This window comes from Fundulus heteroclitus, chromosome 24 (genome assembly GCF_011125445.2).
Source record: "Fundulus heteroclitus isolate FHET01 chromosome 24, MU-UCD_Fhet_4.1, whole genome shotgun sequence".
Classification (NCBI taxonomy): domain Eukaryota; kingdom Metazoa; phylum Chordata; class Actinopteri; order Cyprinodontiformes; family Fundulidae; genus Fundulus; species Fundulus heteroclitus.
The window spans coordinates 16,875,418-16,947,506 of record NC_046384.1 but is presented as its reverse complement, the minus strand read 5'-3'; positions in this window follow the sequence as shown (position 1 = coordinate 16,947,506).

Sequence of the window (72,089 nt, the reverse complement as noted above, 5' to 3'; positions counted from 1 at the left end):
AATATAAAGTGTTCTCAAACATCTCCTGTTTTTTCCCTTCAGAAAATCCGTGCGCCGTCTGTGAGGTCTGCTTTCACACACGCGATTGTTGCAAATGCATTTTTCATGGGCGAGCGGGAGACTCTATTACACAGTTAATCTCTGTTTGATCTCTGCTTTGTCATTCAGGTGTTGTCTCTCATCTGATAAAGAACAGACTCCGGCTTTCTTCAAAGAACAATCGGCACAGCATATTTACAGAGTCTAAAACATTTTGCTCTGCACTGGAATTGTGAGAAAGCGTTTCTTGACACACCAATAAATACCGTTGGCCGTCTGAATGATTGTTTGCTTCTTCTTTTTTCTAGAACATGTTAAGGCACGGTGATGTAACTGTACATCAGGAAATCTTCCTTTCAACAGCTTTTTAAAGTCTGGTTGCGAATTAAATCACAGTGGATAAAGAGCTTAAATTGGCTAAGGACATTTGTTTTGTCAATAGCACTTTGAGTTTATCATTGACAAATCAGAATGTGGTTAAATTGTACTTATAAAAAAACAAACAAACAGGAACACACTTTTCTGAGCCAGAGAATATGGATGCCTTTTTCCTCCACTAACAAATGTAAAGTAAAGTAGCAGTCCCAGTATAAAATGTTAAAATGTCTAGTAAAAAAAAAAAAAAAAACATGTTATTACACTTTCCTTAAGAATTTGCAAACTTATTACTGTTGTGCATTTTTGCAAATATATATGCGACCCTGCTGTGCCTTTATTACCAGAGAGAAGCGGAGAGTTCAGTTGTGAATTACATTTAAAATTGGAGCAATATGTTTTTATAATTGATTTGTTGAATTCCACTGATGCTAACTGCCTTGCCAGCACCGGTGTCAGCTTGCACTGACAACATATTGTTATTCAAAAGTGTTGGACCCTCTGTTTCCAAGCACCATGCTCTTTTAGACTTACAGCATTCCACTCCTTTGAATTGGCTAAAGAGATGTGCAACACGAAGGGTTAGGATAAGAAAATTACAGCGTTTGCTGTTGTAAATTGCCAATTTTCACAATGTAACATTTCTCCCATCTTGCTCTACGTAGATAGTTCAGAGGAGAGACCTAACTTCTTATTTGCTGAACTTTTCTCTTGCTTTGGTTTTTTAATTTGTTGTCATTCAACATCGTCTATGCTTGAGTATAACTATGTGTAGTTTAAGTTTCATGGACTATAAAGATATACGTTTAGTGGATATGATAAAAACACTTGATTCTTTTTAGAAATTACTTAATACATAAATAGGAAAATCTGACCTTACGCTGCAGCTCGCTCGTGACATTTAAGGTGTCAGTTCACAGCTTTTAAGTTGGTGCGTAACTAAAATGTGGGCGTTCAGGACTTTATCTGATAAGCTGCAGTTCAGAAATCTACACCGTGCTGACCTAAAATTGTAATTTTTGAACACAGTCTGAGATGAATGAAAATAATAAAAAAAAACATGTTCAATAGAATTTAATAATTTGTATTAGGACCACCTTAAAAACTGCTATGTTCAACCATAACATAAATATTCTAACCTGTTCGCAGAGTCCTTAAAATTTTCATCTGCATTAGGCGGTTTAAAATAGATGCTTAAGAATGTAAACATAGGTGCTGTACTTAGAAACACATGATTAAGAAAGCAAATTAGAAGTTATCAGAGAATTTGGTTGATTTGTGTAACGCTGTGGTTAGTACCATCACATCTACAAGGGTGGCAGTTCTGGACTAACGTGGAGTTTCACCAGTTTTCTTGTTTCTTAGTTTTATTGTTGACCCTAAATTCCCCTCAAGTGTGACTTTGACTGTGCCGGGCGTTGACGAACTACAATCGTTGACACCGTGTCATCCCAACAAAAAACTTTTTTTTTTTTTTTTTGCAACATAAATACTCCTCTTTATGAAACAGTAAAAATGTTCAGTGGACTGGCCTGTGGACTTATGACGGTGAAAGCCGTTTCAGTTGCACTGAGGCTAATTAGCTTGTAGAAATGAATGCACACAGCTTAAGATGCATGAAAAACTTCAGCTGACGTTTTGGAGCTATGCCCTTGCGCAAATTAAGGGTAAAGTCGCATTGACCATTTATCAAGGAGAGAAAAAACACATTTATCAAAAAAAAAAAAAAAAAAAAGTTGACACAGTTAATACTCTGAGCATGTATGTATTTAAAATCTTGAATCTCACTAAACAGTTGTCTTAAACTTTTTATATATTTTTTTTGTTTGTCTTTTTTTTTGGGGTGGGGGGCTTAAAATATTGATTTGTGAAGAATTATGCCAAACCACTGGCGATATTCTAACATTCTTATGAAGTGTTTTTCTCCCAAACGTTCCGCTGTACGTGTTTTCCTTTTCCCGCCCGCAGCCGTCTCTGTTCAGACGGTTGAGGTGGGAATGGACAAGGCTCGGAGGTGCGTGTCACTCGCTGTGACACCCCGTCTTTCACACACAAGCGCAGCGGCAAGTTGGGTGCGAGGGTGAAGTTCTGTAAAGTCACACTTTTTGGACTCCACTGGGCTGTAAGGTGTCGGGGTCTGTCCACCTGATCCGTCAGAAGAACTTATAGGAAGCCTTGTTGCTTGCCGAAACGTTGCAGTTGATACTTGCATGTGTATCCTAATTGAGTCGCATTATGTCTTAATTGTGGTCTTTTTATTATCTAGTTTGATGAAATGATTTTGTTTTGTTTTTCACCCAACAGCAAACATTTCCCCTGGCTCTTTTTCTGTTTGCCGTGATGAATGCCGAGACTGACCTAGGCTGAAAGACAAAGTGGGGAGGATGAAAGAAATCCATTTATTGTCTGTAGTTTTGAGAAAGGGGAAAAAAAAAACCTTTAATGCTTCAAAAGCCGGGAGAGCGGGCGAGAACCCAGAGCCCTGTTTTAATAAACACAAAAAAAAGGTGGAATTCAATAATGAAAGAACTGTTGAGAATTAATCTGGCTGGATATTATCTTCCGTATGTCCGTGGAAATAATTCACATGGTGTCGCTTCAAATGCAGGAACGGTAAATCTGCTCCGTCTGCTTTGTACGAGAGAACATTAGGGAGAGCTTTTGGTTACAGACATTCTTCTAACATAATTTATTGTTCCTAAGCTTTCCTCTAACCCGTTTTATCCCAATTTTTCTTTTCTCCCTGCAAATTAAGCGCATGCCTTTCACTCCTTAGACCTCCTTAACACATAATATAGATCGATTTATACAAGTTCACCCTGGTTATGTTCACTACATAATGGCACTGCAGAAATGCTTACAGAAAGGGATGCAAATATGAGTATTGCATTTCATGAAACAGTTGCATAATCTTAGAGCTAAGAATGTGCTTCCAAAATAAGAGCTGACAGTTTTAATAGATAATATAAATTCATATTGTGGCGGTAGCTTAGATTCACTTAGTCATTATTGAGCAAAAACACAAACCAGCTAAATGTACTTACTGTACTTCAAATGATGCAAAATGCATAAGCGCATTATATACTGTAGGGTATTATCAATTATAAAACCTAGATTTAATTTAATTCACCGAACATAGGCGTAAACCTGAGTTTATAGGTGTATTGATTAGATCTCACTCTCCCTAAAATATGTTTCTGCACCCAATGTGGAGTGGCCGATCACATTACTCCCATCCATACACAGTGCGGTTGCAGCATCCTCTGCATCTTTGGTAACGTCTTCCGGTGCTGACAGGCCATTAATGTTTCTCATTATCTCTTGCGATATCCTGAGGTTCCACATCGGCAGATTTTCTGCTTTAGCCAGGAGGTAGTTTTCCATACCGTTTAAGAGGATTCCGGGACTAAACCAGCTGGAAGGTCAGGAGGTCATAAGCAGAGCCAGCTATTTACCCCTGCACCTTGAAGGGGCCATGACAGAAGAGGCCACAAATGAAGCTAAAGCGATAGTTCAATTGAAGAAACTCATCGCCTGCCTCAATCCATTCAGAGGCCGATCCGCCTCTGATGTGAGCCAATCAGCTACGAACCGCACCTCCATGAATCCCAATCAGCATCCCGCAAACAGCATCGCATCATGTCGGATTACGAATCAGTTGTCCGATTCAACCCACCCAAAGGGAAGTTTTTCCTCTCCACAGTCGCTTCAAGCTTGCTCATCATGGACAGTTCATGCAAACCCGTGTTTATCAAGTTGGACATCTATCTTAAACAGATCATCATATGGACTGAACAAACTTCTTCTATCTCCACTCCACCACCAGTTTCAGACCTGGGGGGGAACATCCCTGTTCTCATACATCTACTTATGCATATTAAAGTATAATTCAGCATTAATGTTCCTGCCGAGGTCTGAGCGCCAAAGACTTAAACTATTGTGTCAATAAAATCCTTCTAATTGCCATTTATTTCTCTGTGAGTTTTTCAGATTGAACTGCTTCTTTGACCGTATTTTGGTTTTATATTCTCCAGAGATCTTGATGCTCAAAATCTTCCAGCATTAATGTGTCACGATATCTTTTATCAAAGTGAAGTCCTTGATTGGCTAATTTCCTAGTTATTTAGAACATATTAATATAAATAAAAGTTTTGCAATAAGTCAACACCCGTTTACAAATCAATACTAAGCATTATAACAGTCAATATGCATGAATAACTAAATTATCCACTTTATTTCTATTATCTTGTCTTTGTCCTTGTTGGGTCTGTATAAACATTGCTGTTTTCTCTGTTTTCAAATGTTTTCTCTCGTTTGCTGGGCTTTTTCATGTCTGCCTTAACACTAGGACTCCCAGAATTCTGATACTACTAGAACTCCCACTGGCAGTCAATTTGACGGGTGACATTCTGACCAATGGAATGCGGGATTGGTGATGACGTCATCAACTGTAATGGTTCTAGTGGGCTTTATAAGCCCACTGTGGATATGTAGACCTAAAAATGAGGTCCAAAACATATTTTTAACACAATATACGATTGTAAATGGTGCTGAAAATAACACTCTAAATAAAAAATGTTTGCAAGAAAAGTTTATAATTAAAATGTTTATTTATTTACATAAATTCGGAAAATGCAATGTGGCAATAATAGATTAGACTATAAATAAAACTAAATAAAATTACACACTATGGTACCAAAAAAAGTTACAAGAAATGATATCACTATTTACAATTGAAAACAATAAATGGTTCTAAACTGTAATGAACACATTAAAAATCTAAATATTTAATGAAACTAAACTACAAGTGGAACTACACAAAACAATATATTTACAAGATTAGAAAACAGATCAAACACATTTTTTGCATGTCAAAATGATATCCCCCGTGCATTTCCTGCACACCACCTTTTTGCACTTGTGACAGGTATCATGTGAGCGGTTTTTTGTACAGTGTTGACACACCTAACACCGTTTTCTTTGCCTAAATAAAAGCGGCTCCTCCTCTGAGGAGGGTTTGCCGCACACCAGCGGGTCTTTGGTGCGCTAGCTAGAATGCTGGTTGCTAGGCAACATCCCGTTGTGTTTCAACCGCGGGAAAAAAAATACAATGTAACTAACGGAGCCGTCAAAATGACGGGTGTGGGAGACAAAGGTAAAAGTAACGATATTTTTTATTTGGTTTTTTATTTTATTTAAAAAACAATATGGAAATAAAGGACATACAGATACAGGAAAAGTCAGCTAGCATGAATATTGTAAGACTCATGTAAAAAAAGTTATTACACTTCAAAATCTGAAAACAGTCAAAATGACTGCCTTGGGAGTTCTAGTGTTAAACCATTATTTCAGAAAATGGTGGTGGTTGAACTGTGAAAGGTTCAATCGGGGCACAGAGGGAAGCTTATCCTCCATAAGCCAACCTTTCAGAAGGAAGGCTTAATCATGGTTCGGGTTCACGTCACCCTCCACTTCACGCCTACTCGCCACCTCTGCTCCGGGACTTCCTCCCTTGATGGATCAGAGATGGACAAATATTGATCTAACGTCACGCTTTGTTTAAACAAAAAGTATCTAATAAAAGGACGTGCACTTGTTTGTACTGCTTTTAAATAAATCAGAATGTTCGGAAAATGTATTATCTCTCAGGGTTTCAACTCTAAAAGTGAAAGTCATGCATATAGGACAGTTGCAGCCATGCAATATCTATCAAGCAAAGCCCTTTTGGGGGTTTAGAGGAGATCCAAAGTGCTCGAAGAACCACCAGACACAAATGTATCCATGGCATTGGCTGCTACTGTCACATTGCTTGTGTTAAGCCAGAGGTCTCCGACCCCTAGGTCAGGGGTCAGCAACCTTTAGTTCCAACCTCATTAGTTGCAGTTCCCTGCATCTACTCTCCCCTGTGGTCCACACATTCAACACAAACAACAAAAATACACAAATTGCACCACAAGGACAAACAATGCAGCTAAACATAATACAAATATGGGTAAAAAAAATACTATTATGAAAATGTGTTTTGCAAAGAATGCATATACATAAATATTTATGCAACACATACAAAACTGTATATATAGAACATACATAATATCACAGATTATAGGATAGATAAAGTCATATGAGATAGTTATTTTCTTGTAAATATCTTCACAAAAAACATTATTTTCATGTTTATTTTTAGATAAGGTGCTCCATGTAAACATGACTCTATAATCCAACATCCTCAAGGAATCTGTATGAACCCTCTGTCCAGCTAAACAAAGCTTAGAACCACTAAAATAACTTCAAAAACAACTTTGTCTTTTTGATCACATATGTTATAGTGAATTTATTTAGATTTTTCTTCAAATCAATGAACTGTTTGATTTTATTTTAAGGCTCTAATATAAATAAAATCATCACATTTTTCATAAAGGAAACAAATACATTTCCATCAGTGGAACATTCTTTTTTATAAAGAAATTGGCAAAAAAAAGTCTATAATTTGCAACCAATCTTCTGTACACCCTTGTTCTGTAACTCCAGTCTTCAAGAGGCACTGTCCTGATTATTGAGGATGCACCCCTGCTCCAACACACCTGAGTCACTAACATATAGACATCATATACATAGACGCCTCGTCGGGCGAGTTCTGCCTATGCTGCGAATGCGTCAGAGCGTCCGCCACGTTGAATGTGGCAAATCTGCAGTTAGTCTGAGTCACTTAAACAGTATCAGAGGAAGTTTAATATCAGAACAGACTTTATATTCAAAATATTTATATTTTTGTAATATTACAAGTTTATTTTCGTATCCCTTTGGCTTCATTCTCCTGACTTTATACTCGTAAAGAATAAAAACAATTAAAATAATCTACCCTGGCCCTATTACTCCAATACTGAAATAGTTCTGCAAACTGTGACTATTCGGGAAATGTCCCCCCTTAACTCTCATAATATGACGTTTTTCTCATAATATTACCACTTTTGACTTTTTTTTTTACTTTATTGTCCTAGGACTTTTTTTTCATATTAGTAACTTTATCTTCAACACTCCCCCAAAACGTTTGTTCCTAATCTGTGACTATACCAGAACTTAAAAGGTTCACATGTGACATGGTTTTATGAAATAATGAAGACCACAATGTTTAGATTTAACCAATTGACTTTTATATTCATAACACATACACACACACACACACACACACATATATATATATATATATTAGGGCTGGGCAACGATTAAAATATTTAATCGCGATTAATCGCACTGATTAATCGCGATTAATCGCGATTAATCGCATTGTATTTACAAACTCCAAGAATGAATTCAAAAGTAGTGTAAAGAGCACTTTTATTTTAATGTTCTGCTGCCATATGAACAAAAGTGTTGTAACATTTGTAGCACTTATCAGTAACACATATTTAGTGTAAAGCTCAACTTAAACATGTAAAACAAAAAATAGCAATAATAATAAATTAAAGCTTATTGCCACTGACAGGGAATTCTCTTTATGGGGAAAAAATCTACCAAAAACAGGCAATTTCTGAGGTAACAGCAGGGAGCAGCATTACCATTTTATGTTCAATACCAAAGTTTAACTTGGCAGTGGTTCCAACTAACTTGTTTCTGTCATATTCCATGCTGGAAGAACTTTAAACTGAAATGCTTGCTAACTCGATATGCTTGCGTTTATTTGACGTTGACACGCGGTTTTTTGTTGTTGCTTTCTCGCGCGCATATAGTGAATGGCAGGGGGAAAACAGGCAAAAATACATGGATACTTTGAAACGAGAAGCGACTTCACCGACGGCGTCGATGCAGGGATCCCCCCGCTCCGCTCCGCACAAAACTTGTTCCGGCCGCCAACTCACCGCCTCGCCTCGCCTAAGCTCGCTCGCGGTACCTGCGGGAAACACCGCCTTCCGCATGTCAGCTGTGTTTTTTTCCGGCCAGCACCTTTCTTCCTCTTTGAATCTGAGGCTGGGCTGACAGCGAGGTTATTGGCGCATTATCGCCACCTACTGTTCTGATTCAAACCCCTACACCGCAGCAACAGACCTTCACAAAATAAAAGCATGTGACCAACATGCGTTAACGCGCGTTAAAGAAAATATCGCCGTTAATAGTCTAATGAGTTAACGCGAAATTAACGCGTTAACTTGCCCAGCCCTAATATATATATATATATATATATATATATATATATATATATATATATACACACACACACACACACACACAAACGGTTGGTATATTTCCATGCAGCACAGGAATGAGGCATCTTATCTGATCAATGTTCACTACAACAGAACTTAACTTCTTTCTGACACATACAATATGCCGGTGACGTTGACGTACGAACCCGCACCCAACTAGGCATCTACGTATATGATGTCTATGCACTAACAGGGGAAAAACACCACAACTTCACATTATCTGGGCTTTTGGAGGTTAAATCACCTAATACGTACAAAAAGGTTATTTGATTTCTAAATATAACTAGACTATTTAGTCGAATCAAGTTTTTCTTTTCTTTCTTCCCTCCATATCCTCAAGATCAACACTCCAGTCTAGTAGTTGTTGGCCATAATGCACTTAAATTGGTTTATCAAGCACCAATAAAATGAAAAGAAGAAGAAAGAAGCTTGCTGACATGCTAAGCAGGTACGTCAGTTTTATTTCTTTTTTTTTTTTTTTTTCTGGATGAGGGTATCGTTTTTGAAGCAGCGTAAAAAAGGTGCTTCGGAGGAGTGTTTTTCAACCTTTGTCCTTCAGGCACGCTGCCCTGGATGTTTTACATGTTTCCTCTGCTTTAACACACCTGGTTCAGGTGACTGCAGCTCAGCAAAAGCCAGTTGATGGCTGATCAAAATCAGGCGTGCTTGAAGCAGGCATGGCAGCGTGCTTTGAGGACCAGGGTTGAAATGCGCTGCTTTACATTTTGTTCTCGGGTCTTTTGTGACCTGGATCAGCTGTTGATGTGCTTTTTGAAGTTATTCTGTTTGGCTGGGTTCTCCTGGGAAGTTACCACTTTTTCCTGTGCGTGCCTTTTATATGGCTTTAAAAACCTTCCTAGAATGTTGCATGTCCGTGACTTCTGTTTTTGAACTTATTCCGACGAGGTTATGATAATTCCTTCAGTCTACTTCATATCGCCAGCTAAATTTAGGTTGGAATGATGGCAATAAGACTTTCATTTTTGGCTTAACTTAGTATTTCTTTAGTCTATATGTCAGGTTGTAACCATGGCCTGTAAATGTTCATTTATGTAACAAGGAAGTCCACTGAAATTAAAATGTCTTTTACAAAAGAGTCTGGGCTAAGGTAGCAGCCATAAAAAAGTTAAAGTAAATATAATTGTTAACAATCACACAATAAATATAAAATAAAACAGAATTAAAATTGAGTCAACTCTCAATAAAAACTGTGACATTTCATCTTTACAGCAACCTTGATGATATTCTTAAAATCCATCATCGATATGAATATTTGTAAAATAATTAGATTAAAAGAAAATGTGTTAATATATCTCTGTCAGATATTTAAACTTTTTGATTATTTTAAACACTGAAGTGCTGTTCATTGTATTTTCCTTAGAATCAGGCCCGTATTAAGACAATGTGGTGCCCCTGGGCACTATACCTCAAAGCCCCCCTCCCCCCCCCTTACCCGTTTATCAAAAACATCAGACATAATCAAGGGGATTTCTGTAATGTAATTTACTATTTACTAACTTACACAACTACATGTAGGCATATGAGCAGTGAGCAATATTCAAATATCTCATTTTAAAATGTTGAAGTCAAAAAAATCTTGATTTATTTATCATTTATTATTATTGTGACATCAGTGTTCACAAAACGAATAATGCATGGTCTTTCAACAATTTCAAGTAAATAATATAACAATTTATGAAAAATATATTTTTAAAGCATGTGTCATGTGGTGCTCCCCCCCATGGTTGGTGCCCCTGGGCACTGGCCCACTGGCCCTTATGGATAATCCGGCCCTGCTTGGAATGATAGGGAAAAGAGCAAATGTTGACCAATTATATTCAGCACTGTTTTCGACGGTGTGTGTGTACACACACAAGGAATTTGACTATACTTTGTATAAGGCTCACGACTTTCCTAATTATATAATTATACATTAATGAAATCAAACAGAGTGCAAGGATATAGGAGTAAATTATCAGAATTATTACGTACATGTCGGAGGTGGAGTTGATGTACAGATGCACATACAAACATGCATACATGCCCACAGTGTGATGAGCGCAGAGAATGCTGGAGTAAAAAAGTATTATATGTGGTGTTATGTACCTGACATAGGTGAATTTGTTATGAAGTCTGTACAATAGGAACAGCACTGAAATGAAGAAATAAAAAAAATAAGTGGTAGCCTGTTAACAGGTGGCTGAGTAGAGGCAGAATTAATGGGTTTTTGCACAGGGGTTTTCAGAGTCTAACCAGTTCATTAGGTTGATGGCCTGTGGGAAGAAACTGCTCCTCAGTCTGAGTCATACCTAGGTATTACCCGGTACATGCTTTTACAGCATTTTTTTTTAAATTAATTTATTACTTACTATTCAATTTTGTTTTGCTTTAATTCAGAAAGTGTATCGAGGCTGAAGTAGAACTCCTACGTTGATCAGGAATCTCCTCGACTAGATCGTCTGAGTGTGGAACCTCTTGGAAAGGAGAACGTTGTTGGATGAACTGGCTCAGATATCCTTCTACGGGTATCTTAATATTTTTGATTTCTAGATTAAGTTGAACCTTGTGTGCAAACTAGCTGGGTTTAAAACAAGCTATTTGTTTTAAAGACATTTGCATGATTTATAGTTGCAATTACACTGCTGTTCTAAATGGGGGGAATTCATATTGATTGGTTGAGTGGCTTGATTTGTTTCCTGTTTTCCTTTGGAATAAACTTTTATTTGAAAATATAGAAATGAATTACATCATTCCCATACATTGATGTAGATACAGTTCAACAACTAAATCAAAAGAATGTATCTACTGAATTAGTTGATGATGAAAAATGTCTGCAACTTTTCTGAGCTGTGTTGAGTGATCTGGGTGATCGACTGCAGTGGAGAGTTTGATCAAGGTTGGAGCTGTGGGATTTGGGTTTGAAGATAAAACAGAATCCAATAGATAAAACCTAGTTTGGAGCATTAAGAGAGCGGTTGGATAAGGAAGTAAAGCTCCAAAGTTTTATTCAGTTTTTATTTTCATACATGCAAATCCATTGAGAACACTGCACATCATATTCCAAAGCAAAACCTAAAGAATACCATATAAAACAAAAATTGCTTGGAGGTTTAGCCTTCTTTTAAACTGATTTGCTTCTGTGTGAAGAGTCGACAGCCTCTGGCGCCCATAGATGGGTATTTCAGCCCACACTTCCTCCTATATTCCTATTTATGCCTCAAAAACAGAACATTTGATGTCAGTTTAAGCACACGTCACATTTATCTTTTTGGTTTGTAACCAAGATCCTGGCATGTTTGGCATGATTGTTTTTTTGAAAGACCATTTATAAGAGCATTTCCTCTTCAGTTAAAGACAACATGGCTTCTTTGGGTATTTTGGTGTATTCAGACTGATCCATGATCGATCATATGAATGGGTAGGTCAAGTTGATCATTTTGGAGCTTATCATTGGCTTAGTCTTTCGGGCTTACTTGAATCTGTTACAATGGCAGTTTTCAGTTTTATTATACATTTTTATGGTTATGGTTTAAATTTTAAACAGCTGATTATTATTATTTTGTTTTTTTGGAGTATATCAACATATTTTACTGTGGCTTTCAGAGAAAACAATTTCATAAGCATTCACGCATGTTGCCATTGTCCTTAAATAAGAGCCACATGTTTGAAAACTTTTCACAAAATGAATTATGTCCCTGATTGAGCTCCATATTGGAGCACACATCTACTTTTCTTGCAGATAAACTGTATAAACGTGCCCCAGGGGTGCTACTTTAATGTAACAATGCAATTTTTTCTTCACATTTTCATGGAACTTTGTTTAGTTCTGTAGTACTTCTCTAAAAACAGTCTTAGGGCTGCCTTCTTGAATGGAGGCTATTCCAGTTGAATGTTCCTATTGGTTCAAAGGGTACATGCTTTCGTCATCATAGCCCCACGTTCAGGTATAAAAGCATCTCAGTCAGAGATGCCAACTTGGTATCTTTGTCACTAGAGTTGGGACTTTTCAGACCCCTTTGTGTTACTGGCAGCTTTGTCGACTTCACACGAAAGCACTAATCGTTCTGCAGTTACTGTCTTGAGGGAGCAGCGAGTGTTGCCGTGAACCCCTTCCCACTTCCCCGAGCGCCATCTCACAGACAGCAGCAGCGGCCTCATCCTGAAATCCCACCTGTAGTCAGACCAGAGAGGAAGCCCACTCCTCTAAGCGCAATGCTGCTGGTTCCAGCTTTGGATTTTAACGTGAGAAACCCACCGCTCATCCCTATACTTAACCCTGGTAACCAGGGTCACTTGGCAATGTCCACTTTGGCATATTTTACATCTGTTTTTTTTTTTTTATTTAAAGGTGCAATAAGTAAGAAATTTACTGCAAAATCAACCTAAATCATTCTCATTTGTCGCACGGATGGAACTGACGTTCCCCATAAACTATCCTATCCAGCAACAATGTCTTAGTTAGGTTTTTCTCCTTTCAAACTAAGAGGTGCGGTCTGGAAGGACTTTATCTCAGTATGTAGCCCATGTTTAGTTGCTGGTTTCTATGAGAGTTCCCAGGGTTGGCAAAACAGAGAGCAACATTTGGTATTGTATTTTGGTAAAAGAGCAGCAGCCTGCAAACTTGGAATAGTTGGAATTAAAAAAAACTTGGACATAGAACAGAATACAACATCATAGATCTATCCTGGGTAAATACAAATTCAGTGGGGCTTCACAAGAGCAACACACCGTTAAGTAAACGGCATATTGATTTGAGCCACTAGGTGTCATTATTAAGTTATTGGTCTGGTTGTTCAACTCCTATTTTCTTTCTGAACACAGCTGTATGTGAGATTTTGAGCTTGACCACAAATTCAGTATGGTTAAAATTAAGGGGGCATTGTGTGTTTAAAATTTATGACGACAGTTTTAGAATGAGACTGAAAATAGATATTGAATAGTACAATATAAAGCCCTCGACAATGGAATTGGGCAAGTGTTCCAGGTAGGATGACATTTTCCAGGTTTTTATTTTTTATTTTTTGAGTACATTACATAATTGCCATAAGATAGGTGTTAACCTTAGGGGAATTCTGTCACATTGACCACACAGACTCAAACTTTTGCAGGAAGGTTGCCTTAGGTGAAAGCAGGAAAGTGATAGATGCCTGCACAACTTTAAGATTAACTAGTGGCTTTGCTGGCCAAACTCTTTTCTCAGAAAACTGGCACTTTTATGGGCATGTAGACAGCCAGTGACAGATGTTTCATTTCAAAAGTATGTTAAAAAGGTTATGTACCCTTGTGAATTGAGAGTAGAATCACTTTGGAGTTCAAAAGGGCATGCCTCCTGCTGCAATAGGAAGTTGGCTCCATTTCTGAAATTGTAGAAATAGATTCTCTGACTATGCAAGACGCCTGTTGTAGATAACTGCGGCAGGAGAAACCTGCAGTGGCTGAACTCGACCCTGTTGTCGGATTGCTTCTCTCTTGATGGATGAGATCTGGCACAGCTTGGAACTGACATTCAAAGTCCGATACAGCCCATAGAGAGATGGCTTCCACTGGGGTATAAATCACAACTGTTGCCGAGACGCCCAGTTAAGGCCATTCAGAGGGCCATTTCAGAGGAAAGCAAGATGGTGTGTATTGCCAGAGAAAATGGATATGGACTCGCTGAATACTTTCTTGACGGCTCAGCACTCCCAGGGAGATTCCATTTTACCATTATGTGCTTTAGAGAAAAGCTAGACATCATTAGGATTGATATGATTTAGCCTTTAGGGCATGGAAGATGCCTTTATAGCAGCGATCGTCAACTCCAGTCCTCAAGGGCCATTGTCCTAGAACCTTTAGATGTCCCTGATCCAACACAACTGAATCAAATGGCTGAATTACCTCAGGATGCAGTCAAGTTCTTCTACTGACCTGATTATTTGACTTAGGTGAGTTGAGGCAATAACACGTATTAAAGTTGTAAGACACCGGCCCTCAAGGACTTGAGTTGACGATCCATATTTTACAATATGAGCAACGGGTGTTAATCTTGGATTCGTGTTAAGTCACAAAAATTGAACATTTAAAGAGAGATGGTTCAAACACATGTAGTCCCTGGCTCGGGCATAGATCTTTAATAATAGACTAAATGCTACGCGTGACTCCAATCTTCTAAGATCCATTTGTGACAGGCCACAGCAAAAACAGGAACAAGTCTCCCCAGAGTCGTTTCGTGTTAATTACAGACCCTGAAAGAGTGGAATCAAAGCTTTCCAATTATGTCAAACTTGTGGAAATGGAAAATTTTAATGTTGGCAGTCTGCAAAGATAATTAGTGATACAACGGGCCTTAAAGTTGCTTTAGAATCACCTGGGAAGTCAGCTGGGTGTTAACAAAAGATGTTCATTTGGATGAATGTGCGTCCCTTGGTGCAACACCTCCCACCCACCCCTGCCTGTCAACAGAGGCTCCATGTCACCTTACTGCACTTGACATTTACAAATTGGTTAACATCAACTGCCTGCAATTTTTTTTTTTTGTATCTGCAAGTTGCATCATGACTAAAACTAGGTTTGAATCTTTAATTAATCATTTAGTAATTTTAAAGTATATATATATATATATATATATATATATATATATATATATATATATATATATATTAGGGCTTGGCAAGTTAACGCGTTAATTTTGTGTTAACTCATTAGACTATTAACGGCGATATTTTCTTTAACGCGCATTAACGCATGTTGCTCACATGCTTTTATTTTGTGTTGCTGCGATGTAGGGGTTTGAATCAGAACAGTTTTTGGTAGATTTTTTTCCTCATAAAGAGAATTCCCTGTCAGTGGCAATAAGCTTTAATTTATTATTATTGCTATTTTTTGTTTTACATGTTTAAGTTGAGCTTTACACTAAATATGTGTTACTGATAAGTGCTACAAATGTTACAACACTTTTGTTCATATGGCAGCAGAACATCAAAATAAAAGTGCTCTTTACACTACTTTTGAATTCATTCTTGGAGTTTGTAAATACAATGCGATTAATCGCGATTAATCAGGCAAATTATGCGATTAATCGCGATTAAATATTTTAATTGTTGCCCAGCCCTAATATATATATATATATATATATATATATATATATATATATATATATATATATATATATATATATATATATATATATAATGTTTTGTGTTAGTTTGTTAGATTTGTGTTAGTTTAACACATAAAATAACCACTTGTATCATGTTTGGCTATTAAAAATAGAAAGCTAGAATAATAGAGCTTTAATTTCATTATAATGCATCCTATTTTTTTTTTTTTTTTTTTTTAGTTTAGTCAATTTTACCACATGTCTCATGACTCTCATGTCCTCCTGCTTTCTTTCTGCTGCATAAGTGGCCATGTGTTTTCTTCAAGTACATGCATGTTGTAGGGTGGCATACATAACAAAAGCCTGCGCAAATGAGCTCTGGGTTTCCCGTCCCCTGCATGCAGATGCCGGTTGGCTGGATCTTAAACTGAAAATGGGCCGAGTTTAAACACAAAGTGTACATGTTTAAAACCTTTGAAGCAGTCATTTAAAGCATAAAATGGTTTCTTCGTAACTTCGACTAGCACATTTTGCAATAAAATGAAAAATCCCTATTTTCTCAGAAGTTAAAGGATTATCTCTGTTATCTATTTGTACTCTGTTGATTTGTTCCTGGTTTTCCCGTGGCACATCACATTTAATGGCATATCATAGCTCTGCTCCTGTCAGCTAGGTTTCACTCTTTCCCCCATCCGACCCAGAGTGTGGACAAAGTTATCAATTCGTCTCTTGAAGGATTTTTGGTGGGCTGTCAACTCCTGGGAAGAGTACTTCACTGCTGCATGTTTTCTCTCTCTGGTTCACTGGAGTCCAAACCCCTGGCAAAAGACTAACACATTTTAGATTGGTAGATGTTTTTCAATGCAAGTGTCACTAGCTCTGTCAGAAATAGGATGTTTTGGTCTTTTTTTTGCTCCTATGTGATATGGCCTGCTTGTCAACCCCCGAAAAGGCCCATATTATTGACCCTGCATGCAAAGCAGCTTCCCACTGGATCATATAATGAAAAATACATAAAGTATTTGAGGGACCTCCTCAAAATCCAGTTAAAGCCATAGTTATGTTTATCCTCTTTACACCGTATGGTATATTTCTATGAATCCCATTACAGACATGTAATCTTAGAGTAGTAGTCCAACACAGTGTGATGTCTAATGCTTCATTCTGAGTAAGCTTTATATGATCAGGCCTCTTAAACACAGTCCGACAAGATAATGTCAAACATTTTTATTTCATTACTTACCATGGCAGAGCTTCAACACATAGTGGTCAGTAAAATCAGGAGTGTTTTACAGACGGAAATGTTGGTGTGTGATCTGACCTAGAAACAGATGGACAGCCCCATAAGCTAGAAACTCTGCAGTCACCCTTACAGCTTTGAATTGATCCTCATCCCAAACCAAATCACTGTTCATTATAACCTGACTTTGAGCATAGTGAGAGTGATAGTTTTTGCACCTTGGAAAGTGCATGTACAGAGGTTGTGGAATTAATTGGTTGGCTCAGGGTTGGCTCAGGGGTTACATTTTTTTTTTTGTATTTTTTCATGTTCTACTTCACACCATTCTTGCAACTTTGGAAATGACACAAGTCCTCAATCTTTTAAAACGTAAATAAAAATGAAAAAATCTAAATATTACAAGACTAGTAACACCTGATTTATAATATAGAAATGTCAGGCTACTGAAATGTATTCCCATGCTTAGTACAGTATATGCCTTACTTATTCAGTGAATTACTGCAGGATTGTGTCGTTGCATGGAGGTGATCAGCCCGTTGCGCTGGTGAGGTGTTACGGATGCCGCAGCTACTTTAATAGCACAACCTTCAGCTTTTCTTCCCCTTTTGACAATTTCCCATGGTTTCTCTGTCAGGCATAGGTCACGTGTGTTTGTGAGCCTCTCAAGCAAATCTATACCATGATCGCTAAACCACATATTGCTATTTTTGGCAATATGGGCAGATGTCAAGTCATGATGGATAATGAAACTAGCAACTCAAACTCTGGAATATTACACAATTTTCTCAAAGAGTCAGTTATCCATGCTTGTAACTTTTGCTACTACACGTTTACCTTCCACTCAACTTTCCTTTTATAATATGCATGGAAATAAAGTTTAGGATTAGGGATTTTTCTGCTGAACAACTGTCAGCAGTCTTTTCCTTGATTGATTAGACCACAATTCTGGATTATACTTTTTTTTACTTGACCTAAGTAATTTTATTATATACTGAGAAACAGATATTTGGGAACCGCATGGCTGTAGTTGATAACCATCAGAATTGACAGAAATCCACTAAAGGCTTGATGACTGTAATGCATTAAATGTTTCCCTTGTTCTATTTAATTGAAACATATTTTAATATTCTATTTTTTTTAGAAATCCGCTTTGAGGTTTGATCGTTGTTTTGTCCAGTAACTATACAGTAAAGAGTCACAGCTGGTCAAAAAATAGACTTCTCCTGGAATTACTTAGAAGAGTGTTTACCTGTTAAAGCTCTGACAAATCTTCCAGCATAAACAAAGCTAAGGAGGTTGACTAACAGAAGCCAATTTCTACCAAGGCCAATATTGTGCTTCTCGAATTTTACACAATGGAGTTCTTTCCTCGTGCATTTCGTGTCTATTCTTGCCTTGCCTCCAAGTATGCCCAAAAATCTTGTTAAATTGCTGAAAGGACATTTCAGCTTGAAAAAAGGGGTCTGCGAATCGGTTGTGACAAACGGAGAATGCCCACAAGGCTGTTTTTGAAAACTCAAAAACGTTTCACAACACACAGCCAACTCTTTAAGAAATTATTCAGCCGGGAAGCGCACCTGAAAGCTGGATTTTTGACATTTTTCGATTATTTCAGAAAGAGTGATGGTAACTTTATAAAAGAAATAGACCTTCAAATAGCTCTTACACTGACTCATAACAATGCAAAGCATGGAAAAAGGCAAGTACTAACCAAAAGGGCCTGGGTGGAGTACAAATAGCATGTCTGCTGTACATCTGTATAAAAAGTCTGTTATTGATCAATGGATATTTGACCAAGTAATGGTATGGCCTGAAAGCATTTTGCAAGGCTTTTCGCAGCTATAGTGACTTGATATTCCCAGTGGTGCCCACTGGGATATTAACAGAGGGTAAGAGGTTATTATTTGCCAGAGAGAGATCATTGAGAGCTGCCAGCCTCCAATGGGGGAGCAAGGTCCTTGCTGAATCTTTTTCCCTCTTAGTTCAGTCGGCTGTTGTACAATCTACTCTTTTCGTTTGCTCCCCTCCCTCCGATATGACACACTTTCTCATCGTAAAATGTCAGCGGTGTCTCAGGAGGAGGCAAAGAAGACAAGGGGGAAGAGGAAGGCAGTTGTTTCTCGTTCTCCTCCTATAGATTAGTTTGGTTAAGTTTATTTCGGCAGGCTGCTCAGACAAAGGCTCCGCCGGGAGTGAGACGGCGAAGAAAGAAGAGAAGGCAAGAGAAAAGAGCTGGTTGGGAGTGGCGGCAGCAGAAAATGAATAAGCAGAGAGCCCAGACTGAGCAGACCCAGGGAGTCCAGTATGTGCTTGAAAGGGTTTGCTAATAGGTCATTGTTCTTTATTGCCAAGATGAAAGCAGCTTCTGCAAGTAGAGAATGTCAAGCCCACTTGTTCATTTGCATAGTTGACTATGAACAATCTGTGTATGCTTACCCAGAAAGTTCAATGTTAACTTGGGGCACAACACTCATTCGGCACCCTTGTACCCTTCTGCAGCTACATGTGCGAGTAAAACCAACATAAACAGCACATTCTGACATATTGCTCACTTTATGAAATGTATGCACGTGTATACAAGTGTGCATGTGTATACACATCAATACGGCGAGGGTGCTAATGTAAGTCTGACTGTTCTCTCAGCCTAAATGGTGTCAGCGATGGCTCCCACCGTGAGACACAAATCTGGTGGCACTCATCATCTGGTGCTCCCATCTGTCAGCCCATGCATGCCTTACTGACATAACATGGAGTATTTCTATGTGTGTGGGTACCGAGACTACATGAAGGACGTGTGTGTGTGTGTGTATATATATATATATATATATTGCACACATGGTTGTGTTCAATATGTATTATAAATATCTCTACAATGAAAACTTCCATGTGTATTCAGAGAAAGATGGGGACTATTTCAGTGTTTGTCTGTTTTTCTTTCGCCCCTCTCCCTCTGGTCAAACTAGGCAAATCTGATATATAATTCAGCACTTTACATAATGCAGCCTGCCCTAGTTTAGAGAAATAAAGACTGATAACCTCTTAATTCTTTAACACGGAGGCACGTGACTGTGCTCACTCCCTGAAACAGACCCAACACAAATGGAAGGACACAAATCTATTCAAAACGAAGGACGAGAGCATTCTGCAAGATTACCTCCAAGTTAATCCTGGAGGGCTGAGGTGTTTCTCTGAAACACAAGTGATGCTTCTAACACTTTAAGAAAAAAAGCTAACTTAAAGGTGCATAGCCATGTTATTTGCCTTGTTTAAATGTATATGTCATTAGCTCACTCTGTTTGCATATAAAGGTTTTTATGAATGATTATCATGTCTTGCTGGCGTATTGTTGTTTTTTGGTGATTTATGCTTTGTTTTAGCTCAATTTGTTAGTAAATAAAGTCTTTTGTGTTTATAATAACAATAAAAATACATACTGCGCATGCTCAGCAGGGCTAAAAACAAAGCTAATGGCTATGAGCATCGCCCAGCAAACAATGAAGAAAGGTCCAAGAGGGAAAAGACTGGAATGTCGCTGGGAATACAGCATGACCGTTGGTGTTCACTGAAGAAGACGTTAAACCTGCCGAGGTTCATATTTGACCCCAGACTTGATTAACATAAGTAGATATTCTGATATGAGGCTGTTAAACCTTTTGTAGATTGGTTTATTTAATTAATGACAGTTGGTGTTTGATCATGCTAAGCTGCCACTTATTGCAAGGCATCGCAGAGGGTCAGGTCTGTTTTTGGTCTGTTTTATAAGCATATTACATGGCTATATACCTTTTAATATTGGAAGAAATTGTGGACATCCTTTTGGGAATACTAAACCTGATTCACTTCAAGTTTTTTTTTTCTTATTAAAAGTGACATCAACTTTTGGTTTTCCATATATCCAACCAGCATCACAATTCTGCCTGCATTTGGAATGTGACATATTCCCCCGCTCCGACCAGGGATGGCTACCTTTCACATTTGAACCTATATGGTACCGATACCCAGTACATGGGAATCAATACCGGTACTTAATGGTACCTATTGTTGGTACGTTTGTGTGTTTATGTAGTAATGTTTATTGATAACATCTAAAAATTTTCCAAACTAATATATTTAATTCTCAAAATATAAACTTGTTTGGAACTCCAAATAAACCATATTAAATGATTGATGAATTTCAATACACTACCTGAATCCACAGCACATAAAACATTTTTTTTGTTACCAAAACAACAAATAGAGGCACACAGTGAACAGAGTGCTTTCCTCTCTGTGTTTGCTCTGACTACAGGCAGGTTTCAATACCAGGCTGCAGCAGCTGTCTCTGTCTGTGAAGAAAGGTTTGGAGAAGTTGGGAAGAGGCTTTCAGCAGCCTCTCTCGCCACTCTCCCAAGACAATAACTGCTGAACAATTGGTACGTTCACAAGAAGTCACCAATGACAGAAGAAAGTCGCTAGGTTTTTTATTAGTCTGTGTTTTGAAAAAAGATCGCTGGATGGGTTTGAATACTCTAGCTGCTGGCCTTGCACTTCGCATCACAAACATTTCAGTGAGCATAACCTGCAGCGCGTTTTGGAAAGTGGAGCCATACTTTTGACTGCTTTCTATCAGCCATGCTTGCTTTGCTTACTGGACCAGTACTACTGGTCCAGTAAGGCTACTGACGTCATAACGTTCTTTTGCGTGCAATGCCTTGCTTCTGTTCGGCATGGAAAATCGGCCACTCTTCAAATCCCTCAGTGTCAGAGTGATGTGTTTAGGTACCAAAATAAATTACCTTTTGATGCTACGTGAATCGGTTGCAGGTATTACGGATGGGATTTGGTCGGTACCTATAAAAGTATCGAATTCGGTACCCATCCCTAGCTCCGACTAATAAGTCCATTTGAATGCAGCAATAAAGATTCTTTAAAATTACATAAATTGGTTAACCAAGGACTTAATGAGTCTAACAGGAAGCACTGCTGCTTTGGGGAGCATGACAGCTGAATGTGTATATAACGGGAAGGAATGGAATCATGATGACTCGATATGGAAAGACATAGAAAAGATTACCAAAAACTAAGGCAACGGAAACAAAATAGGAACAAAAAGATACAAGGAAAAAACAAACTGAAACAGAAAAATTAAGTAAACTTGAAAGTCCAATGGGTCATGACAGAACCCATTCTTTTGGCACTTGGACAATCCAAAGATTGAAGGGTTTAGCAAGCTTTGTAAAGCAGCCAGAAAGCTAACCTGTTAAGAAAACCTTTCCAACATCCAAAAGATTTGCATCTTATACATGTGTATATACAATATATCTGCATGCTGTATTAAAGCAATATTCAAAATTTTACACAAGTATATCTGAATTGAAGCGTATTCAAAATTTCCCCATCACACCATCTTTTGTTGGAATTTAAAAATAAAAAAAACAGTCTTTAAATTCTAACTATGCCTTTGACATTTAAGTATATTTTTGGATATATGGAAAGATTCCATGGAATGACTACAACCTTCACATTTCATGCTTACTGCACATACGCAACACTACTACAGAATTGACACAACCAGAACTAAAACTATGCAGCAATGACACCATAATCCATCCATCCAGGTCTTCCACCCATCTGAGATCAGGAAAAACCCAGCCATACCACTCTTCAGCACATTATGGGAGTCGGCGTGCCTGGAGAACCTCCAAAGGGAGTCAACCGGGAACCATTCTAAATGGATACCCAAACCACCTCAACTTACTCCTTTCAATGTGGAGGAAAAGCAGCGCACCTTAAGCCTCCCTCAAATAATGGAGCTTTACCTGGCCAAGCACTTGTATATGATTACTTATTCTCACAGTCATTATCCATATCTTATGACCATAGGTGAGGGCTGGAACTCAAAGAGACCAATAAAAATGTTTTCTTTCTTTTGCATGTGAAGCCCCAAGCCATCTTTCCATCTTCTGCTCCAGCCTACTATCACTTTTGAACAAAAAATGAAGAAATAAGATATCCTAGACTAATAACCAAACCATATGGACCACTCCAACCTTTTTTGGGGTTCAGGACCTCAGACAGAGGTACTGACTCTCTTATCTGCACCATCACACTTTGCTGCAAATCACTCTATTGCATTCATGAGGCCATGGCCGGAAGATGCTCACAGGACCGCATCATCCACAAAAAGCAAAGATGAGATCTTGAGGTTCCCAAACGTGGCACCTTGCTCTACATGACTATCCCTATACGATAAGCAGGATTGGGAACTTAAAGCAGTTCTGATAGAGTTGGTCATTTAGAGGAAGCTCCTTTTTTTAAAATCCCTCTGTTGTCTGAGAAGGACTTTCTTATTTATTTATTTTTTGTTGGATTTGTGGGCTGCCTTTGATACTGTAGATCACAGCATCCTCTTGACCCAACTGGAGTCACTTGTTGGTATTCAAGGTACAGCACTAAATTGGTTTCGATCCTATCTCTCCAATCTGAGTTTTTTCTGTGAATATAGGACAGTATTCCTCCTATGTGTCTTGTCTGAAGTATGGGGTGCCCCAGGGATTGATATTGGCACCTGTTCTTTTTGCCTAATATTTACTGCCTCTGGGTTTTATCTTTACAAAGCACAAAGTCTATTTTCACTGTTTTTGCAGATGAAATTCAAATCTATCTACCTGTAACTATGAATGACAGCCAGCCTGCTTTGCATATTTATTATTTGCATATTTATTTATTTTATCAAACGTTGTCTCATGTATTGTTTTATCCTTTATCCACCTGAGATGTGATTGTTGTGAAGCACTCTGGTCAGCTGTTGTAAATGTGCTAAACACATAATAAACTTAATCAAATGCATTTCACTTTCAGTGGGTGTTCAAAGAGTTCAAGTTCAAGCTGTTATTGAATTTTATTATTTAGGACTATACATTTATGAACTAAAGCTGGTTTTACAATCGGTATAATTCATAATCTTTAACACTTCAGGTCATACCTCTTTTACCTATGTCTTTTAACTGTGATGTTTATGTATTGGCCATTTATTGCTTGTAATGATTGTTCTTTCTAAAATAAGAATTTCAAATATAGATTTGTTAAATATTAATTTTCTTAAGGTTGATCTCTTGTTTCAAAGTATTAAACATTCTTCATTATAAAAGCCACAAATAACAGATTTCAGGTTTATTTGATCTCATCTGTAAAACTTGTGGATGTGGTGCCGACAAATGCGTTTCACATACAGATGCAGGACATTATCTTGATGACGCTCCTATTTAGCATTTAGTTATTGTCCCAAAGTATCAGGCACTGTGATGATAAAGATTAAAGTGTGTGTGTGTGTGTGTGTGTGTGTGTGTGTGTGTGTGTGTGTGTGTGTGTGTGTGCACGTGCATGCAACTTTGAGCATATATTTTTCTCATTAGGATCTGAATTAAATACTTGATTAATGGTTTAGCAACAAGAGGTTACCCTTTGCTTTTTTTATGCCAACCAATCTTCCAACTCGAGTAAGATGGGCATTTGAGCCTAATTCAATTAAATTTGGAAGTAAAATTATAACTTGCTTATGTTTTGACATTCAGACACTATATTTCAGGCCTTGTTTCCAAGGTAACTCTTAAGCTCTCTTCTGATACTTCATCTACGTGAAACTACCAAGCAAACCAGTAGACAATGTTACATCCACAACATGTGGACAAACTGCTGTTTTGAGAAATTCTTATTGATATAGAAATTTATTGCTATCTAGAGTCAGCATGGTGTCCATGTATCTTGTGACCAAGCATAATGACTAAATTAAATGCTATGATTATCAAATGTTGTGCATCTTATTCTCTTTGTGTTAGGAAATATATAAATATTTATAGATGTATCATAAATATAATTAATAGTGGAAGGTTAAACAGTACAAGGGTCATGTGTATCTACACTGATCATGTGTGTCTAATATTCTTTGGCAGTTTTCTCTGTCCTGGTGTAGTGCTTTTATTATGTCCATGTCTGACATAAACAGTTGGCACATTTTCTAGGAGCAACACAAACTGATCAATGAACTAACCTTACAGAGGTCCTCCTTATTCTAAGCAGTGATGTCGTCTCAGTTTATGTTGCTGAGATCATCTGAACGGGGCTTATAGGAAGGTTTCTGCTGAATCTGAACCATTTTGAGCTTGTTTTTACCATAGGGCTTTATGTATTAAAGTAGAAATAATTCTCTAGACATTTTGAAAATTTATTGAAAGACTTCCTGTCTATAACATCAAAGATATTTTTGAGAAACAAAATTAATATTATAGGTGAGAAAAAATGCAGCTTTATAAAAATAAAGACATTTTTTTTAATATATTGAGGTATACTTGATATCTGGAGGCCCAGTTCTTTCATGCCTTCTCAGGCTTACTGTTTTAAATTTCCATGCAACAGTGGAGTCATTTTCACAGTATTTCACATAATAAAGTAGACCACTATTTTGATTTATTTTTTGCCAATTAAAATATGTTCATAATGTGATGAGTCAACCCTAGTCTGGGCCGACACTCTACACAATTAAAACCCTTGAAGTTTAATGATTACAAAAAAAAAAAAAATATTACAAAGGTTAAGAATCGTTGTACCTTATTTAAAAGTAATTTTATAACAACGAATCAATTTGTATAGGTTTTGAAGTCATGCGTCACTTACCAAATCAGACTTTATAATATATTTAAAAGCTTCTCCAAAGCTGTTTCTTCCAGCTAGAACCCCTATCATGCAAGACTGCTAAACTCACTTTTTCTCCCCCAGAAAACCAACATGAACGCAATCTGACACTGTGCAAGTAAACAAATATAACAATATCTTTGATAGACTTGCACACATTTGGCTTCATTGGGGGGGCAAATCCACATATGGGCCTATAATCTGGTCTCAAGGTGTTTGGACTTATCTTTAATTCAGCAGGAGAACCGGTCTGCCAGCTCCTTGATTGCATAAACCACATTATCCCTCCACACAGCATTCCTAATGAATGTCCACCAGGCAGACAGAAATATGCACACGCGTGTTAAGCAGCCAACAGAGAAGGTATGCGAGCGCTTGCATTTGTACGTGCACGGCCGGCGTCGGCTGTGCACGTGTTTCGCCTTGTCTGTGCGGAGCTGTTTGGAAACACATCGTCGCCTACCCTGGCATGCGTTGAATCTTCATTATGTTTAGCCGCGGGGCACAAAAACAATTTGTATCTTCACAAGGTGATGTAGCCACTAAATGGAATCTTTTGGTGGGGGCTGCGGCGCGTCTGCCCTACCTGCTCCTTTCTAGCCTCACAACAGTAAATGGTTTATCATAACGACAGGACGTTAAATTGCCCTCTGAGTGTGTTGACTCCCATTGCAATGATTCTGGTTGGTCGAGACAAGCTCATCAGGCAGGGCAAGCATTTTGTATCTGCTTCCAGTCTGTTTTTATTCATACTTATTGGTCTTAGCTAAAAAAAATATGCATAAATCATAGAGAGACAAGCCTAATGGGAGTAGTACCTCTGAGGGAATTTGGCGCTATATTAAAGTAAAAGGCAATACATGAGTTGATGCATTAGCAGCTGATGAATTTAATGCTAAAGCACAAGGCCACCATGCCTTTTAGAAGTCTAGTCCCTAGAGTTTAGATGTCACATCGCGTTTGATTTGAGTCCCCTCAATACGTTGTGATGGGCTGCCATATTACATGGAATAAAAATGCACGTCAGTCAAGTCCAAAAGAAATGTTTCACAAGAGACCTTGTATTACAAAACGGGACACTCATGATGTCTACAGTTCAGTAATGTCCTCCTGCTCCATGTTGTTTCCCAAGATGGAGACGGCACTTAAAGGGGACATGTTATGTTTTTAATGCTCTTTTTTTAAAACATTTAAATTATACAGTTGAGGCTTATATAAAATGTAACTGCAATGCATTGCTCTTAATTTATCATTATCGTTGCCCCGCAAACCTTCCTTTGCCCCTGCTCTAAGGTTCAGCTGAGAGCAACTCCTTTTGGTGCTGTCGCTTTAAATATAAAGGAGGCAACGTGCCTGTGCAAATCCTGTTATCCGGGTCATTGCAACAGCAAACAGGCATAAATTGAAGGCAATCCGGATGGCTCCAATTTAAGCACATTTTCTATAATAAATGCATTTTGACCCAACAAAGGTCGCAGAGCGTTGGATTCCACCCCATTTGGTTAGATTTGTAGCATGCTGGGGGGCGGTGTGATGAATTGTGTGTGGGCTAATACACCCAATGACCAAACATTTTCACTTATTGACTTGTAGCTTCAGCATCCTTGAGCTTTGGCTACAACACTGAGGTGAAAAAAATACGGATTGCTTATTTGCAAAATTGGTAGGCCAGAAGTCCATGGGCTTGCTCAGCAGTTCTGCTGGAAATACGGTGATGTAATTGTTCAAAAAATGTTATAGAAAAAACAGAAAGCTGAATGCCGTGAAAACTAACAGAATATAACAATATCTATGCCACACCTGGATGGACTAAATTGAAATAGTATGCGCCGCTACAGACTCAAAGTACACAACGAAATGTATTTAAGTCCAAACATAGGCTTTTCAATACCTACAAATTGTCAGTTTCTCTAAAACATATATTTGTCTTTTTCCTGACAGATCAGTGAATGAGATTTACAATTGATTGAACATTTTATATTTGAAGAGAAACAAAATTTAAGCCCTTTTGTAGGTGTATAAAAGCCTATGTTTGGACCAACATTCTCAGGTCTCAAGAGGCTAAAGGCTAAGAGAGTGGATTTTACATGACATGTCCCCCTATAAAAATATCCAGTTTTTGGAAAATATTATTTATCATGCAAGACAATTTATCTCCTCTGACTTCCAAGAGGTTGGGTAGTTTGGTGGATTTACTGATTGACAAACAGTTGGCTATTTTTCTGGGTTACTGATCACTACATGGACTAATTGATTGGTTGGTTTATTGCATAGATGTCAAACCCCAGCCGCTGACGGCAAGCGTCCTGCAACTTGGAGACATTTCTCTGCTTCATCATACCTGACTCAAATAAAGAAGATTGTTAGCCAGACTATGTAGAATACAGGTTGAAAGGCCTATGGATTCATTATATTGACTGTTACCCACTGATTGATTACTTTATGCAGTTTCTTTTCTGTAAATCAGATTTATTTAATAACTACCCGAGTCACTGATTGGTTTCATGTTCTGACTGACTAGTTGTTGTTGTTGTTGTTGTTTTTTGTTTTTTTTTCTGATTTGGTTAATTTAGTGGTTTTCAATTCCAGTCCCCTGGATCTGCTCTCCTACATGTTTTAGATGCATCCCTGCTCCAGCACTTCTCAGAAACCTTAAGTTATCCCACAATCCTTTGTGTGACATGACGTATCAGCACAGCCCCCCATTGGAAGTTAATGGAAATCTCTGAAACGCCTAAAACATGTAGGACAGTGGATCCCGAGAATCAAAAACCTCTTGGTGAACGGATGGAAATGAAAACTTCACCTTTTAGTAATTTTAAAGTAAAGCAATACATATCCACTGTTCTATAATGCATTTAGATATAAAACCTATTGTGAACAGCCCCTTAAGTTTAATTCCAATTAGGCAGCCTGCCATTAGCAATAAATACTTCGCTGAAAGAGCAGAGCATGAATAGACAATTACTGAAGAGCAATTTGCGTACTTTCACGAAAGACGTGTCCCTATGAGGACATAAGTTCCAAACACTTATTTTTCTCAAAGAAAAGTGGTTAAACACCGTTTGCTTTCCCATTCTTTGTAAATACAGCTACAAAGGAGGACAATTCTGCTCATCCCTGGGTATGATGCTACCAGACCACATTTTTTAAAATAAAGTACAGTAATCAAGAAGAAGTGTAAGCACATACGACTGAGATGGCAATTGTGATTAGAACTTCATTTGGGCAGGGTAGCCGGTGGACGAGATTGAGCGGAAGCGTGAAATGTGTATTTCTTTGGTCGATCAAACACCAGATGCACCATTGCATTCTGGACCATCTGTAGGGATCTAACTGGATAATCCATCAGCAGGTTTAAAAGACTGTGCAGCTTGACTCAAGCAACATGCAACTACAAACTGAGAACACCATGTCTCTCTTGAAAGCAGGAAAACGGAAGTCACAGCTCTGCCTGAGCAAAACTGAGTAATGGGTTTCAATAATGCGAGTTTTACATATTTATGATTCACCATTATAAAGATACTGGGTACTGAGCTGCACGTAATGGGCCACCCCCATATTCATCCATTACCATATAGTTACTGATCATCAGCCTTAACGCTTCCACTCTGGCATTTTCCAAATTCTCATTTCATGCTTTTGAGAACAAGCCCTAATTTCCCCCAAGTCCTCAAACACAGCCACCCCCCTGGAGAGACATGTTCGACATTAATGCAATTATTACGCAGGCATATGCTGCAGTTGTTATTTTGGCACTGCGAGGCCGCACGGGCTAATAGGCCTGTCTGTTGCCCAGATGCTCGTAAGGAAGGTTCTTCCTTTTTGTGTCGGTCTGCGTGTGTGTCTGTGTGGGAAACGATGAAAATACATGCGCTCAACAGGGTAATCTGTTGGAAGCAGGTGGATGCTACTGTATGGTGTTCTTTTGAAGCAATTATAGGTTACCCCCCCCCCACCCCCACCTATAAATGCATATGTATGTCTTTCCACGTAATTTCTTTGTGTTTGTGATGCAGCTGCGGATGCTCGAATGTGTGCAGGCACTGGGAGTGTGTAGGAGGAGGGTATGTTCTCTGGAAGCAAGAGGACTTTCACATGTATCAGCACATTAGTCATGTTCTTTCTCTCCCTGAAATGATGACCAAATAGTGTCCTGTGTCTGTTGCCCAAGCTGCCCAGCTTGTGCATGTTGACAGTAACCTCCCACAGTGCTCTCCCGGCCCAAGGTGACGCTTTTACAAACACACACACACACGCACACACACACACGGGGCGACACAAACTCACGCAGACGCGCTCTCAAACACAAGCCCGAGGTGACACAGATGACAACTCAATTCTGAATTAGTCAGCCTGACTCTGTCCTTGCCGAAGCATGAGAAGGAGGCGGTGTTTGGTGAGCGTTGTCAAACGTGTGCGCGTCGTTTATCGTCAGTTGATAAGAGAGGGGTTGCAAAGGTGAAGTAAGCGAGACAATGCAAATGGTGTGGGGCGAGAAAAAAAACATGTTTTTTTTTCTCAGAAGTAGCCTCTGCGGGTGACAGTTAATACGCTCTTATCTTACAGTCTGGGAGGGTTCGTGTGGAAAAAACAAACATCCTCATCAATGAGCTCAGCTTGACCTTCCTTTATCTTGATTTTGCTGAATCGTTCCCTTTTTTGTACTCAAATGCTTCTGCCTTATGTTACGCACATGGTGAAAATACTTTGAGGAGACGACGGACAAAAAAAAAAATAGTCCCGTCTTTGAAATTTAATTTAATTTCAATGCGTGACTGCCTACTTTTGAAAACTTTTTACTTTAAAAACATAAACTGCAGATGTTGCCCTTGGTTATGAATACGATGTAACGGTGCAAGATTGTGTTGGACTCTTAAAAATGGGAAACGCAAACATGGCAGCATGCGAATGTCTAAATGACTGAATCTAAAGTGATTCTAGTCCTCAGGACTAGATGAAGCACAATGCAAGTACAGGCCATTTACCATCTAAGCAACTCTAGAAGTAGACGCAACATCAAAAGGGTCTTACCTGGGCAAAAGAGAGGGAAAAAAGGATCGAAATACTATGCAGTGGTCCAAATTCCTTCGTTTTTTTTTTTAGACGAGGTAATTTGGAAATCAAGATCACAGCATGTGAACGAAAGTAGGTGTAAGTGGTGCCTATTATTCCACACTGACAAAGGTGCTTGGGTGGATAAAAAGAGGCCTAAACCTGAAATATAAGTATTTAAGAGGAAAATGACTAAAGACTGAAAAATACACATGAGCTAAAGATTTCTAACAAACTTACCCTGGCTCCTTTAACCATTAAGTGGCTGATGGCCTCTACGTTATACTTGCAATGAAGCAGTAATGAATGCAAAATGAGCCCTAGCCAAATACTGATTGCACATAATGCATAACCTGGAAATGAGTTGTAACTGACTTGTCAGGTTGTCAGGTTGTTTATCTGGTTGTTAGCAGGACCAGAGCGCAGACAAGAGTTCAGAAGTGGCATAATGGTAGTATATTTGGTTGGATAGGAGCTGCGTTGGTTAATATTGTATGTGGGTAGGATAGTAAGAATGCATTTTTTTATTTCCTTTTTTTGTGTGGTACATTCAGTTTTGCATGATGTGTTTTATTGGATGGGATCTTGGTTGGTTGGTAAGATGGTTGATTGCCTGCTTGGTTTGTTAAGAACCTGATTGGTTGGTGTATTAAGTTGTCACGTTGAATGGTTGCTTGACTGGTAGTTTGGTTTGATGATAGGTTGTTTGGATAATGGTATTGGCTTGCTAATCCATAAAGTAGCAAATGTTTTTTCCTGAATATTCATAACCTTGCAACTAATATTAATTCCCTTCCCCCATTTATCGTTTCATTCACATTAACTTGAGCTTGCAGCAGTGCTGCTCAATTAAACGTGTACTTAAATGATGGATAGACTGTACTTACGATTTGCCATTTGAGTACAAACACACTTTTTGAGACCACTACATCACACATTTGGCAACTGTGAAAATCATCTGAAACATACTAAAGGAAATGCCATGTCATTAGTGTCACTGTGGAATAATGACATGAATAAATATCCTCAGTGAGGAGTAGTCACAAAGTATTCTGCCAGAGTGAGTTTGGAGAAAAAAGCCTCTGCAGAGTTAAAGGACAGCATGTAGGTTTGTAATAGAGGGAAGAGCGTGTCATCCAAAACAAGAGCTGCATCACTGCTGCAACAAAACCCACTTCTACAATAAAGTTCAACATCCCTTGGACACGTAAAACAGAATTGTTTTACATGTGTATATATATATATATATATATATTATTGCCACTGGTGCTTAGTTGTACTTCAGCAGGGGTCTTTCTGCAGTTTCTTTCAGTTTGCAGGTTTTCCCCAAAACATTGTTTCTTTTAGCAGTATTTTTCCCTTCTAGCTACGGTTTGAAAGGGTAATATTGCCACAAGTACATGTGGCTGAAAAGAAAAAAAAAGGACAAAAAGCTATTCACTTCAAAAGAAGTCTAATGTCAAGATGTTGAAGTTGTTAAATTTAAATAACAAAGTGTGACTTTTAAAGTACCTGCATCCGCTAAAATTGGATAGGGTTTAGTTTTATTTAGCAGTGAAAACAGTTTAGCTTTCAGTGCTAAATAAAAACAGTGAGTGGTCTACCAGAACTTCTCATGTTTCTTTCTGTTGTTCGTAATAGGAAATGTAAAAAAATTACAATTCCAAAAGTTTAAGAAAGTTTCACTCTGGCCATCTGTTATAAGGGTGTGAGTGTGTACCTATTCATATTTCAGATCATTAATGCTTTATAAGAAACCATGTATTTATGCTTATGGCATTTCAATAAATAAGAACCTCAGGAGAAGTATTCCGAATGACTGTGCCACGGGCAAAAAGATGCTGTCTGCTTTGTCTCTGAAATTTTCAGCATCACCCCACTGATTTTTTTTAAGTCATTCTAAAAATAAACCAAGGCTTATTTTGATTTACAGCATCAAATAGTATAAAATCCATGCCTGTCCAAGTCAAAATCCAATTCACCATGCCTAATATGGTCAAACATTGAGAAATTATTTTGAGACTCGGGAGGTGAGAGAGACCAAATACCTGGAAGGAATCATTGTAACTACTTGTGAATTGTTTTTAGATGGTAAATGTGGTATTTTAGAAAAAGTATACCTTTTATTGCATCTCATGTATAAATGGCATTAGTGAATGACTGTTTTGATTTAAAATTAATTCATTTTTAACTAACATTCAATTTGCTTACACATGACACGAAGAGACAAGCTGTCGTGATGGAGAACGAAGCCCTGGAGCCACTCTGGAGACAGTGATACAGAGCGTAATGACAGGACACATGGTGATTTTACTCTGATATGCGCACTTTTTTTTTTTTTTTTTTTTTTTTTTTTTTGCTACTCAGCTGGAAGCGCAACAAAACCTCATTTGAACCTAAGAATGCAATGACATCATCATTTCAGTTTGAAACTCATGCAGCTTTGAGGCATGTTACCAATTTACTGTACAAGATGTATGTTTTATATCCCCTCATAGTGATCCACATGACATTTGGATATCGCTACCACATAGTCATGATGCACTTTGCTAAAGGATAGAGAGCGTTATATCATTAAATGCGTATCCTCCTCCCTCTTTTTTTTTTTTTTTTTTTTTTCTGGGGCAGGGGCTCGCTGCATCTCCGCGAAGTCCTTTGAGGGCTTTATCTTGACAGTACATATTTCTGGAAGGGGCTATAGCTCTCATCTATCTGTTGCGTGCTGGTTTTACAAGAAGCGAACGAAATGAAGGTTTGACATGCGTGATATGTGCGTGAGGAGCATGAGAGCGGCTTTCAAAGTTTCTCTCCTTGTCAGCACTTAAGGTCCGCAAAGCCGTGTCGGCTTTGTAAGCAGTTCTGTCAAATCTATTAACATTTGCGGTTTACTTTAGAAGGGGAAAAACGCTACCTGTGGGTAGGGGAAAAAAAAAGAATGAAGGGATATCGGGGAGTGAGAATTGTTTTTTTTCCCCAGCAGCATCACCCTCTCGCTTTAACATTACAAGGACAGTGATGTTCCCAGCTGAATAGCCCTCGCAGGAGACTGAAGGCCCTTGGATCGACCTGTCTCTGCATGTGAAAGGGAAAAAGAAAAAAAAAGACTCACCTCAATTTAGTTTTTTACTTTTTTTTTCCTCCTCTGTGTTCATCATGACAAGCAATGTCAGCTCTGTTGAGCTTTAAAAAGTCAGCACTGGCAGGAGCCAAGGTCACAACAATTGGTTGGAATTTATTCATATTCATATGCAAAATTTTGCACGTTTATACAGATGTTTTTTTTTTTTTTTTTGTTTTGTTTTTTAACCATTTATTTCTTTTTTAAGCCTGACTAAAAAATTTGCTTGGTTCCTATTTTAGAATTATTAGGAACTTTGATATTTAAGACCAAAGACAAGTCAAATTGTTCACTATTGCTGATTCAAAGTAACGCCACTACATTTTAGTAAAGATGTTGAAATATGTCAAGGTATAGTTGCACAGTAAGCTAGGCAGATGTGAACTCTATTTTGTATTTAGCTATGCTATTCCTTCAGTATTGCATTGCACCATGTGTTCTCTTTAGGACTGCAGGCAAGGCAAGTGTGCAAGGAGATTCAGATTAAGTCAATATTGGAAAATAAAATATTCAAGACTTACTAAAAATGAGAAAAAATATGAAGGAAAAAAAATCTATTTCATTCCAAATAGTATTGAAACATGTTTTTTAATAAAATTCAGTTAAATTGGGAAAACTTTGAACTGTACTAAGACTTTATAACATGATAGGTATAGGCTTGTTTAAAGTACTGGGCAAGATACTTTTTGTGGGTGTAAGCATGGCTAACCGGGAGCATAAATGAACTAAACACAATGTCATTTTTAATTTGCTCGTTTATGCATTTTGCATGATGAAGTTAATATATTTTACAAGAAACCAGCACTTGGAACAGGTTTTATTGTAATTTGAAATAATAACTCTTGAAATTAGATTTATGGGTCATCTAATGCACCTCAAATGGAGAAATTAAATCTGGAACATCATATGCAAGCTTTATTATGTTCAGCCAGAATCAGTTCAACTCTGGTGATAAGTCTTTAGAATTTAGCTTAAATCCAACATTCCTGATGGAATCTTCATGTTTAGGGTTAAAGAACGAATGAGGATTTACTGTATTATGTTAAGTAATTAAGAATTAGCATTTGTTGTTAGACAAAGTTTGAAGCTTCTGTCCAGACTGTCATGGACGTGGTCATTCACCACAGAAACCCGTGACCCATTTCTCAGGGGGGGTAGGGGAGCTGAAGTCATGTCATAGATTTACCGTACCAATGTTTTGCACAGGGCTCCATGATGATGCACACAAAATTTGGTGTTAATCTGATGACGTATCAGGACAATGTAGCAACTTGAATTGAAATTGTCTTGGGGGTACGGTGAATTCAAATGCCATGCAATCCAATGCGCTGTTTCTATGTTGAAAACATAAAATCAGATCATGCGTGTGATTTAGAGTCAACTGTATTCAAACGGCAAGATATCACAATTCACCACGCTGCCACTCTCACTTGGTCCAGCAAAGAGTCGTAGCTAAGAGTACAACTAAACTTGTTTTGTGTCATCAGGCAAGGCTTCAAACTTGCATGAGTAATATTGCAAAAGGACATCCAACAACAAAACCAGTAACCAGTCACCTGATGTGATGTCAGCCAATGACCATCTGAATGTGTTGTCTGCTGGTCTGTGATGATGCACACAGTTTGGTTCAGCTCTGACTTTGTGTGTGGATGTTATTAGACCTTTGTGTTTTATGGTGAGAGGTGAAGTTTTGAGGATTGAATCACACATCCTTTGATGGAGCAAAACGTTTCTGATCGACGTTTCTGTCGATCTGCAATACCTTAAGACTTTAGAGTCATTTTTGAGTCTAACTGGAAAGCTGTAGGAGACGCAATGGTGGCTTTGGTCCAAAATGGTCTACTTCCTGTGGGGTGTGGAACAAGGCTTCAAGATAGTTTATTTGGTCTTGCAGGGCTGTGTATGTGTACTAAGTCTTATAATCCTCAGTCAAAGCATGACTTGGGGCTGTTTGTTTTAATGCTTCTAGCGGGCGATATGGAGGAACTGGGCTTTGTCCATCTCATTTTTTTTTTGCCTAAATATCATTTAGAGGTTGGATTGATATCCGTCCTGTTTAATTAAGTGCAGATCTAATAATGGATGATGAAACCGGATCCAAAGATATGGCAATGGCATGACATTAGACTTTCCCATGGTTCCCCACCCTCCAATGATAGGTTGGTGAAAATTGTCATCTCTCTTCTGACGCAATTTCAAGGGATTTGGGGTCAGATGGACTTTTCCTAAATGAAAAAAGACTTCCTACTCTTAGGGAGGTGAGACTTACATAATGTTAATGTATGAGGCCTGGCCCCATAGAAACACAAAAAATATTATTTTGATCACTTTGAATCTCTTGTCGCTTAAGGGTATACTGATCAAATTTAAAGTTGATACCTGATAATTTCTTGAAGTAGTGTCAAAATGCAGCATTTGTATAATTTCAAAACCCTCAGAGAACCTTTTGATCCAAAATGGCTGACTGCCTGTTGGTTTTGAGATGATAAAATTTATGTACGGTATATATTGAAAATACCCTCAAAAGTTCATAGGCCATTTAGCCAAGTGGGGCACCAAATATTAAACCGCTTCCTCCACCATTCATGTGGCATGACTAATGGGTGGAGCTTCAGGTGTTTCCACCTATAATATCAATAAGATATTTGATAGACAATTCGCTAAATACATCCTTGCTTACACTATGCCCACACTGAAGCTTTGGCAAGGCAAGTCCAAGGCAAGAAGGTAATTGGCTATGGCGGTAGACTCAAATCTGATCTGCATCCTGGTGCATTGCAATACATTAAACAGAAACATGTTGTTTTTTTCTTTTACTTGGATTTGTTCATATTTCCTTTATTTGTACATTCTAACAGCATCAATGCTTGGCATACTGTTTCGAATCCACAAACTACTGGGACCGTACCCTATTTCTACCCTATGTTCATGCTTTGGCTTGTCTTCTTTGTCAGTTGTGAGTATGATGCTGCCTTCCCCCGTAGTTTTTAATCATCATACATGAATTTTCAGTATGCAGCTGAGCTACACACCTGCCACCACAAAGCTGCCTCCACCTATTCCCTATTTGGAACCAGGGACTCAGACTTCAAAATGCAAAGTATAGGGCAATGCACTTTGAGAGCCTCCGAAAGACCAGCACCAATTATATATCCGCTACTATGGTTTCGTTCCCAGCAATTCTTTTCAAACCCATCATATCCTATACAGTGGTGTGGATGCAGCTGGTGTGTGTTCCTCTACACAAACATTAGCCCCCATGAGTGGAACTGTAACTTGGTCTATTTCCTTAAACCTGTGGGACCAATCCCTCCTGTGGTAAGATATTGCACAATTTCCTCCTCAGCCGCAATACAGCAACATTTATTTTTAGAGCCTACAGTGAAGTGCTCAGTGTCTTTTTAAAATCAGCCATGGTGCCCAGCTTGCTATTTCAGGCTCAAGTCCAAAGGGGTCCCCAAGGCATTCTCAAGCCACATGGGATGCACTGTATGGTATACTGAATTCTTAATGATTTTGCCTGGCCCTCCTACGCCTTGGATATGTCTGGAATACCAGAACTGGAAATCAAGCAGGAAAAAAAAGAAAAGCATACTATTTTGATCTGAAGTTTTCACCCAATCATGTTTATGTAAGTTCACTGTCCTGCTTTTACCCACTTTTGACTCATACAGGATGCATAATCAGATTAAGGATCCTTAGCATTTGGGGAACGTATGTCTCCCTCTGTGAAAAACTAAAACATAAATGATCCCATGCAATGTTAAGCACTTTTATGTTTTTTAAACATAAAATAGAATGAAAGAATTGGGGATTCTTTGTATAAAAATACCATGGCGTGCCTAAATCTATGACATACAGCAACAGCTTATTTCCAGCCCAAAGGAGGCAAATGCCCAATCTTCCAGAGTGTGGCCTCAGGCGTCTCCCATCCCAGCTGCTTCACACTCTGCAATTCATTAAAGGTCACTAAATAGAGGGAACGAAAACTCACAAAATGCTGCAAGTTTTCTCAGGAAGACAGTCATTCCTCATGATCATAACAGGCTGCCTGAGAGGAAAATGTATACATCTCACATAAGCGCTTGCATCCGCAAAAGTGGCTGTCGTTTCTCTGTGAAGCACTTGTGTCACTGCTTTAATAGACAAGAAGATAACCCCTATCCCCCATGTTAGATTAATATAGGTATTTCTAAACAACTTGACGACGCAACTGAAGCATAGTAGCTAAAGGGTCTTAAAGTCCATTTTTGAAAAGCCCTATCCTACCTATCTCTGAAATAAATTATCTCTCTGACAGACTGTGTCCTTTCTAGGACGCGTTCAGAATGCTGTCATTGGTCCAATTGGACAGTAATCCTTAATTTATATAGAACTGAATGGTTCATTTAGACCCTTTGGCCTGGATAAGTATGTCTCTCTGGTGACATCCCCACCCAAAACTTCCATCCTAGTTGCTTTTTGCAATTTGTTGCAATTGTGTCACATGTTAAGTCAGAAAAAATGCATAGTGATGTAACATTTCAAGCATTGGCAAACAGTATGGGATCACTATAATTAAAGGACTTTCAATTAGTTTTTATAAATCAAAAATAAAAGTATTTTTAAATGGTTCAAATAAACTATTAGTATTGATGCAATTGATGGATACTTTTTCGCCAACATTAAGGGAAAAACAGTTAAGGACAGCTGCTTTATTTGGATCTTGAAACATTGGGGGCTTTAAGCTAGGTTCATACACATACATTCAATTGCAGTGAACAGGGCGCAAGGGTCTGCTGTCCCCGACCCCGAGCATGGGCCCTGAAAGCTTCCGCAGCGCAAGCCCTCCGAGCAATTCCGATTTTTTATAACCTGCCGCGGACTGCGCGCTTAAGCTTTAATTTTCAACGTGGAGGATTTCAAATGAGCGCTCGTTGAGAAATTTAGCTTGTAATGTCCTTCTCTATGGCTTAATCCGAATACCCTTGGAGTAAGGACTCCTTAGCCAAAGCGGAAGTGAGTCAGTAGTCGCCATTAGTGCTGTCCGAATAGTGCAATCAGTCAGTCAGTCAGTAAGGAAGGAGGTAGGAAAAGGACTCTGTATGCTAGGAACCTAGGAACCCCGTGACGTCCGGCTATTAGAAGCCTTAAGGTATCCCATAATCCTTTTTGTGACATGATGTATAAGCATAGCCCCCTCACGGAAATCAACAAAAATGTCCAGAGAGAAGACCGCACGCATTTGTAGTTCATTTTCAGAAGGCTGTAGACCCGCATCAGACTCTTGTCATCCAAGAGCGTTTCTGTTACGTAATGACGTCGGAGTTAAAGGCTGTCTGAAATCAGCACAGCAGTCTGAAGATCCTTTTCTATCCACAATAGAGTTAAGTGTTGACCCTGTGGAAGGTCAAGGAACAGGAGCTAGAAGTTATTATTAAGGGTATTCGGATGGAGCCTATGAGCCGTCAATGAGGGAGCACAGAGACAACCAAATGTATGCACTGCATGGGCGTCACTATAATTATGTGTGAAGGGGACGTGTCCCCCCATTTTCGAATGGGGGAGTCTCATCTGCAAGAATATGACTTCCCCTTGCACTGTTTCTTTTGCTTGCCAAAATAATAAATTCCGCTTGATTGATAGAATCTTTATATACTTTTAAATCTTCACTCCATGCTTTCCCGGTTGTCAACAACACGTCACCTCGCTGCAGCAATACTCGAGCATAAATAAACTGAATGGCAGCTGAAAATTGGGCAAGGTAGCGTCAGTCCCACTGACCTCTCACTAAAAACTTTTTTTACATGACCTTAAAGTGAGCCCTGGATCATGTTTAATGAATGTTCAGCCAAACAACAAAACATTTTGGAGGAATCCAACTTTGCTTTACTAGTATAGATGACATGTTTACAACATCAGATCCCTCCCCAGACACAATTTTCATCAGTAGATTCCCAACAAAGAAAAGTCTCTTCCATTCATCCACTCACCCCTCCCCCTCCCTCCCCCCCATGATGTTTGTGCAGTTGGCTGGACTTTCACCGGACAGCAGCCTCGTTTATAAGTAAAATTAAAGTTGAAATGATATTGGACATTTCAACCAAGGCAGTTCATTGCCTTAATTGAATGTACATTATTGTCAATCAAACAAAGAAGTTTTAAACATTTTTACTTGGTGTTTTACTTTTTATATTATTTATAAAACGAGTTGAGTTTACAATTGGGTGAAAAAAATTCCGTTGGACATAATGACAGCTTTTAGAAAAACCTTAATCGGAATTTCTGCTTATTCCATCTGACAAAAAATTGTTTTACTCAGGGAAACTGTTAACAACGGATCAAATAAATGTACTTTTTAAAAAATGACCTTTTTAAAATTTTAGTTTCAAATTGTTTCCCTCCAATGGTTGGAATTTCTTACATTTCAAAAAAGGAAACCGGTATAAAGTTATGTTCTAAAAGCTTAGTCAGATGGTAAGAAGCAAAAAAACCACGATTTTCTTTTTTTTTAATTATACTCAGAGCTTTCCAAACGATTTACTAAAATTGATTTTCTAAATATGTACCTTCTTTCACCAACCTTTTCTGTTTTACTGCCATCTTCCCAACCATTGATTCCACATATAAAGGAACTATTTTAATTTGGCCAGTCAAAAATAATAGATAAAACATTCTACAACAGCCTGTTGTTCTACACTGAGCATGTGAGCCATTAGTCCATCGTTACTATTAAACATTTTCAGCTGAGGAAAATGTGTTTTTTTTTGCGTTCTTTAGTTCCCCTATGTGTTCTGTTTTTGGTTTGCCCTGATTTGGACTGGTTGCTGTGTCCGGGTTCATCCAAAGACAAATCATGACATAATTGTTTTATTATTTGCTTTTAGTTTCCATTTTCCCATGTTTTATTAAGTTTAACATTTTCTACATTTTATTCCAACTTGCTTTTATTCTGTTTTAATTTTCCCTATGTTTTAATCACGTAAAGCACTTTGCTTTGTCCTTTGCTCCGAAATGTGCTATACAAATAAATGTGCCTTGCCTTACATTAGGTATAAATGATTTGCTTTTCCCTCAGCTAAGGACCAGATATTTTTCTGATGCAAACCCAGCTAGAAGCTCGCAGAGAGGGTTCCTACTGTTTTCTATCCTAACCAGAGATTTTAAGTTTAACTGCAGCTCAGGTCAAAGTGCCTCTGCTCTCTGTTCCTCATGATGACCCCGGTGATGCTTATTAGAGTAAACTTACACCTCATTTCTTGCTGAGTGGATAAGTGAGCTGGAACGTACAATTAGCCAATTTGGTTTTACCGCTAACCTCAGCTTGGGTTGTGCTGCTCTTCTTCCACCTGGTCCTGTGTGTGTACGCGCACACACACACACACACACACACCAGGCTCCCACTCTCTAGTTGGCTCTCCGGCTGCTCTGAAACTAGCTTTTCCCCCTCTTGTAGCCCTGCTCAGTGTAACATTTTCAGATACTGGATGAAGCATCCATCCTGACCATTGGCTCTGGACTGAGCAGACGTCCTGACCATTCCGAGACAAAAAAAGACGGCCAGCCAGTCCATGCCTTTGTGCTTAGCAGTGAAGTTGTGCCTTGTGTGTATTTGTGTGTAAAGATTTTGTTTTTCTGTTTTCTTTTGCTTTTGTCTCATTGTCAGGCTACAATCGAGCAGGTAGTGATTATACCGAATGGTAAAAACTGCTTTTTTTTTTTTAAACAACAGAAATCTAATGTAATTGTGGAACTTAAATCATTTTTTAACAGGCATCTAAATGTTGTTTTTTTTTTGTGAGATCCAAGGCTATTCAGAAAACGGCCCCCGGAGGCCCAGGTCTAAACAACACGCCTGGTTTAGGGTTGACGAAAAGTAGATATCAGCATTTACATTTCTAAACCAATAGCTGTATGAATCTGGTGAAAAGGTAGTTGAGCTTCAAAACCTTTAAAAGATGTTGCTCTCCGGTAGCTGAAGGGAAATATGGCCGCAGCGAGAAAGGTGTCTGTTCATAAAATGAATTAAAAAAAATATTGGTAATTCCCTGTCAACTATCTTAAATTTGAGTAAGTACCAACTAAATGAAAAGAATGGTTTCCGTAATGTTTTTTTCCTGCAATATTGTTGAACTATAATTCTCTCCACAACAAGGAATAATTACATAGTTTTTCTACACAAAAGTGAGTGAAATTTGGAATTCTTAGTCCAACTTTGAATGATTTCAGATTTCCTCCACGTGTTTTTTACCTTAACATTCGAGTTATAGTAGATGATCCCCCACCTCCTGGAAACATGGGTAAGAAAAACTCAAGTCCCTATTTTAATACCTGCGCCTGCGCCAAATCACCCTACCTGCTCTTCTGCTCCTAAGGGTGATCACGTGAAAGAATCTCCCAAATCACCAAATTTATTTCTTCTGAGGCCTCCTTCTCTTCTTCTCATAATCTTGTAAGTCAGGGGACACACATTTTCATTTTCAAAGCATACGATGAGAGCAGCGGAGCTACAATGAACAGCTGGAACCGAAGCCCACTGGACACATAAACACTGGAAGTGCGCATGCGCAGTAAGAAGAAACTAGCAAGGAACGAGGATGCACAATTGGCGTCGGCATGTGGGACAAGCAATGGGACAAGCAATAGATAAGATGATCCCCTCGGAAGCCAAAGCTTAAAGATCGCCCACTATACCGTTCAAGCCATCAGAATTGACAGACTCCTGGGTTTGTGTCAAAATGTTTTCAGAAAAAAACTGAGCGAAAGTCTGGTTGCCTCCGATTTAAGCCTGATGACCCGGACGACTGAGAATTTGCCAAGGCATGCCTTGTAAGTAATTGCACATTTTTTTCCTACTCTGCAAAGAATGATAGCCCATATCTTGTTTTCCTTAACACTATGATCCCTAAATTTCTTAGACATCAAGTGATTCCAGAGTATTGTCCTGAACAATGTGGTTTCTCTTTTGCTTAATGCGACGTCATTCCATAACCGTTTTTTCCACAGTAAGTCATTCCATATTTCTTCATATATACCATGTGATCCGTTATATTCCCAAACATTACTTGAATCCATATTCCTATAGATTCAGGGATTTTAGGTCTTCTTCGCTGGTGTCCTTCACTGAGGGTGAAAAATATTCCATAATTTCTTTCTCACCAATGAGTAAGTTGTTTTGCCCTTGATGTCAAGGCTATTCTAAAATTCCTTCCCTCAACACTGAGTGGATGTATGGTTGCTTGTCTCTGTGTTGGAACTGCATTGGTTGGTGACCGGTCCAGGGCTCACCAGAACCTGTTGACTGATGGCAGTGGGCACCAGCCCCCTGCAACCTTGCAAGGACTAAGTGGAAAAACAAATAGGATGTAGAATTCCAGATGGATGGATGCACGTAGTGCTAAATGTATTCTTTTTGTTTCTTTAAATGATGCAGCAATCTGCCGCGCTGAGTCCTTATTTTTAGGCATACTGACTAATCTTGTTAAGGTTGCTTGATAATATAATCTAGCACCCGCAGAGAAGGAAACGGTGAAAGCAAAGCAGGGAGGGGGGCCTCCCTACATTGCTTTAGTCGATGTCCAAATATCACACGAGCAACAGGTGGTCAGTTAGTCAGGCCCGGCGAACTGAAAGGAGGCAAACAGGTAAAAGGCCAAAACAGACTAAAGCAGACAAACAGAGGAGGTCAGCAGCATTCAGCTCAGGCCGCATGTTTATACGGCCAAGAGGGTTGGGGGATAATGTGAGAAGGGCACAAAGAACTGTGACAATTTTAATAAAAGAAGCCAAATAATAGAAAATGTTGACTGTTGGGGGGGGAAAGAAACACCTTTTTCTCTGGCGTGGGAGTCGCAGCTGCGGGCCTTTATTCTTATCTGATTTTTATTACCCTGTCTGCAGGAAATGGCCAGCCAATCCCATAACACAGCACCGAGCTGCACAGCGATGCAAATAAGCTGGAGACACATTGTTATTTTGGCTTGAGAGCAATTCAGAGGCAAATAACATGGTCCCAAGAGGGAGAGCCGGCATCCTCGCAAACAGCCTTAGCCGCGCGACTCTGATACACTGTCACAAGGGGGAACACCAGATGAAAACACATTATAGCACATCTTCATGTCTCATGGTCTGCAATAACTTGAGATGGCCAATATGTGCTTTAAGATGTACGGGAGGAAATTCACAAGGGTAAAAATAGGAGGAGGAGGAGGCCCAGCTCGGGGCTGATGTATGAATTCTAAATCCAAATATAATATTTCGTCACTGTTGGGCACTTAAATTAGGAGGAAGCGTGTCCGCAGTTTAATTCTAAAAGAGTCCCAAACTCCCTTTGCCGGAGACCAAATCTTTGACAGAAGGTTATCAAGAAACTGCCGCACATTGTTTCCCTTAGAACAAAGACTACGAACGTGTCCCTGGGCCCATATTAATCTAACTCATCTTTTTAATTGGTTGAAGGTCCTCAAGAGCCTGAACCATGAAGGGAATGCTCAAAAAAAAAAAAAAAAAAGCGCTGGAAAGTAACTTCTGCAGACTTCAAACTCTTAATGCAGTGTGGAAACTACTAACCAATGTGTGACAAGCACGTCTTTGAATATCAGTGAGCAATGGTGGGGATTTAATGTCAGGGATAAATAATCCTAAATTCCTCACTCAACTGGAAAATTCTGAGTCCTCAACTCCCCTCAATGCCTCTTTTTACAGATATTTGCTAAAATACACATCTGAAAGTTTCCACATTGTCACATGACTTCATTTATTTTATACTTCACGTATACTACTACTTTACACTTCATATATATATGTATATATACATACATACACCACCACATGTGTGTGGTGTTCTTTTTTTTTTTTTTTGTATTTAACAGTTATAAAACTGAAATAATCAGCTCTGTTATTGGCACCCTTAAATACAATCCAGTGCAACTTTCTTCAAATGTCAAAAGTGGTGTCAGCATCAAGCTGTGTGGATGCTTTGCTTTAGCATTGGCAGAAAAAGAGGTCAGTAATGATGGATGAAGTTGGAAGGACTTGCAGTGCTGTGAAAATAATTAATCCTTCTGTATTCAGGGTCATGGTTATATTTTTCAGATCAAATTAATCTTAACGTCAGCAAAAAACAACAAACCGGCTTAAATGAAACTATTTTCTAAATGATGGCTTATATATTTGGGAGAAAATGTATGAAACTCATTAGGACCTTTTGTGAAAAAGTCACTCTCCTCCAAAACTTAATAACTTTTCAAATGCTGCTGTTGAGTTGTTGCATTGTGAGGGAATTTTGGCCCACTTTTTTTGTAGAATTGTTTACTTTTCAGCCACATTGAAGTTTTTTTTTTTTTTGCAAGAACTGTATATTTGACTTTATGCCAAAGCATCTCAAAGGTAATTAACTATAGACTTTGACTAGGCCACTCTAAAACATTTAATTTGTATGCTTTTTGTTTGACTGTTGGGGATGGCTTTGGTGATGTGCTTTGGATCACATCATGCTGCATAGCACAATTGCACTTGAGCTTAAGGTCACAAACTGAAAGCTGGATTTTCTCATTTGTGGTCCCCAGTTCCAATTTTATCAAAAGTATGCAGAGTATTTCCCCAAAGGTCTGAGATCGTCCAAATGTTTTGTTGGAGTTGTAAGGCGGGCTGTTTTTCTGCATTTTTGGTCTTGTCTTTGTCTTAGATCTTCCTCACTCATTTAGATTTTGCCATCTTTGTAATCTCCTTATCGCTCAATCAGGACCACTGACCTTAACCGAGGCAAAGAGGTCTGAAGGGCTTTAGATGTTGTTTCATAACGTCCCGAGTGAGTTGACGATGGGATCTTGGTGCCATTTTTGTTGCGGGTCATTTTTGTTGCTCTGGCTATCTGGAGTTCTAAAGTCTTAAAAATCCAGAATGGCTGATGTCAGTGACTTTGTTTCTCATCTGTTTTTGTATCTCTTTAGTTTGGGACATGAATTGTTCATTTGAGAGTTTTCGTCCTGTTTCATGTTGTCAGAAAGTTCCTCTTTAAATTTTTGATTAGAAAAAAATCATGGCTTGATTTTGGCTCAGGAAGTTGAATCAACAAACGGCCAATAGCATTCATAAATTAACTAGGGGAATGAATATCAAAAATTCATATAGGGCTAGATTTATTTGAATAACATGTCCCGGGAGAGTGACAGCCCTGTTTTAGAGCTGCTTTTCATGTTTAATCATGCTATCCTTTGCTGATATAATACTTTTGATCTAAAACAGTGATTGAAAACAACAGACAAATTATGTTAGGGGCAAATACTTTTTTCACAGCCCTATAAATACAAAGCGAGTCAGGAAGATAACCTATTTGAGGCTGCAAAAGAGCAGCGATAGGGCCGGAGGTTCTTTATTGTCTTTATATCCAAACATTTCCAAGTTCGAGCGAATCAGTCAACGTCTGGACCTAAATCCCCCGATGGTCTGCGGCGAGGCTAGAGAACGTCTCTAGGCAGACTCGCTCCATGAGTTCTGACCGAGTCTAAGCTCTCTGGCAAAGAATAAGTAAAGATTTGCAAAAGCAGAAGAGACACCTTCACTGAAGAGCTGTAACTGCAGCAAAAACAATTGAACAAAGCATCGTTTGTACAGGTCTACCACATAAATCCTCAATAAAATGCTTTGAAGTTTGTAGTTTTAACATGACATACCATTAAATGCGTACATTTTGCAACCTAGAGTAATTTTTTTTCTGCCAAAATATCAAAACTTCTTTGGGCTCTACCTGAGCTAAAGAAAAGTCAGTTAAATAACAATTAAGGGACTCTTGAGATGTATGCCCTCCCCTGAGCACCAGCCGCACTTTGGAGCAACTTAAATATGCACTAAATGAAATCTCTCTCCCATACAAAAAGATGTTTTAATCACATGAATACACTGCATATGGCATTCCTATTTTGTATGTATGGGCTATGCACCTCAGAGGTATCCTTTACATCCTTAATAGTCAGAAATGGGGAACAAAGAACCTCTTAACGACTAATTTGAGCATATTAGCTTGTGAATTCACGGAGGCTAAATTAGGCTTTAATAGTCAGGGGCTTTGGCTGACCATGATAGACGGCCTGAGTAAACAGGGATCCACAGACACGATGATACTGATGCTAATATGAGCTAATTAGGCCTCTGGAACAGCTAACCTGCAGCAAACTGCTGCCGTGATGAGAATCCCTCCTGTTTGTGAGCAGACAATGACACGCATAAACTAAAGGCAGGCCAATCTATCTGGCATGTGGACATGTGAAGTAACACAAAGTTTTAACCACACAAAGTTGTTCTATCCATTCTGTTGTACACCATGCCCCTGAGTCCTCTTTATAAATTTATGGATAACTTCTCTTAAGTTTTTGACAGAGTTTTGGGGGGTTTTGGCCTTGTGGAGAAATTCTAAAACGTACTGACAGCACCGATAATACAAAAAAAAAAGGGCACTGGATAACACTAAAGCAGATTTAGAGGCTCTTCAGTTTTTTTTTTGGTTATTAAAATGTGAGGCACGCCACCCACACGGTGGTAATGAAAGGGAAGTTTTTGACTTTTCTGGTCCATGATGACCAACATAATTAGACTGCCAAAAACTGAAATCGGACCAGGCACATCCAAAGAGAAAGGGCAAGGAAAAAATCTGGAAAGAGCTCCACTTGGAGTCCCTTCTTCTCTGCATCAAAAAGAGTCCCCCCTGGCATTTAAGTTTGGACATCTGCTTGAGCTTACCTCCTGCTGTATAACCTTTGGCACATTGAACAAGTAGGGTACCACTGGGCAGGCCGGTCAGAACTCCTGGGAAGCACTGTATAATCCTTGTGGCCTAGAAATAACTCAGAAGTGGGCTGTCTTTATCTCTCCTGTTGCGATGGATGGATGCATGGATGGAGGCGTTCGTTCAGGCATCAATATCCTTGCAAAAATTCACATCTATAGTAGTATTCAGATAGTTCAAAAGGGTTTATCACAAAGTGATCTGCCTGATGAGCAATCATCTATTACCATATTATGACATGATGAGGGCTTTGCAACCTGTATACTCCAAAGAGCACCTTTTGCTCCCTGTCCTGCCTAATAAAACTCCTTTAGAGTCACAAGTGCTACATGACCTTTTCAAAAGAGACAAGTTATAATTTCTAACTGATGTCTACTAAGATTTTTGAAATAACTTCTACACTGCCATTTCATTTCTTTTATGAAGTTTTAAAATTAAGAAAAGAAAAAATGTCAATGAGGAGAAGGAGGGGTGGATTTTCTTCAAGTTTCCAAACTGACAAGAAAAATTGGATCCAAAAAGTATCACTGGTACTTCCAGTGTCATTTTGTTGTGAAAATTCAATGAAATTATTCAAAGGAAAAAAAAAAAGAAAAGAAAAAATGGCTAAAACCTGCATCTTTCTTAAATATATATTTAAAAACAGTTTTTAGCCAGACTTAAGAGCTATTAAAAAAAGTCCAAAAGAGTCACTTGCATCTTTGTAGTCACATGTTGCAGACCGCTGGACTAGAAAAAAATTTCGATAAGAGACAAAGCAAAGATTAAATTTATTACAATTGCAGACACTGCCTTTATAATTCCAAAAGGCTGCAGTTCTAACAGCACGTGTTCACGTTGAACCATCATTGTACAGATGCTCCTGTAGGAGCATGGATCATTTTTGTCACAACCACTCTTGGGCTACACTGTGAACCGAAATAGTTCCAAGCCGTACCTCTAGGTTTCAAAGCAGAAAAACGTGGCTAAGACATTGTTGATGGAGAGGAACGATTGTTTATAGGGAATGTTAATTCCATCCCAGGTGAGAAATGTGAATGATTTACGTTGATTTTAAAGTAATTATCTTATTGCTCCTTTAATGTAAACTACAGAAAGGTATGAAACAGATATTTTGTATTTTAGACTGAAGTAAAATAAAGTGTTCTGAACTCACCCTTGGTAATGACAAGGACAAATGAAGCCAGCAAATGTATGAAAAATGTGGAAAGATAATGCAAAAAAGAGAAGTGCGAACAGGTTTTTGAAGTTCTGACATTCTTTTTAATAATATTCCTTTAAAGCCTGTTACGGGTAATGGGGAGGAAACTACACATTCTTAAAGAAGAAAATGTTTTTGGTTTCTTTACAAAGAAATAAAATGTCAGACTTTCAAAAGTTGTTCGTATCCTAATTGATATGTTAGACCAAAAAATACATTTTCCTTCACATTTTCTGCATTTCTATATAGGGTGTGTAAAATATATTCATTTGGATGTTGTGAATTGTATGTTCAGAAAATACTGACATTGTTGAAGAGGTAGCGGTCTCTGAAATCTTTACCAAAAAAGATACATTTGGAGTTATAGGGTTACAAAAATATTTCTAAAAGAGAATGAGAGGAGACTGAGGCAGTAGAGAGTTATTTCCTGCACTGACTAACAACAGCTTTAGGAACTATTGGATTGCAATTATGTTTATCATCTCCCTTTTTTTATTTGACTTTAAAAACACTATTAATGTTAAGCTGACAAGAAGGCTTATATAAATATGCAAGTATGTGGCAGTTATGATTCTGGGTTACTTTGCAATTTGTTTCACCCTTTTACTCTCCAACATTCGTTCCTATTTGACGCATTTGCTTTATATATGCCTAAAGTTTAGTTCCTATGCTCCACTTATCTGGAACAAACTTCCAGAAAACTGTAAAAGTGTGGAAAGCCTGAGTTCCTTTAAATCATGATTAAAAACACATTTGTTTAGGGTTGCCTTTGACTGTTCAAGTTAAACTGTTTTTACTGAAACATCATTAGTTTAAGTTTGTAGTCCAACTGTTGCTTTTAGTTTCTATTTTTCCACGTTCCATGTACTTGCTTTTTTTCTGTATTTTAATCATGTTAAAGCACTTTGCATTATCTCTGTACTGAAATGTGCTATATAAATAAATTGTCCTTGCCTAGCCCTAAAGTCCTTGTGATTATACTCTATTTGCCAGATATATGGTTTTCATACTCTAGTCTAGAGCAAAGAAACCAAAGGTGGCAAAGGAAGAAAGCAAAGTTTTTCAAAACCTTCTCCTGAATTAGTGAATTTGAATTGATTGGAGGGTATCTGAAGAAAGATTTTTTTGTTTAGCTAGGTCATTAAATATAGACTCTTATTTAAGAAGGCCAGTTTTAAACCTAAACACTTTGTAACTTTAAAATTTTTTGAGCTCAATGGATAAGGCAGGTGCCGCTTACCCCCCCCCCCTCCCCCACACACATATTTTAATCAAAACATTCCTATTTTGATTTACTTTGTTGTTTTAATTTTCATAAGTACAGTATATGGTGAAAACTGTTTCCTATCAACCATGTAATGTGACAATCAGTGCACTGCTAGAGTGGAGATATTTGGAATCAAATCAGTTGTGCAAAATACTTGCAATCATTACTTGCCTTATTAGGTTTATTAGGTTAGCTTGCTTGTGCCAGGTTAGACTCCCTGTGACCTTGTGTGTGAAATATTTCAATCATTTTATTGTTGTATATTTGATGCTTGTGACTTACAAATAAAGCAAATCCAAATTCAGTGTCTGAGAAATTTAGAAGGCTTCTGACATTTTTCATTTCTATGCACTTAGTACTTGGTTGTGTATCCTTTTGCATAAATTACTGCATCAAACTAGGGGTCGCATGGAGGTGATCAGCTTGTTTTTCTGCCCATGGTTCTGTGACGCAGTCTTCGGGTTTTCTGAGTTAATTAGCAGACATCAAAATATCCCCATACTATTAGACAACCAACAGCACCCTAAACCTTTGATATTAGGAGCAATTAAGTCAGATGTTTTTCCTAATCGTATTATTGTCAGTTTGGCAAGCCTTTGCAGTTTGTAGACTCAAATTCCTGTTCTTCATTGCCAGGAGTGTGCAACTACTATTCCTGCAGCCCATCTGCTTCAAAGTTCGATGCATTCCAAGATTGTATCATGCGTACCTTTGTTGTAACAAGTGTTTTTTTTTTTTTTTTTTTAAGCTACTGCCAGCTTGTTGTCCTGTGTCCTCTAACAAGGCATTTTTGCCTGCACAGCTGCCGCTTACTGGATGTTTAAATGAAATCTAACCATTCTCTGCAAACCAGAGTGATTGTACCGTGAAAATCTCAGTATGTCAGCAGTTTCAAAAAGCTCACACTACCTTATCCGCCACACACAACTCTTCCATGTTCAAAGTCTCTTAAATCTCTTTTCTTACACCCTCTGATGCTCAGATTGATGCTCAGGTCTTCACTACATCTAGTAGCCTAAATGTGTTGTCGCTGCCTTGTGATTGCCTTTTTGTATTGGCAAATCTTTTAACATGCGTACCAAATAAGGTGGCTGGTGAGTGCATATACCTAAAATTAATTTGCACTCAGACAGTGGGTGAGTCTTTTGATTATACATGCAGAGTGGCTCAGGGACTGAATTTGAAAAGATATTCTCATGTCAGACTTAAAATTAGACTACAATTTTGCTGTTTTGCGTCAGTTAGGATGTTTAAATTAATTTAAATTTTTATTTAAACAGACTGGAAAATCATAGATAAGGTCATGACTTTGTAAGCTTTTGATGGGTCAATGCACAACAACTGCGATAATTGGACACAAACCTGTGGTTGTATTTTAATCCCACAAATGTAAGTACATTACGTCGTGTGTGGGATCAAGTTAAATCCAAATAAATCAGACAACATAACAGGAAGACAACTGTGAACCTGCCCAAATCTGATTCATCCTTGGGTATAATTTATAGATGTCTGAGGGGTGCACTTTAATCCGTTGAAACAAATATACACAAATCTCTATCATGGGAATGTTCATCATACTGCTAATAAAGTGCATGGGTTCTGTGTACTGGAGATTAAGCTGTTTTGGTAGAAAGTATGTGTATAAACCCCAGTACAAAAGCAATAAACCTTTATGAAGATGCTGGACGAAGCTGGTAAGAGACTGCAATTATCCACGTGGGCTTGAAAGGCCACTTAGAGAGCAAGAGGCCATTACTCCAAAAATAAAAAGAAACATACAAAGCCAGAATACAGCTTGTCAATGCACTCGGGGATAAAGAGCTTTCGTTCTGGAGACAATGACAAAGCACTGATCTCAGTTCCATAGAAAAATTTTGTGGGCAGAACTGAAAAGCTGTGTGAGCATAAGACGACTTCTTAAACTCACTCCCTCCCCCAATTATTTGACATTTAGGAAATATACATTTTGTTGGTAATCCTAGATGAACTATAAAAGGGAAGGTTCATTCTAATTAAACAACAGGAAGTGGCGGGGAAAAATGCTTGGTGCCTTTTTACACAATGTATGTAAAGCTCCCGTTTTCTGCTGATTTTGCCTTCTTTGAGGGATTCATCACTTTCTGCCAGTGGAATAAAAATAGTCTGTATCCATACCCAGAGAATCAACTAGATATACAGTTCTGGATTAGAGAGTCGCCCGGTTTATGCAGCTGGACCACACTGATTCATACAGCTAAATGTACAACTTTAAACGGAATTGCAGCTAATTTTAGCATAGTGGTTTAACATAATGTGTCCTTTTGTGCTTTTCTACACCTTTTCATAAAGAACACGGTTGACAATTATACTAATCTTTGAGGGTTTTAAATTATAAAAAGCTAGTCTCACATGTATAAAAACAGAAATCAGCCTCAACATTGTGATAAGTTCGGAGATGTATAAAAATGAAATGCAACCTTGTAAAACTTGTAAAACTTGACCAGTTATACTTACCACGCTTTGCTGTGACGGTGGGTACAGGGTCAGGTTACGGCATTTCGGGAGCTTGTCTCCAGCAGGACATTCGCATAGCCACCTTAGGCCTGTCTGTTGCTCCCTTGCCACCTCACACAAACATATGGGGCTAGGAGTGTGGGCTTTCATTGTTATTCGTGTGTTGTGATTTATGTTTTTCACTAAACACTGTGTTGGCAAATGCTTGGCATTATGGCCAAGCATTTCTATTTTTTGCTTCTCTGTCCCACATGCATTCTAGGAAGTCTTGCTATCGTTGTGTTTGAATCTTTTTTTTTCTAGGAGAAGGGTACAAGTCACTGATTATCATGTAATGACATTTCCCTTTTTTAGATTATTTTTTTTTTGTTCTCTGTCTGACCTGTGATGACACAATTAGTCACGTCAGTTTATTTGTGATGGCTAAAGCTTGGTAACAGCCAGTGCTTCCTTAAAACAGGCAAACAAAGAACTAAACACAAAAACAGTTTAGAAGAGAAAATCCATCCAAATGGTTTGATGCAATGAGTAGAAACTACTTTTTACACACACACACACACACACACACACACACACACACACACACACACACACACACACATATATATATATATATATATATATATATATATATATATATATATATATATATATATATATATATATATATATATATATATATATCAGAACTATCATTTTTCAATGAGAAATATCATTAAAAAAAATAAATGTCAACCTCTAGAGTCCTAAGACTGGGCTCTTCGATTAAGTATACACTAGATCACAGACAGTGACAGTTTTCAGTATATAAATAACCACAGTAGGTCTTTTTAAATCTGCAACCATTTGGTTGAGAGGTTGAAACACATCGCGATAACACTTGCCCCAGCCAAATTCTGACACTTTCCTTCTTTTTTTTCTGCTTTGAGTTTTTCCACTGTTGGCAGTTGAGGCTCAGGACTGGAAGCATACTAAGAACAAAGAGACTATATACATCATATAAAAATGTGCATGTTAACAGGAGTGTTTTTTTTGTTGCATGTCTACTTAGAAAAGGACATCAAATCACCTGCCACAACCAATTAGGAGCACACAAAATGAGCACAGAAGCACTGATACAGGAGTACTTTCTATTTTGAAGGAAAGTAAAAGGGTAAATGGCAGTACTGGCTCTTTTAGTGGCTTCATCTTGAAAAGAAACTGCGCTAAGGCAGATGAGCTCTGAGTCAGGTTTCAAGTCTAGAGGCTGAAAGAGAGCACATGCAGTCGGTGACAGTAAAAGCTCAGCCAATAGCTATGTCTAGGAGAGAGACAGAGTTAACCACTGAAAGATGGGGCCAAGTGTTTCATGCACAGGAGAACAAGAAGTTGTTGGTGGCAGTTGTTCAGCCGATGCCCCCTCCAGGAAGGAATCACAGCTAAACAGAAAGCTAGACCAGATGTAGCTCTTATGAAAAAAAAAAAACAGAGAGAGCATAAAGTTTAATAAACAGCAACTCATGAGAAACTGGACAGGGGTAGAATGTAGCAGAGTGAGGAAAGGTGGTCTCAATAAACTAAGCCACTCTAACTATATAATTTTATCAAAAAGGAAGGTTTTATGCCTAGTCTTAAAAGTAGACTGGTTGTCTGCCTCACAGACTAAAATTGTGAGTTGGTTCCACAGGTGAGGAGCCTGATAACCAAAAGATCTGCCTCCCATTCTACTTTTAGGGAGTATAAGAACCACTTGTGCATCTGCAGTCTGAGAGCAAAGTGGTCTGTTAAGAACGTATGGAGCAATCAGACCACTGATGGAAGATGGAGCTTAATTATTGGAGGCTTTATATGTGAGGATATTTAAAATTATTTTCTGGAATAAACAGGGAGATGATGAAGGGAAGCTAAAATAGATCTTTCTGGAATTTTCATCACAACTGTGTTTTGGATTAGCTGATAGCTTCTAACAACATTTTGTTGACTTCCTAATAGTACAAAATTAGAATAGTGCTGCCATGAAGTAACAAATGCATAGTCTAGCATTTGTCACTAAATTAAATATTTCAAATGTTGGCAATATTTTGGAGGTGATAAAATGAAACCATTGAAACCTTTTTCTTATGGGATTTGAAGGACATGTCAATGTCAAAAATAGCACCAAGGTTTTCCCATTTGTTTTCTTTGCCATCCAGATTAAGTGATAGACTAAACAGATTTTATTTCAAGGACTGATGCAAAGACAACAACTTCTGTGTTTTCTGGGCAATTTATTGAAGGCTAGGGTACAGAACCGTAAATTAAACCTTTGAGCGTTTAAATTTGTGACTCTATGTTAACAAAAAAAATATGGGAAAACGAGCCTTGAAGCAGGTTGGCCTGGTTTAAATCACAACTGTCCTTCTAAACAAACCACAGACATGTCATGGAAAAGTCTAAGAATAAAATATTTGGTGAAAAATAAAGGCCTTATCAGAACAATTAACCATCAACTCTCAAGCATGAGGTAGTTTTTCATTGCAGTCTTAGGTCCTGCTTCCATTTAGGTTGTATGCTGGTGAAGATTCTTAGTCATCCACTTCGTGATCAATCCAAAAAAAACTTTACTTCTATTCTGAAGCTGAAAATGTTTCGTTTCCCATCCAGGAAGCTTTCTTAATTCAAAATGCATTGAATTACATTGAACTAGACCATGCCTTTTGTTACTTTACACCAGCACTATTAAAATTCAGACAATGCAACTTCCCCTCTGGCCAATTCTCACACCATTCATTTAGAATCGGTGCAGCCACTATAGCAGCAACCCAAGGAATTAATTCAGTCTCCATCCAACAGCCTGACCATTACTGTTCTTAAGCATTCTTTTTTGAATTTTTGTCCAGACCTTTAATCATTTCTAGCTGCTCAACAATCTCTCATCTCCTAGGTAAGAACATCCAGCAAATAACTGATGATGGTTGGCCTTTCACAGATCTATCTTCCCTTGGCATGTTGCACCTCACCACATCTCATCCTCTCCACAACTTTGTAGACAACATTGTTTCTCTGCCTAGACCTGCAAGCCAACTTGCCTTTGCCTTGATCCGCACAGCCTTGTCCATACCTCCTCTATGCCGTGTCGGGCACGGTAAATCCTCATCCACTATGCCTGGTCAGGCTTCCTCATTTCCTCTCTATGCCTAACGAGATTCCTAACCCTAACCACCCTCTTTTGGAGGGAAGACATCTCTAATCCTAATCCTAAAATGAACCTTCAAACTCATAGCCATGCGCAGCTTTCACTTCTTCTGCTGGGGTCTGGGCACCAAAGAACCTTTACTGATTTATGTCAATAAATTTCTCTCATTGCCTCCTCTGTCTGCATGAGTCTTTCCAGGTTGAAATTAAGTTTAGACGTAAATTCAAGCTGGAAGACTCACCCCAGCCTCTTATGTATTCCACTATGGTCTTGTCGCGCACCTATCCTCCAGCCAATCTGCATCAAGTCCTCATCCTACTTCAGCCAAGGCTTTGTTCATAAAGCTCGCTAGTCATAGATTCTCCTGCTCTTCAGCTGATCATTGACCCACCAAAGCACTTTATCTCCTCCTTCACTCTCTTAGCCTCCTCTAGGCTTCCTTCTTTGGCCTCCAGAACCAGTGTCCTTGTAGATGACTTCTATAATCCAAATCCCAAAACAAACATCCAAGCTCATAGCCATTCGCAGCTTTCATGTTTTCTGCTGGAGTCCGAGCACCAAATAACTTTTACTGATTTATGTCAATAAATCTCTCTAATTGCCTCTTCTGTGTGAGATTTTCCAGGTTGAATTATTTTTACGCTGTCTTGCTTATCAGTTTCTTACCTTAAAAATATTGCAGACAGGACGGTTAACTCATAATGTTAACCGTGAAATGAAAATAATTAAACATTTATATGATTAAGCATTATACCAGCCTCAGTTTAATATTATCAAATATTTATGTAGGTAGTCTCATTTAGATATGATTTCTCATTTACAAAACATACCTGTGGACTTTTATTGTACTTTATGAGCTTTTTCAACGCACAGTTGTAATGAGCGGGTAAAAGAGAATAGTAATCAAAAATCTTTTAGGTGCCCTACTTACACATGGTGTCTTATCAAATCAAAACATGTTTTTATTTCAATCTATTTGTGTCTAAGCCATACCATTTTTCCATTATTTTTTCCAAAAAAACAATAAGCACACTGCAATGAAATCAGGACTTTTTAATTTTGCAGATGGTGTCAACATGCTGTGATTTGAAAATGCTGTTTGCATTATAGTGCCTAATGCTTACATGTGTGCTTGCACACTATTGATTTGTTTGCTGGTCTATATCTGGAGACTAAGCATAATGGATTTTCCATCAGTCTCTGGAAGGCTGGTGACCTGTCCTGCATTTAAGGAAGATGTTTATCCAGCACCAGCCAGGAGAATGAATTAAGCTGGTGGCACGTTTGCGGAAAAGAAAAAAAAAAACATCATAAACAATCCAATTTATTGATGACGAAATATGTATTAAGAAAGAAATGTTTAAATAAAATGTCACGTCACATAAAATAAACAACCCTGAGCCTCACTGATTAAATCATATAAACTGTATACTAGTTAAAGATTGTGCAAAGAATCAATTAACCACTTAATTTTATTTATATAGCGCCAATTCACAACACTTGTCATCTCAAGGCACTTTACAAAGTCAAATACAAACAAATCAAACAGATTGGTCAGAAGGTTTCCTATCGAAGGAAAACCAGCAGATTGCATCAAGTCTTGACAAGCCACATTCACTCATCATAAAAGTGCATAGAGCCACAGTGGACAATCATCTGCATTGTCGGTCACTTTGCAGCAATCCCTCACACAAGGGGAGAGGAAAACTCCCCTTTAACAGGGTTGGAAAGCCTCTAGCAGATCTAAAAGTATTGCCAATTTTTTCTCTGCATCGAAAGGAGTCAGTTGAAGTGGTTCAGGCATCCTGGGTGCCAAGTGTGTGATCCTGGCAGTAGTTGTCTTGGTGGGTTACGGAAGGTGCGCAGAAAACTGAGAAGCACAGGTGATGCGTGACACAGCACGACAGAGGTGTGCGTCAAGCTAGTGCGTTAGCTTTTGGATGTTTTCTACTATACGTCAACGTTTGATGTTGCTCTCAAACGTCTAGATTGAGCAGTTAAATGGTAAATGGCTTGTACTGGTATAGCACTTTATAAAGTTTGATGACCCCAAAGCTCTTAGATGTAAATCAGTCATTCACCTATTCACACACACACATTCACACCCTGCCGGTAGTGAGCTATGTTAGTAGCCACAGCTACCCTGGGGCAGACTGACAGAGGTAAGGTTTCCATACATCGGCGGCACTGGGCCCTCGGACCACTGTCAGAAGGCATTTGGGGTAAAGGGTCTTGGCCAAAGACACAACAATTGAGACGGTCAGAGCGGGGGATCGAAGCAGCAAATAACTCCTGCACCACTGGCGCCCCAAGATTTAACTAAACAAACAACGCTTAGCCTGGCACGTAAAGCATGGCGGACCACCAAGCTTATAATACGGTGGGAGAAACCCTAACCTGACTCTTGCCAGATGGATATAGTTCCGCCGAGCTTCACACGGCTCGTCCATCTGGAATCACTGCCATTGGGAAGGATTTCAATACCCCATTCAGATCACCAGGCCAATTTTCATAGTTGTGACGTATCAGAGAAGCGACTGTTTGGATTCAGATAACAATGGCAGCTCCCAGCTTACCATATTTTTCAGAATATAAAGTGCACTTAAAATCCTTAGATCTACTTAAAAATTGATTGTGTGCCTTATAATCTGCCATGCCTTATGTATGATTACCGTACTTGTTGTGCTTATTGACCGAGTTTATGTGGTACAATGTGCTCAAAAGTCTGTCAAAATGTGTAAGTACAACTTTGGCAAGCAACAAAGCCACTTCGCTCAATGGATACTGGGAGCTACGGTTGTTTTCAAATGGTCTAAAGCCCACCCTACAGTGAAGATTATTCACAACAAGAAAAAAGTCAATAGTGGAAATCTTTCCATTAGTAGGCATCCAAGTAAATCCAAGTAAATTCATGCTAAGGACAGGCGATCTCAGAGTGTATAGAACTCAGTATGTTGACTACAATTGTACATGACAGTACAATGAAAATTATTGAAAATAAGTTCAGAAGAGCTGAAAGGAGAGGCTTTTTCTCTCTCCAAACAGTATGGGACATTTAGACGTTTAGAAAATGTAACATAACATAAATTCAGTGAAAGGTGGGCCTGGGGTTATGATTTGGGTTTGTTTTGTAGCCACAGGATCACCTGTGCAGGCTGAGTTTAACATGAACTCCTATTTATTGCAAGTATTCCCTAGTCAAATGAGAGGCTTGTTGTCCAATAGCCAAAGTTTGGGAAAAATCTGGAGACTCAGCAAGAAAAATCCAAAAGCAGTAAATCAACAACAAAATGTGTAAAATAAAATCAAATAAATAAATAATAATAATATTGACCCCTGCATGTTGCTATAGCATATATATATATATATATATATATATATATATATATATATATATATATATATATATATATATATATATATATATACAAACACAAACTCTGACCAGTTTAGGTAAAGACATGATATGCATAGCAATAACGAAAAGTGTTTGCTTCCTTGACAATACTTCTATGATACAACAGGATTTTAATGGAAAAAAAACAGTCCAAGTCATTCAAAATATTTAAAAAAGTTATTCTAAATGAGCAATGTTCAGAGAAATTGGAGCTGAATTTAAATAAGAGTTAATTTCGGGAGTGTTGTGACAAAGCTCTGCCAGAGCCAAATATAAAAAACAAATTAATCAAAAATAACTGTTTCAAACAACAATCCTACATAAGATGATGGTATGAGGAAATGTAAGAGAGCCAAAGTTTGTCATTTGGAGAAGGCAATTAAAACAGAATTCACACAGAAAATAAATGAGTTGATACCCTGGCTGTGGTATTATCTGCATTCACTGTCTAGATTAATGGTATCAACAAACATTTCATTTCATTTCCTAAATCATTCCAATCTCACTTAGTTGACTTAATCCAAGGCAAAGAAATGAGAGTGGCTCTAAGTGTGAAATTACTACCTAGGCATCTCCTTTCTCTACGCATATGAGAAATGAATGTATCTGATTATAATGGATGTATGTTACATTAATACTCTATATTTCCATTTCATTGGAATGAGCTGTTTCTGTGTTCACACCTCTACATTTCGAATTTCGTTAAAATTGGGTTTCTCTTTATGCCTTTTCAAGACCTGCGGCAGAACCCCCATTTTGATCAGCCTTCTTAGATTTGGAATAACTAGCTATTTCTCCATTAAACTAGCATTTTAAAATCTTTAAAGCTAACTGAAAGACATGCTGAGTGTTTCAGGAGTTGCTTAAATGTGGTTGAGTGTGTCGGCGCAAGATCAATAAACTACAATTCAGCAACATATTCCCCAGATCTCTATGGCTTTTTACACAGATGTGGCAAAACACATATCAGTCATTTAATAAATTCTACAGTTCAGAGAATTATAATGTAGGAAAAATACTCAACTATAATTTCCACTGAAATTCACCCCTATGTAATTTCCCACATCTTTCATTTAATCTAGAATTTAACTGTGCCCCTGCTCTGCATAAGTGTTGTGAGCTGTAGATGCAAGACTTGAATATTAGGGCTGTCAGCATTGTAATCTCATCTAGTTGTTCAATTTGAGGAATTGCCCATCTTTATTTGTCTCCCTTTAGACTACAGTGATATCAAAAGAGGAACATAGATGCTCTTTGCAGGGGCTTGGTAAATCTTAACATGGCTTATAATGGGAGAGTGTTGGACTGGTGGTTAGAGAGCAGGGTGCTTGCATTGTTTGTTATATATTTGGGTTAAGGATGCATTTTAAGGTAATTTTAAAAAAAAACTGCGGACTGTAGCAAAAAAGTCCTGGTATCAAAATTTGCTTTGAGGAAAATGAAGGGGGTGTAGAAAGCACAAGGAGCTGCTCACATAGTTTGAATAAACTTTTAAAAATAGTTGTAGCAGCATGATTAAAAAGCAAGGCAAATTTCTTTGTAAAGCACTTTTCAGTACAAAGACCACATAAAGTGCTTTACATGGGTTCTGGTTTAGAACGGACATGTTTATTATCTGAGTCAAATCAGACATTATAACAGGCAAAACTTAAAGAACGCAGTGGGTAGAACATTAAGGCAGCAGGAGGAATAACTTAGCTGGTGAATGATTTCTTCAATGCATTTATAGTTTATTAGGCTGAATTGGGACCTTCTATCAAGATAAGTTCTAGGTGGAGATAGCTTTGGTTCTGAACTTGATATGGATGTACACACTGCCCCTCTAATCTTTTGGATTTTCTCAGTAAAGAAGTTAACAAATTTATTGCAAGCAACATCAGTTGACTTCGGAATTGTTTAGACCCAAGCAGGTGCTGGGAACTGTCACATCTGATCAAGTCTAAAATATGTCCCTGTTTGTGTGTTGGTTGTTTAACGGTTGACTTAAACCAAGGTTTCTAAGTGTGTCGCACAGTTCTTTTGCACTTCTGTCTTCAGGGTTGTCAACGTGAAAGTTGAAGTCTCCCACAATAACTATCCATCCATTTTCCAAACCGCTTATCCCTCATGGGGTCGCGGGGGTTGCTGGTGCCTATCTCCAGCTGGGTCCAAATGGGCGAGAGGCGGGGTACACCCTGGACAGGTCGCCAGTCTGTCGCAGGGCAACACAGAGAGACAAACAGGACAAACAACCATTCACACCTAAGGACAATTTGGAGAAGCCAATCAACCTAACAGTCATGTTTTTGGACTGTGGGAGGAAGCCAGAGTACCCGGAGAGAACCCACGCATGCACAGGGAGAACATGCAAACTCCATGCAGAAAGACCCAGGGGTGTACTCGAACCCAGGACCTTCTTGCTGCAAGGCAACAGCGCTACCCACTGCGCCACTGTGCAGCCCATACCCACAATAACTAAACAGTCATAATCAACACATATCACACAGCAGAGTCACAGCACCTTAGGCGATGTGTGTGTTTTTGTAGGTGCTGCACGATTAATAGAGAGACAGAGTCACTCAATTTAATCTTGTAATTAAAACTTTTGGCCCAAATTCAAATTTCCCTCTAATGATGTAAACGACGTGAAGTGAGGAAGAGAGCTAGAGACATTTTCTGATTCACGCTCCTTTTCTTCTCCCGGATCCATTGCAATTCTCTCCTCTGTTGCCTACGATTCCTCACTCTTGGTTCCTCTCCTCCTTCACCACTAACTTTGACCGTAGATGTCTCACCTGCATGCCAGTTTCCCTGATTTCAGCCAATTGAGCATATTTGCGAGAATGAATGAAGTAGAGGACACACGCTAGGTGTGCATATACAGCGCAATGCGTAAAAGATAACTTTATATTTCAACATAAAATGAAGCGTAGAAGACTTCTTCTAAATAGATTTTCGTGTGAATAAATTTTCAATTATTAAATTTACAATTTGTGATTTAAATTTTTACAAAGGAAGTGTTTATTTACATGTCTTTACGGTGTGGGGAAAAACACCCTCAGACCGCCATTACATTTTCATCTCGCTCACCCCTTAGCGGCAGGTCGTGCACCCCCAGGGGTGCGTGCACCACACTTTGGGAATCCCTTGGCTAAGAGATAAAAAGGAGATAAAAGGTTAAAGGCAGGAAAATCCAAGCAAGCGGGGAGCAGATGAAAAGTCGTCTGAGTGGGCAGAGAGTAATTATCCACAGTATCTCTGGGGTCTTTTATTTTGTGTGCATGATTTCTTTGACAGCTGTTGAAGTCAGATCAAAATTACTCCACAGGACTCTTGGCTATGTCAAATGCCAAATGTGCTGCAATTCAGCATGTTTATCCAGTGATGGGGGACATGGAGGTTGTAGACCTTTGGTAGAGGGTATTAAGTATGTTTTAAGCAACATAACCTAAGTTCTGCTTTATCCATTACCGAAAGTTGGATGTGTGTATATGTGTGTGTGTGTGTGTGTGTGTACTTGTTTTTCTGCATAAATGGGGATTTAGTAATTAGTGTATTGTTTTATTGCAGTATTTGAAACCAAGACAGTTAGTGGTATTGTGCCAGTAAATCTAATATAGTTAAATTCTGTTTATTTCTATAGCGCCAATTCACAACACATCTTGTCTCAATGGACTTTACACAAAAGTCAATTCAATCCAGTGATCCAGATTCCAGTGTAAAGTACATTAATTCCAAATAATCAAAGTTATTACAGAACAGTGAAGTCTAATACAGTGTATCACTACAATTTGTTAAGTTTACAACTAAGGGATCCCAGTAGATTGCATCGAACCACCAACTTACAATCGCTCCCACTAAGTAAACATGTTGCGACAGTGGAGAGGAAAACTCAATTTTAACAGGAAGAAACCTCCAGCAGAACCAGACTCAGTGTGAGCAGCCATCTGCCACCACCGACTGGGGGTTTGAAGGACAGAAAACCCATAGAGTGTTGGCAGCATTAGCTGATGACGCTATGATCTTTGATAACTCAGAAAGCTCTACCGGATCAAAACAGTCCAAACACAGATCAGGTTCTACAGTGGTGTCCAATGTTGCTTCTCTCATAGAGGAAGGAGTAATATTTGGGAGGATGCTGATAATTTTATTTTTGATAGAATCCATCTTCTCTACAAAAAAAAATCCTAAAGTCATAACTGCTGAGAGCTAAGGTGTCTCAATGCAACTATGTTTCTGTGTAAGTTAGGCCACTAAACTAAAAGGAAACCTAGGATTATTCTTATTCTTCTCTATTGATGATGAGAAATATGCTTTTGTAGTTTGGCAATGGGTCTGTTTGTACAACAGTAAACAGTTTTTCCAGGTTAGATATGACTCATCTAGATGCATAGTGTGCCATTTGCTCTCCAATTTCCTAACGTTATGCTTTGGGATATGCAACTCCGAATGAAATCTAGAGATTTGATGAAACTGGGGAAAAAACACAAGTTTTTAAAAATGTGAAAAGGAATCAATTTTTTTTTATAAAAATTTCCCTTGCTTAAGAAATAAAAATACATTTGTATAATGATGATAACATGGGCTTTTTTGAGTTAAGCTGAGCATGGAGATAAAAAAAAAACAAGGTAATTTTACACACAAAATGTTTTTTATGGAGGGGAAACTGCAGCGTTTAAAATATAAGATCTTTCAGACATATTGCTGTAAAACATCCAGCAACTTCCAGTTCAGTCTCATTTTAATTTTATGGATGTTTGAAAACAAAGTTAGGTGATGCTAAAAAAGTTGGAAAAACAAGTTGGAAGAATTCATACTAGTATTAGGAGTTTTTATCTTTTTAATCTACTTTCTTTAAATACTAGTTGTACATTTTTATATTCTTCTGATTTGGTTATATATTTGAGAGTATTATTTTTTTTAATCCTTTTAGCAAAACAAAAAAATGCTTGTACACACAGAAGAGTCTCCATCTAGTTCCGAGATCAGTGAGGAAGAGTATGTTCCTGAATCTGTTGAATCTGAGAGTGACAGTCTAAAAGACAGTGACAGTCCAGTAGATGTTAAACAGCTCAAGACGAGGAAGAAAAGAGACCAGAAAACAACTTCAGCTTCATCTCTGAACCTCCAACCGCTTAAGAGAAGGCGTGTGACCACTTCTAGTTCCTTGGCTACAAAAGACCCCAGAGAATCTTCTTCAGTTGATGTGAATGCCCATGGAGAACCTTCATCACCTGGTGTGACAGTCATGACCCTCAAGAAAAAGGAAGACGGCAGTAGGGTTTACAATAAAAGGTATTGTGCATTTTGTAGTAAACCTTACAGCAAAATGTCACACCATCTAGAAGCAAAACATAGTGATAAACCAGAAGTGGCAAATGCACTGAAATGCCCCAGAGGCTCTAAAGAGCGATGGGTGCAGTTGTCTTTATTGAGAAACAAAGGAAATCGTGCCCATAACAATAAAGTGATTAAAGAGGGAAACGGAATGGTCATACCCCTTCACCATCCATTAAATATGCAAAAGCTCATGATTACTTGCATTGCATCAACTCTGAGGGTTGTCTCAAACGGAAATCCTTGTGGAGGCATATGCAGAGGTGTTACCTCAGTCAAAAAGTCAAAGGACTTAAGCCAGGAAGATCTCAAGTCCAAGCCCTTTGTAAATATGCAGTGCCAGTACCTGACAGGGCCAATGCACAGTTTTGGAAACTGGTGCTTAAAATGCACCATGATGACATAAAAGAGGTTGTCCGCAGTGAGAAGTACATCTTGAAATTAGGAGAACATTTGTACAATAAACATGGTCAAGATTTTACAAGACATGAGTACATCCGACAGAAGAGTGCACAAGTTTTTCTTCAAGGACAGAAAGACTGCAAGTTGGAGAAGCTGTCAGATTTCTTTGTGCCAGCTAACTTCACTCATGTCATGGATGCCGTTAAGAAAATAGCAGCTTGGATGAGAGAACAAAAGTCTTTAAAACACCATCTTTAGCACTCAAGTTGGGTCACGACCTCCAAAAGGTGGCCAGTATTCTTGAATGTGAGGCTTTGATCTCAGGCGATCAGAATACCATTCAGAACATGCAAGTTTTCAAACAGATCTGTGAGACCAGATGGAGCGAGTGTATCTCGTCCTATGCCTTTAGGAATTTGAATAAGGCTAAATGGAATGCACCTCAGCTTATTCCCTTTGCTGATGATGCCAGAAAAATGCACCAGTATCTTGAAACAAAAAGGATGGAGTGCCAGGGGAACCTGAAGGAAGAAGTAGCAAAGAAGAACTGGGCTGAACTTGCTAAGATCACACTGTGTGAGGTGATAATATTCAACCGGAGAAGAGAGGGAGAAGTATCCTCTGAATGCTTTTACCTTGAGAGATACTTATGTCAACCATGCAGATGTGGAGCTTGCTTTGACAGAACTTGAGAAGAAGCTGTGTAAGCACTTTTAGTGAATTGAGATAAAGGGCAAACGGGGCCGAAAGGTCCCTATTCTCCTCACTCCTGATATGGTGTTATCGATGGAGTTGCTTGTTCAACATCGCCGTAATTATAATGTGTTGGATGAAAATCCCTACATGTTTGGGAGACCACAGACTTTCAATAACTTCAGAGGATCTGACATCATTCGTGAGGTGGCTCAAAGCTGTGGAGCAAAACATCCTGGAGCATTGTCCTCAACCAAACTCAGGAAGCACATGGTCACCATGTCAAAGGTTCTTAACCTTAAGGACAATGGAATGGATGACCTGGCTGACTTCATCAGGCCATGACATTAGTCCATCGTCAGTACTATAGATTGCCTGAAATTGACACTTGGCATGGTATATTTGAATGCTTTTTTTTTCCTTTAAAATGTTTTTTGTTAAATGTGGTGAGTTTTAGCCATGCTCTTAATACAGGCTGAGTGTCAGAAATTGACACCTGTAGGAACAAGTTACCCAGTGAGTATTTTTTCATATATTATATAATCTTTCAACTTTCAAAATCCAATTTTTTGTTGTCTTGCTTGTTGTAACCGTATGTGGTGTAATTTACCACATAATTTCCCATAGAAAATTGCTCACTTAAATGGTAATAAAACAAGGAATAGCGCTTTTTGTTGGCAGCATATATATTTCACCATTAGTTGCTTAATACTAGCGCCATTATTCCTTCTCTTCCTTTGGCCTTTTTAGTTTTTCTTAAGTGACCTTAGCCATCTAATAGTTTAATATAATGGATGTTACTGTTTTTTCCAGAGAAAATGTCTGTGGACAGTGAATCAGACTCTGAAGAGGGTGAAGTAACTAAGAGGGATGCTGCAACTTCATCTTCTAGATCACCAGGTATGAATGAAAGTGTCAATCAAGAATAGCTGTATTTCCATCACAGTTTCGAACAAAAGAAAATCAAATATCTGAAAGTTCGAATTAGACAATGCTGCAGAATTTGTTTCCATTATTTGCTGTTTTTTGAGTGGAAATGTAATTATTGTAACTCTCTGGATCTCATCATGTGAGACTTCTCTTCAAAACAATGTAAAAGAAAATCTCAACATTGAAGAAAATACACTAAAACAGAGGTAGTCTTTGATAAATGATTGATTGCTGCTACAGCTGTTAAGATAATACTGCAGATGATCATTCAAAAAATTATTCAGAGATAAACCCCTTTTGTAATGTATAACAATTAGTTAGTGTTACAGGAGGAATACATCATATTTATGAGGCCAAAAACACTTTAAGCGAAATAAGGAGATCATAAAATCATCTGAAAAATCATCATATTGAGGAGTGTTTTTTTTCTTGCCTAATTAGTGCAGTTTCAATTAAAGGATTTATTTTTTTAATATTTGGATGTACATAAATCTAGAGATCTTGGAAACCTAATGATTGAAAGATTCCATCCATAAAAGAAAGAATGTTTTAAAAACTGTTGCTAACAGGGACAAACTGAAAATTGATGTGAAAATTAGATGATTACAATGTCAGCAGCTTCTAATTAAGTGCTATTAAGAAATTTGCAAGGTCAGCTGTTAAACTGGTCATTCAAGATGTTTGTCTTAAATCAAACATACTGACTGCTTACTGTTGAATACTCATTTTTCCTAATAGACCTGCTTTATTTAGATCAGTTTGGGGTGAGAAGGAGATGCACAACTGAAGTTGAACAGAGCAAAGATCTGCCTTCAGTCAAAGGTAAGAATATTTCTGAATAGAATAAAAATTAGATTGTAGATATATGAAAAATATAGGACATTTAGAGCTCACTGTCCGTTATTACTACTCCTCAGGCATGCTCTTTTTGTCTTCTATAATTTATATATAATCTATATGGATTTTCAGTTTACTCTGTACCTGAGGTCTCATTTAAAAAGGAGTAAAAATGTGTGTATGCCCATATGGCGAAAATGGCATACGCACATCAGCACGCAGTTTTAATTTATAAATCCCAGCTGTACTTCAAAGTTTGTACACCAGGTTCCTCCTCGTGTTCAGGTGTATGTAAATGAGCCAGCTGATCAATGTTATTTCATGGTGACCACTGAGAGAAAAAAAGCAAAAAAATAGTAGATTTTACAGAGGCTGACAGATGTTTTGGTGAGAGAGGTGGAGAGTTGACAACACATCCTGTTTGGCAATGGTGTGACAAACAAAAATAAATTTAGACCTGTTAATGTAGTGAGCAGCATAGAGAGGACCATGGCTGAAGGGAAAAAAAAGTGGTCGGATTTGAAGGTGGAAGTAAAGAAAAACAAAAATAATTAGCATGCCACACCTTGATGATCTTGCACATTCATGATATAAAAGCAAACTCCTGGCCCCTCGAGCTGGTAACAAGCTGTTAACAATTATAACTGAACGGGGATAGTGCGGTTCTGTCAGGTCGGTCTCTCCAATACTTGACCCAGTTCAGCACATAGATCCAACAGGAATGCTCTATGGCAGTCTAAATCGGCTTATAAGCCAGTCATCATCATGGATCAGAAAATCTTTGTGATCCCTGAACACGTGTTTCCTCATAATTCTTTAAATTTTTATAGTCTTCTAGCAGTGCCAATGCATACATCATCCAGCTTCATACAAAAAATATTTGCATGATTTATTTATATATATATATATATATATATATATATATATATATATATATATATATATATATATATATATATATATAGTCCCAAAATCTGTTAATTTGTGGAACACAACACCCTGGTGATCATCGGACGTTTTAGCATCTGCATCGGCTAATCCCCCTGTCTTCAAGTTTTGCATATGCATGGGTGAGAGTTGGCGTGAGGAACTGCACATTTTCACATCAAGTTTCTGTTTTATAAATCAGAAACTTTGCATAGAAAGTGGCTTAACGCAAGTTTCAGGCTCTGTTTTGTGCATACGCAAGCTTTGAAGTCACAATAGTCACTGGTGCCTTATAGTCTGGCAACTATAACACAAGTAAAGGTAATTTTGCTTCAGAGTTGGATTATAAGTGGGCAGAATCTTTTAAAATGTTTCCAGAAAGACAGTCTTTCAGAATTAAAAATTTACTTGACTTATAATTGTTATCATAAAAAATAACACACATCGGGTCCAATATCCTAATAACATTTCCTCCTATAAGCCAGGCTTGAAGATAAACATTTACTTATTTTTACAATCATTTACTGTCACTACTCATTAAATACTTCACATTAACAGGTATAAACCTATTTCCAATATTTCCCTCAGTTATTGAGCTAAACAATTGGGAAATGAATGAATACTTCAGAACACTTTTTGTTGTTAATCTTAGTTTTCCTCATTTATCAGCCTGGTGAGGACCAGAGGATGTCTCTTCAAAGGATAGCTTATTTGTTTTGACTGTATACCCTCAAGCAATAGTTTGGTTTTATTTCTTCTCCCCCACTATCATCCACCCACCACCAAATCACTCAAAACCTTCTTCTTGGTTAAATCTTTTGGAAACATCATATAAATTGAGCAATTTTGTTGTTTTTTGAACACCCCCTTGACCCCTATCATTTATTCTTATGGTATACTTTGCATAATGACTTTTCTCCTGTTCTTGCTGATGCTTTTAGAATAGCTGGCAAAACTTGTCTTCATTCATGACTAGTTGTCAGCTTCACTAGTAATACTCCCTCCATCAAATAATAATTTTACTGCAGTGTACTGCTGTTGTGAATAAATGTTTTCATGATGGCTTTATAACTTGCCCAGCCAGAAAGATGGAAATAATTCTAATTGCAGAAAACTTAAGTGACTCAAACCATTTTTCAGGGCCATCACAAAGAGACAGAAGTGGAACCAAGAAGAAGTCAAAGCAGTGGGGAAAACGCTCACGGACTGTATCAACTCTGGAACTGTTCCTGGGAAAGCCCAGTGTATGAAGTACATTGAAGCCTCACCAGTGGCCGTCAAAAAGAGGACATGGCAAGCAGTTAAGTTCTATGTGAACAATCGCATAGACTCATTAAAACGAGAAACTTTGAAAAGAAGGTAAGCATTGACCTTTTATTACTTTCAATGGAAATGGGCAATTTGTTAATGCCATATCAGAGTTGGTTCTGTTTGGAGTTTGACAGTTTTGAGTTTTTTGGAAAGCTGCAGTCAAGTTTTTCAATACAAGTAAAACTGCATGTTCATGCATACGCATTGATGAATACGTATTGTTTTAGTTTTTCATTTGTTTGTACATGTTGATTTGTACATGTTGGCTTGTATGTTTATATTTCTGCCATAAGAAAGACATTTTGAAATCTGTTCAATAAAATGGCTTACATACAACCAGAAAGGGGAGTCCAGTATATATGGTTAGCAATAACAAGGTTACCAGGTACATCATTAAATTTAATTTAGAATTTTTTTTATTAACCCAAAAGGAAAATTAAATGTTCTAGCTCCTAATCAGTAGGTTTCTTTAAAGAGCTGTTGTAGATTCTGATGCCTGTAGATAGGAAGGATCTTCTATAGTGATCTGTATTACAGGAAATCTAAAGAAGCTTGTGGCTGAAGACACTCTGGTGTTGAATGATAGTCTGATGAAGAGGTTATTTGGATCCAGGATTTTTTGTTTTATGAAGAACCTTTTTTTGCACAATTATCTCCAGAGGATCTAGATGAGCTCCCCGGAAAATTGCCTGCCTTCTTTATCAGCTTGTTGAGCTTCTTCAGGTCGAATGCTCTGATGCTGCTACCGCAAAATACGATGGCAGAGAAGATCACCAAAACACCTTTTTAAACAAAAAAAAAATGAAATAAAATGTGGTTTATTGATTTAAAAAGAACATTGATTGCTCATATTTGACATTCTCATAGGTATCTTTTTCTCTAAAACTAAACCTAATAGTGCCACCTGGTGGTTGTTGGCAAATGGCCAAGTCCCCATGTTGATCCAAAAACCTGAAAAGTTTTAAATTTTCAAAATTTGATAAATGGTTATATTAAAGATTATATTTCATGTTCCAGTGTCACTCAAAAAATACAAACCTAAAACCAAGCCTTTAGGTCGTTTAAAAAGATGGGTCCCCACATGTAACCCCTTAGTCAGTGCTTAAGAAAAGTCCTCTCATTGCAATAAAAACAAGTATGTGTGTGTGTGTGTGTGCATTCCTTAGATATCGATATACATTACTGCATTTTAATTCAAACAGATTTTATCATACCAACTAGCTGTGAAAAGCAGTAATGATGAGGAGATTTCCATAATGTTAGTATTTAAATAATACATAAATTAATGAAATTGTGCTGCATTTAAAGTTGTATTAACACTACAGAAAGTTAGTGCCTACCCAGATAGTGGCTATATCATCTAAAATGTTTAGCTCTGTATTTTCTTTAGATTATTGTTTATATAACATAGAAAGGATTCGAGTTAAGTACTCGATGGCTGGAAGGATCAATGTATGCTTCTGTGCTTTTTGCGGCTCTGCTCTGTCTTTTCTAACCTCCAGTGGGTCAAGGCAAATGACCGTTCACACTGAGCCTGGTTCTGGTTCTGCTGGAGGTTTTTCTTACTGTTTAAGGGGAGTTTTCCTCTCCACTGTCACTTCCTGCATGATCAGTATGAGGGATTGCTGCAAAACCATCAACGATGTGGCACTACAATTTTTCAGGAGGAGTGAATGCTGCGTGTCAAGACTTGATGTAAACTGCTGGGTTTCCTTGGATATGAAACTTTTTGACCAATCCGTCTGTACAATTTCATTGAATTTGACTTTAAGTGCCCAGAGATAACTTGTTGTGAATTTGCCTATATAAATGAAATATAATTGGATTTAATTGTTTCTGCAGACATGGTTGTGAAACTGCATTAGTAGCAATGTCATTTCTGACACAGCATCAAGAGGAATTTATCAATGCCACAAAATATTTAAGTAACTTCCAAAACAGCAATTCTCATATTTTTGTGTTCTTTCTGATTTTATTTTCTCACTCCCAAGCTTTCTGGTGCTCTTTACCTTCTTCACTCCATCCATTCCTCCTGCTAGAATGACACTGCAATACAGACCCCATTGATTGCTGGGACTAATTGAAAGGAAAGCATCCTCAGTGCGAAAGGACATCTGCTTGCATGTGCAGAAATTGGCATCTGCACCCGACCAAACCCCGTCAGCCAAAGGAGCCAAGAAACCTTCCAGCCATCGACTACTTAACTCAGTACTCAATCACACTTGTAGAGGAGAGACGACGCAGACGGAGGATGTTGAGAGAACCACCCACAACTTCTTGTTCCTGACTAGACAAGGAGAAAGACCACAGGGGAAATCATCCACAAAGATGGATGGAAATTGAACAGAGCAATTGATGAACTCCTCCGTTTAGCTGGTACAGACTATGAAATGCTTGTCAATGAGGAAGCAAACAAAAAAAGAGGACTGAGGCCTCATCTGCTTTTGCTACCTTCAACAGTTTGCTCAACTTCTCCCTGGTCCAATTTGTTTGAACTGACACTTGCTGAGAATGTTTCGCATATCAGGTACTCTGCAGTTCTATTACAGGGCACTTGATTTTCAAGATAGTGGCACACTCAATTGAACATCAGCGCTAGTCAACCTCTCAGTCCTTTTAAATA